Here is a 70,000-nt window from a genome sequence, read left to right on the forward strand (position 1 = left end):
TGATGATAGGTTACAATAGTATCTTTTTTTTTATCTACTTACAGAAAATGTGAATATTTTTACTGCTCGATATTGTAAAGCCATAATTTGAAGGTATATTATAATAGAATACGCATTGGAAATTTTGATTAACAGATGAGCCAGGCCCAGCCTCACTGAGCTACTCTCCGACTAGGATTGTCAAAGGGCAGGCGCTGGTTCTCAGCTGTTCTGTTGAGGACTATGGAAGACCAGCAGCTACCAGGTTGGTACTATTCAATATACATAAGCACTCGTAGAGAAACAGTCAATTCTTGCCTGAGAAAGAAGGACTGAAGATAAATTATTGACAGCATTTTACTTTACAACTGAAAATTGTATCCATATTTGTGAAGACGAGACAATATTATTATTTGATTAAATAAAATCTTAATACTTAAAAAAAAAACAAAAAAAATATTATTATATGTTAAATGATCGGCGGGGGCTCTGTGGGAGTCACGGCCGCAAACATAGAATAGGTCTGTGTTTTTGAGGGTTGCTAAAATGATCAAAGTCAAAAAACACTTATGATTTACATGGCACTCAAATTTTAATTGCAATATCATTCAATCATGTGTTCATTAATTAATTAATTCATTTTTTTCATTCATTTTAAGTTCATTAAACTTCTTTTTTTTTAGATCAAAATAAAACAAATAAACTAAATATTTAAGGCCTTAGATTGGAAAAACATACGGCACCAGGAACCCTTCGAGCGATGGCTCGATATTATGAAGGCATAATACTTTCAAATAGAAAGAGAATTAGTCTCATAAAAATCGTTCTTGTTTCACTGATGTAAAAGGTGTCAATATTCAAAGTGATCATGTTCAGCTGCGCGACTGCCCTTCCAATCAGCACGGTCAGAGGTAGGACTGTTCTGGAAGGCGGGAGGTAAAGCAGTCTGTGCTGACGCTGTCGAAGGTATTAGAAACGTAAACATTTCTACTCTCAAAAATGGCCGAGTTCTCAATATAACCTCTTGTCAGCCTGAAAAAATGGGTCAGAATGGACCCAGCCCATTCAAGTTCCAAACTGTCGGTCCGTAATATACTTATATAATACTGATGGCAGTCAACTTTTCTTATGCTGTAAATAAATATCTGTTCCCTTCGCAGGTACCGCTGGTTCCGAGGCTCTCGCCTCGTAGCGGACGTGGTGACAGCGCAGTGGACCATCGAGCCCGTGTCTCTCGAGACCGCGGCCAACTTCTCCTGCATGGCCATCAACGAGGCGGGCGCCGGTCGAGCGGCCACGGCCCTCATACAAGTTCTCGGTGAGATTACTTCACCTACTGTCGTACCTGATTCGATTCGAGACCAAATCTGTTCTTAAAGCAGCTTTCACAAGAGAACCGGACAATATTGTCCCTTCACAATATTGGACCTATTGTCCTCATTTAAAAGAAATTTGTGAGACAGGACAATGGACCGAGACATTGTCCTAGAGATAGACAGGCAGACATCTAGACGGGACAGTAGGTTACCCCCACCACCGTGCGCAGCCGCATTGCCCCCGGGTGAATGCACCCCGGAAAGGGAAATTATCAATTGCTTCGCGCATTCGTGTATGAAGTCTTTCCTTTAAAATTCCAAATCATCTTGGTGTATAAAAAAAATATATTTTTAGCAAACTAGCTCATGACGTATGTCTGTCACTGCTCGGTCAAAGCCGTTCACAGAGCTGGAACAAAATAAGTACGTACTTAATAAAATAACATAGGAGTAAACAAAACACCGAAATTTGCTTCAGAGTATACTCGGTAGTCTAAAATACAAAGATAACAAAGGACCTATTCAAGTAATGCTCATAAAGTAAACTGGTCTATTCTGATTTCAGCTCCACCAGCATTCATCAACAACTTCCCACCCTACACTGGAGCCGTGTACAATTCCCCTGTAAGTAGATTTAATTACATTCTGTCTCCGAGTGGATGAAGAATATGCAGGTACAGATCTGTGTCTGAAATAGAATCAGAGCCCTGAATAAGTATTTTCGGCTTAATGGTTACTCTTCGCGGATAAGCCCGCCTCGTAGTGAAGTACTAATGAAACATTGTCCGAGCAAATAACCATTGCACAAAAAAACATAATAAAAATTATTGTCACCTCGCGAGGAGAGAGAAGCTTGTTGCGATCGGCAGCGTAGAGGGAAGAACAAGACGAGGGAGGTCTTCCATACTCTGGCGCTGGTCAGACTAAATAAATCTGTAACAGGCAGTTCCTAAGGAACAAATCCAACTTACACAGAAAGATACACACTGATATTATAGGTACATTAGAATCTCTTAAATTTTATTAAAAAATAAAATATACCAAAGATGTGTTTTTATAGAGAATCAAAAATCAATTTAATTAAAAATCAACACCATGAGGAGAGGAGAGGGTATAAGTGGGAAGGAAAGAAGGACAAGAAAAGACATACTCAAATATTCAGATACGAAGTGACATTTCAACTGTGATTTAAATGTGAATAAAGAAGGGACAACTCTGACATTAGTGGGTTACTACTGTGAAAGAAAGCAGAGCGGTGAATGGGTATTAAAAGGGTTCTCTCGTTACTAGAATGAACAGATATCCCATGTTGTGACAGAAATTGGAAGAGTTCTTTCAAATACCCAGGATAAATGTTAAAAGTTAAATTTTGTTTAATATGTATTTAGGGCATGTTTCAAAATGATAATGTTTCCCTCAGCGCGGGACACGCCAGTTCGCTTCTACGATAATGATTGCATATTCCCGTTCCCTCGCAGAGCGTGAGCCTGTCGTGTCGCGTGGAGTGCTGGCCGCCGTGTTCCGTGCAGTGGCTGAAGGACGGGAGGCCCCTCCCGCCCACTTCCCCCTACCACCGTCTAGACTCCCCTGTGCCCCCCGACACGCGAACCAACGACTTCCAATCCGTGCACTCGCAGCTGGTAAGTGCCGACACAACACATCACAGCACATCACAACTGTTAAGACTATTAAGCAATAAGCATGGTTGATAATTATTTTAATTACACGAATACATGAGTACAGCATCCATAGATAGATGACTATTACCGGGGGTGGTATTCTGAACCGCTCTGGCGGCCGTAGAAAATACACGAGATAAATGACCGAAGAAGCAACACAGCATTTTCTGTTTAGCACAATAAATAGTTTCTTCAAGACCAACCTCATCACATACAGTTTGTTAAATAAACAATTAAATTAAATTGGATGACATATCCAGTGCAACAATCTGCATTACATTAACTTCATCTCCGCCTTCGAGACCACATTTCGAATTTGTCTATTTTTCTCAAGGTTCATGTTTCTGGAGCATACAAGAATATACAAAAAATTAGGGCTTTGACCATTTTTATTTTTGTGGACTTGGTGAAACTTCGTTGTTTCAACTTCTAAATCGTAGAATTTAGCAAACCATAGAATTTCTTCTCTCAATTTCAGCATCGCAGCCTCCTCTGTTTATTATCATTGACGTTCAATAATCATCATTTTAAAATTTATAACAGAAGACAATAGTTTGCGACGTAGGTCAAGATAAATCTATATTATTCCGTATTAAATTTGTCACAACCCCGTTTGTCTGTGAGCGGATAGTACAGGTTGGCCGGTCGGTCCGTTGCAGGTGTGGGAGTTATCCCAATGGCCGGGGGGAGTATTGGACAGAGTGAGGGACAACGCCAACTACACGTGCCGCTCCTCCGACAACTCGGCGGGACCCGGGGTGACGAGCTCTACTGTATTCGGAGTCGAGTGTAAATATTACCACCATTTTTAGTACTACAATGTTTTATTTATTGAAATACCAACAATAATGGGTATTTTATACGCAAAAGGAATATACCCTTGTACAGAAATATCATGCCATTTAGTATTCTAACCACATATATTATTTATTTTATTTTACTTATTTATTCATTTCAAATTAAATACATATTGCTAATGCTAATACATATTCATTAGCATATTATGGCTTAGAAAACAAAATGTCCCTTTAAAAACATTTAGTTTAAGTAACTGTTAACGGATGTATTTTTGTAATTGCAGATCCACCTGAGAATGTCACTGTGTCCAATAAAGTGGTTTCAGTTATAGAAAACAACATCCCGGAGAAAGTTGTGTGTTATGCCAAGTAAGTGACATTACTTTATTTTTTATTTTATTTTATTATTTTATCTATTTAATTAGAAGAAGTAGTTTATGACACATGTTTTGAGACATAAGTCTCAACTCCATGGGACTAAAAGCCCTGTGTCGAGTTGGGACGAACTATTTTCATTGTTACCTGCCCCGAGTCCAAGAGTATCACTACTGCTACTGCGTAACTGTACATAATATGGTGTTTATTGTGCTTTTGGAAACCACGCATTTGTCCCTGGTTCGACTCCTACCTGAAAACTATATATTCAGTATTTTCTAACGGTGATGAAGCTAAGAGAGTATACAAGTCTAGGCATGTGCGGGGAAAAAATGCTTTCACGTAATGTCTCCCTAATATTATAGCACAAAGCACAAATTGCTCACATGATGGTATTTCCAGCCCGTGTCAATGCAATGAGGAGTAAAGGATTGAGTATTGGGGTAGATCATAATTTTAAATGGGATTGTCAAATATTAAAACTTTGGGGTCGATAGTGAACTCTTGCAGTACTTTTTAAGGTTATCTTTTGTTTTTAAATGCATCCTACAACTGTCAAAATGATTTATTTTCTTTAATAGAGTCAATGATAAAGTACAAGGCATAGAAATATATAAAGCCTTAGGGACGTTAAACTAGAACCAATATTAAAATAATGCGGGGTCTACAGTACTCCAGAGTAAATAACATTGTACGAGCGGAGATTTTCAGACAGAGAAGGGATGAAAGCCTCCTTCAAAAGACATTCAAAACACTGACAATGACTTATCATCTCCTTTTCATGTTACAAATTATTGAGATACTATGGAATGAGTGCATCACAGGGGTTATAAGGGTTATAATGAGGTAGTTCTGTGGTTTAAAAAAGATATTAAGATATTTTGGCCCTCATTGGTTTTAAAGTACCAGTTAGAGTGACTAGGCTAGTTCAACTTTATCACTGCAACAATCATATCTCAATATATTCTAGCAATTCAGTACTGAATCGTCTACATGCGCTGGGTAATAAACATTCGGATTTAGGTGACATATTTTTATTGAAATTTCTAGCTTATAAACAATTACTTGTAAAACACTTTAGTGTGGAATCAATATTTTAATTATGTTCTTTCTTCTTCTTCTTCTTCGTTTTTTTCCTGGCCTTTTCACTTCTCAATTCGGGTGTTCTGGCCAGTGTCGAGTATTGATTATGTTCTTTCTAAGTAAGCATTGAAAAAGTTGTTACTGTATATACTCCACTGTAAATACTTATGTATGTATGTAATGTAAAAGGTACTTGTCCCGTTAATTCTTGAAAAAAATAAAAATAAAATAAAATAATAAAATAGTCGACTATCTCACTAAGCCAAATATTTTTATGGTGATTGCCATAATATTTTTAAGTTTAATTTTGAAAATCCCCACGGAAACTTTGAAATTCCACCAATGACCAGTGAGTTCTGGGCGGTGTGCAATCAAATCACACATTTGAACGGTGAAGCGTAACTGACAAGAAGCACTGAAAATATTAGGTTTAGCTGACGTTTAGACAAACCGTTACTTGACGTGATCGGATTAGTTAATAGTGACAAAAAACAGTTTGTTTTTGTTTCTGACATTTGAAAGTTGGACCCCATACAATTATAATTTGCACCCCAAGTGATTTGCTGATTTGCCAAATGTCAAAATACATGGCTACCTCGGAACCTGGAAATCTATTGCCGGTTGTGATTATGATTGCCCATGGTTGCCACGACAATGTCATATTTTATTGGCCATTGCAAACAGATGGTCAATAAACCTGTGACACCGCGAAGCAGTTCTTATTATTAATAATTGAATATAAATTAAATTGATTACTTGTATTTATTAAGGGGCAAACCTGAACCATCGTACTCCTGGAGAAAGGCAAGCAAGGACTCCGGTGAGGGGGCAGCCCTGGGAAAGGGCGCGGCGCTAGTACTGGACCGCCCGGTACAGAGAGCGGACAGTGGGGACCTGCAGTGCCGAGCCATCAACAAACACGGCTCTGCGCATACCACCACATACTTGAATGTCATGTGTGAGTGTATTATAATTTATCAATAAAAGAACCAATTATTATAAATGGACACTGTCTGTTAATAAATAAATAAACACAATGCGATTAATGGAATAAGCAGATAATTACTTATAGAATACCTTAGAAAAGGGAATATGGAAGTTTAGGCATTTACAGGGCTTATGACCTGTCCTTCATTTACAGAGCTACCCTGTTGTAATTTGTTAATCTTAATGACTCCAGAGGGGGTGAAATCCAGTCTTTTGTCCACAAACATTTGGACAAACTCAAGTATTGTTATATTTTTAAGTACGTTTTTCAAAATTGGACAGCTTTCAGCTAGTGCCTAGTATCTATGATGATGATTTCATTATTGACAAAAATAACACCAACTAAAGAAATATGTATATCTCTTTCTTACAATCTGAATGTAAGTCATAAGAATGATTGCATGCATATGTGTTGTAATATTGCTATCTCTTTTTTACTTCAAATTGTCAAGAGCAACGCACTATTTGCTATCTATTTATTTCCAAACGCCCAGAGGGCTCTTAAAATATTTAGTTTAGAGGTACCTACATAAAGTATTATAGCAACTGACATAAAATAAAATGCCAAATCTTAGATGTGGCCAATAACGGAGTAACGGAGTAACGGGTCTAATTATTATACATCAATGATGATAATAATAATATGTCATTTTTCACTTGATTTGTTTAATTATTTTTAAAAATAAATAATAATAACAATGGTTTACTGACAAAAATAACAATTTCTTTATCTACTGCATACACACTTAGGAAATGCAAAAAGTTTATAATAAGTATTGTTTACATTTTTGTAACTGTTTTCCTCTCCAATGGTATATAAAGTCAACAAATTAGTACTAAATATAAAAAAATGCAAAGTAATTTCCTAAAAGTGCCTAAAAGAAAACTCTAAAATTGATGTAGTTAAGTCCGTCAGAGATTTAGGAGTTGTTTTCAACTCTAACCTGACATACAACAAGCATATAGATAATATAATAAATAAATCACTGATATTACTTGGCTTCATTAACAGAATATCCTCGGATTTTACTCATGTCCGCACTATCAAACCTACTATGTATTGCTCAAGTTTTCGCCCTCTTCTAGAATATGTCTCCGTGGTCTGGTCTCCTTTTATGTGAATCATATAAATCACATTGAATAAGTCCAACATCGCTCCCTTAAAAAAGTAGCCTGGATGCTCGGACTAAAGAGAGGTAACTACTCATATACAGATAAAGAGTCAATGTTAAATATTTCTAGTCTACAAAAACAAAGGATTAATATTGACTCAATATATATGTTCGGCATACTAAATGGTATAATTAATGTGCCATTATTACTGGAACAGGTAAAGTTCTATATTCAGACTCGTAGGTTGAGAAACAGTGAAGTACTACTGTTCATTGATCAGCATAGAACAAACTATGGCCTTAATTCTCCAATGACCCGTCTTTTTCATATTTTTAACTCGAGACAAGATCCGGACCTTTTTGGTTTAACTTTACGACGATTCAAACGAGCACTAAATAAATAGTCGAGATCTTGCCTCGATGTCCCTTATGTTTGTTAATGCTTCTTTTATTATTTTTTAATGTTTTTAACTAATCTCACGGTGTAATATTTATTCCTATGAATTGTATACGTGGACAATGCCCGTAAAAAAAAGTTATTGACTGGAGTTTTTTTATGTCATAGATAAACCAGAATGCGGAATTACCCAGAGGGAAACTGACGGATATCAAGAACTTGTTTGTAGTGCAAACGCTAACCCCATAGAAGTAAGTGGACTCATCCTCTAAAGTTCAATAATTTACTAACGTACAGTTAGTAAATTATTATTATTAGTATTTAGTAAATTATGTCAAATATGTTTTATCGTATTGGATGATCTTGTGTAGGTTAGATTCGTTCCGACAATATGTTACAAAGTTTATCCTGAAGATGACTCCTCAATAGTAACCAGTTTCGGTTACATTGAGACATTTGACAGTAGTCAAAATGAATCCAACCTACACGAGTTCACCAACAAATGATGAAAGAGAAAATACTCGCCCTCCACTCAACAGCTACTCTTCAAAGATGCTCGGTGGGAGAAAACTAACTCACGAAATGACGGCAGGAGCTTATTTAGCACTATTTAGTATTTAGTCCACAAAAATAGAGCATACTTCAATCACCTATTATAATTAGGTTACGTTTATCTTTGCTAGAGATCAAATAAACTAATGTTTCTGCTTTTGTTATTCAAATTTAAAAGTCACCGTCACCTCGTACCCAGATCCTTCTGAGGCACTTGCTATCAATTTACTTTGACTCAATGATGCAGTTTTGTAAAGTTTTTAACGCTCTAAAAACTGGCAAAATACACTTTGTTTTATGAAATATATTTCTGTAATTTTAAAAATAAAATCAACGTTATGTCCTCTACCAGATATTTTAATCATTCGTTCCCTTTCCGCACCTAATGGTGCATAGGGCACTGCATCAGTTCACCAATCGTAGTGTACTGCCTCCGTGGTGTAGTGGTCAAGACGCTTGACTCACACACGGAAGGTTCCGGGTTCGATTCCCGGCGAGAACACAAAAATTAAAAATGTGATTTTTCTCAAGCCTGGGTGCTCTGTGATGTAATTCACCACTGTAATTAGGCCTCCTGGCCTGTTGTGGTGCAAAAAAAAAAAAAAATGTAAAATGTAAAATTATTTTTGTTACATGAAGGGAAGATGATCACCCTAACTCTTCAGGTGCCAGTCCAGAGACTATGGAATATTCTGGTGTAAAAAACACCTTTTTCAATAAGTATTTCAAATCAACCATCTCGGGAATCGAATCCGAGACCTATCACGCTTGATAGGCGCTGACCACTACACCACGAGGCCGACAAAACCCAAAAAATAATATTAAAAAAAATATAATTTTTTTTAAAGCTAATTTCCCTTTCAATCTTAATGAGAATGTATTAAAAGAAAGTGAAGCAGTCAGTTTTAAAAAATTAACAGGCAGACAAAAAACATTTCGGAAATATACTGTAAAACCAACATTAAAAAAATTAAATCTTTACAAAACTCGGCTCTTAAATTAATTAACAGATTATCTAGAATTAATAATGAAGAGGTACTAGAACTTTTTGAAAAGCAAGGGTACCTGTCTGTAAATGCTATTCTATGGCTCAATTTTTTACTAGATATCGATTTGATAGTAACTACCAGAAAAGGTTTATACATTCACACAATACAAGGCGAGCACAACGTGAAGGCTTGTCAGTACCGAGGCTTGTAAACAAGAATGGCCAAAGAACACTTCATTATCCAATTACTAAAATTTTCAATAAGATTCCCAAGCAGATCTTAAAAGAAAATGTTGACAAAACTTTTAAGAAAAAAATAATTGAATGGTTAATATATAACAAGGCTTTATATTGATTATTATTTTATGTTAACAGTCATCTATTAAATTTTTTATAAAAAAAAATTGTGTAAAAAATACGTATGCTTTTAGTTCTTATTTATAATATTACTTTTTAAAATTTTATAATTTCTCTGTTTTTCTTTGTAAAGGAAAAATAAGAAAACTGCTGACAAGATGGTTTTGCGGTTTAGTGGGTTTCATTGTTTTTCCTTTTATATTTTCTGTTTATGCTTACCTTCATAAAAAAAATAGAAAATTAAAAAAAAAAATCCATTATAATTAATAAAAATTAAGAAAAGGAAAAATTAAAAATATATTCTTAAATGAGCACCTAACATCTTTGTATGTTTAAATATCAACACAAAATGCAATTGAATAAGATAAAAAATATGTAAATTTGAACATAACTGAAATGCTTGAATTCTCAAAACACGGATTTCAGAGTTAAAGTTTTTTGCCAGTGTACCCACGATGTGTGCGTATGTTTGATGTTCTCCAGGTGACGTTTTCTTGGCGTTTGAAGAACGAAAATGATTCCCTGGGTCCCGCAGAAGTGGTCCACCAGCGAGGATTACAGTCGGTGCTGCGGCTGGATCCGGCCGCTCCCGGCTTCCGGACCTACCTGTGTCTGGCCACCAACCAGGTGGGCTCCGGAGTCCCCTGCGAAAGGGACGTAGCTGGTGAGTAAACACACTACTCTCGCGTCGGGAAGGGAGAAGTCAACAAAAGGAATATTTACATATTTGCTAACTATTCCGACAAACTAAAAATCAGTGAACTGTGTTGCAATAAATTTACTTTAATTAAATAATTATTTATTTAATCTTTACAATACACTTTATTAAAAAAAAAATTACACAAGATCCGCTGTAAAATAATGCTATTTTTTTTTTATTTTTCAACCAGCCAACCTGGACAAAATGAGTAAGTTTGATTGAATCATTTTTTTATAATGAAAATGGCGACACGGTGATCAGTCTAGAGGTCCGAGGTTTGCTTCCCACTCTAATGTCTTTATTTACATTTTCTAGGGTAGTTTACTATTAGAAATGGTTCCCATTTTATTTTTAGAAAAAAATCTTTTAAAAAATGGCGATACTGGATAGATACAATATCCTAAATAAGTTCACAATTGATGTTCCACTCCCCGTTTCTACATCAATCCGGGAATAAATATCCTCTCTGTAGATTGGTTTTAAACGAGAATAATTTACCAAAAACAGTTACCAATAATTCCACTACAGTCAACCAACTTAAGAACAGCTTGGATGGTTTTTTAAAGGGAGAACACTGCGGACAAAATGCCGGCTAGATATCAATTTTATTTTTTTATTTATAAATGACATTGTGCATACATTTATTAGGGACAGAGACACAATTCATAGTGACACGATCAGGAACGACCCATGCCTGTGAACTTGCTCCGATTCGCTAGAAAATCCGTGTTGATTTGGGGCACCCGGTTAAATTCATCAGCAGGGGCTTCTTGCTAATAATTCAATAGTAAAATAACGTTTTAATATGATGTAGAGATTAAATGTTCCTTTGTCCCAAGCTGGGAGTGTGCCTTGGTGGCGGCGCTGGGAACAAGAGCCCCTCCTCCTCGGAGGAGCCACTCTTCTTCTTCTCCTCGTCCTGCTGCTTCTGTGCGTGCCCCTGTTCTGCTACTGCGCCAAAAGGAAATCCAACAAGTGTAAGTCTTACCGCCATTTATGACTCGATTCTTTAAACAATTATGAATGTGAAGATGTATTTTACACAGTCATAACTTTTGGGATTGTTTTTTTGTAACAATGAGTTGATTATACATCATTTATGTAAGAATAAACATTATCATGTTTATGTTTGCGTCATTCGCGAGGCGAGCCTGGATGGCCTGTGTTGTCGTCAGTACAGACTTGAAAATGACAAGTTTACATAAAACATTATATATTCCTCAGTACTTTGTTTGAAACTCTCTTATATCTTAAATAATTCAACAGTGACAACAAAAGGGTGTATCTAGAACTTTATAAACTATACGGGAAAACAAATAATTCCTTCTGTCACATAAAAAGATGAGCCTCATATTTCAATACATATGTCTATTTTGAAAGAAGCTCTAGAGAGATATCGTATGAAAGAGAAGAAAGTGAAACTCTTAAAGAATTAAAATATGTGTGTACTTAAAGTGTGTTTTAATATGTAAAATGTTTGTTCGATCGCTGCTATAATTTATATGGAGCAGACAATAACCCGGTGGAGTTGGAAGAGAGAGAAAAGTAAGTTGCAAAAATATATTTGGTATCATTCAACGTGATTTCAAAACAATGTAGAACAACAAACGATGAATATTTCAAAATAATGATTTCTTACTATAAATTAATAAAACAGAGAACCGATGGCTTTGAATAGATGCAAGATACTTATATGACCATGAAATGGATTGCATAAACCAAAACTTTTGTAAATGTTAAGAATCGTTGGGATCATATTTCAATAATTGAAACGTTACATTTCTTGCATTTCTTATTTCTCTTTCTTATTGAAGCTATTTTAATCTTAAGTTATTATTATCCTCAGTTAGGTTCAATAATTAATCAGTTTACTACCCCTGATAGCGCTTCTCCTTTTAAAAGGTTCTTACCTGTAACTCGTATGAAACACATGTTTTGATATTATATTCATTGATGTACCTACTTAATATGTGACCAAAATTACAGACCTATTCCAACTTCTAGACCAACAAGTGACAAATAAAAGCTCTTAGTAGTTATTTATTTACATAGAGCTAGATGAAGGCTAATCTTATCAAAAATTAACGGTACTCTCCGTAGTACACACATATGAAATAGTTTGCACATTTTTATACTTCATATACTTCAAAGTAAAGTTTTCCTAGGCTGGTTCCCTTGACGCGCAAGATTGATCTTGTCTTTGTGCAAATCAAGATTGATGTTATTTTATTTATTTCGGGTACTTCTTACTAAAAATATTAAAGCCAAATATATTTACACGTATGATAATTAATATATGCTTTTTATATAAACTACAGCTATGGCAGGGGGAGGTATGGAGAGAACCGCTTCGTGGCACACACTAACAATGCCGTATACAAAATGTTAGTAAGTCTACAACTCTCCCTTCCTCCCGGACTAACACGACTAGCCTGACCGACACTAACACCAGCGTGTCTCTAACATGACCGACTAACACTAGCTCGACATGTCTCTAACTTGACTCTAACAAGACAAGCGTGACTAACACCACCCCGGGTGTCTCTAACTTGACTCTCGCAAGACTAACAAACGATACCTTCTTTAGGCTGGCGGTGGCGACTCGAGGTGCTCCCGTCTTATGAAATTCTGGCTTTTGTTTGACACTCTTTCTCAAACAAAAAATCTCTCTTAAGCTTATAAAGTGGGATAATTAATCCAATTCTGAGCTCATATTCAATATTATTTACAAGGTCGAGTATTGTTATTTGAAAAATTGTATATACTTAAAATTATAAAGTATGTTCTATAAAAGATAATCATGTTACCATGTAACTATTTGGATTAATAGACAGACTTTATTAACCAAAAGTCAGACTATTTTCAATCTGAGCAAATTTCAATAACTTTCTAATGTGACAAGTTAAAAATTCTCAAATTATATTTTATTTTGATTTACTCGTTGATAAATCCAAAAAGAATAAGCAGTGTAAGCGTATCATAATGTATTATCAAACCAGCTATAATATATTAATAAGTACACAATTATCAACCCAAAGTGCATCTTAAATATACGCATAAATGATTATCATAACTTTTTTCATATTTTTTTTAAATCACACAAACTAAAAATCTCTCAAGATTTAGATAAATAATCAGCACCCGCCTCAATTTTATTTTCAAATTAATCATTTTATATTGTTTTCTCCGATAGCATACTGTTTTAGTTTGTGTCTCAAATAAAACAATTTCTACAAAACCGCCATATACCTATAACAGATAGAAATTCGCATTAAAGGGTGCTGATGCTTGGTAATTGTCAATAACAATATCATTTGTTAAATTGGATCCATTATACCACTATCGTGAATTTTTTCATTCTCGAATGAATTTAAATCAAATCACATAACGGGAACATAGTGTACATAATCTAGTGCTTGTGATTATAAGAACCCCTAAGTAGTCCTAATAATGTGTTTGGCTGTGCAGATTTTTAACGGCACTAACTCCGGACGTTCTGCGGCTAACATCGCTTAATACAGGTACTGTGTACAATACTCACTTTACCACATGTTATCAATTTGCCAAACAACTATTATTTTGTTAGAGACTTCATTCATTCCTTATTGTTGCATAATATTTCATACATATCGATCGTCGCCCCGGTGCTCGTTCGTCCTACCGTCGAAATTGACCTTTAAAAGCGGTGGGCTTTAGAATCACATTGTGCACAATCTAAACAAAGAAGAGCGCCGGTTACAGCGGATTTTCTAAACAACGCCCGGCGTTGGTCATCACAGGCGCACCCTGTTTTAACGCCAACTGGAAGTCGAGCGTTGCCGTATATGGGAGCCGATTTAGCTATTATCCGAGCTCCGTAACATAATTTTATATCCATTTAGATAATTTTAGCGCGCATCCTTAGCCTATCTCCATTTCGAAAGAGATTTTTCTCGGTATGAATTACTACAAATCCAGACGTAAAGTATTTGATAGTAATTGAATTACGACGTTACGATAAATTGCTCCTATAAAATGACCTCAGTGGCAGATGGGACAAAAGAGCACCGGGGCGCCGCAATGTTTTACATACCACCTTCACTTCATACATATGCCTATATTATTTTACACACTTCATTAGAACATTTTTAGTGTCATTACTAACTTCAAAATTCATCGCTTATTCTTATTGTTTGCCTTAGGTATTTTGGTCTTATAAAATATCTCCCCGATTGTAAAAACTAAACAAAATATATTTCTATGTCAATGACGAGGGAGCATCTCGGGTTGTTACAACATGATATATTTTATTGTTTTACTGATTTTTAACCCATTTTTCATCAGAATTTTTTACAGAGTACATGAACTTCTTTCATTAAATTACTTAAAACACAAAATAGTTGACGTGTTTATCTAGTCTGCATTTTGAAAAGCAAAACCTTTGTGAAATAAACAAAACAAACCCAACTTTAATGATTTTTATGAAAATATAAATAGAATTACTTTATTAAGTTTTACTTTGTTCAATTTGACCGACGAGCGTTTTCGCCTAAGTAGGCATTATCTTCAGGACTTAATGTAATATTTATGTATGTATCTTCAAATATTTTGTCACGGATTTGTATGTAAACTTCTATGTCATAAAATGGAAGGTATTGTGCTAACTTGATCTGTTACAATTTGTATTTCCCGCTCTGTTGTATTCTCCATATTGCGTTCTTTTCCCACTATTTAAATAATAAATATTGCAAATTTTCGTACCATAAAATAAACGGTTTTACAAACTAATTGTTATTATATTTATGTTATCTGTCCCTGAGTAAAATACTTAGCCGGTGTTCTTACCTCCCAAACACCTTGTAAAAAAATAGTATAAAGGTTAAAAAGGGTTTTCTACAAATTACCAGTTCTGAAGATGCCTAACTTAGGCGAAAACGCTGTTTAGTCAAATTAAACTAAATTAAATTTTACCATGGAATTATATTGATATTTTTTTCAAAGTCATTGACTATGGAGTTTTATCAAGAAATATCTGCAAAAAACATACAAATAAACCAACCTTTGTTGTCGTTGATGTCAGTGGCAATTTCTGCATCAACAGTACAGTAAAGTTGCGGCTACAACGCTAATATTATAAATGCAGAATACTATGAACTATAACATTAAACTAATTTACCTCATAATGTAATGTGCGTATTCAGAAACGAAACTCAAGGTAAGGAGAGTACATTTTACTGTCCACACCTTTAAGTTATTCTTATTAAGCACATGAGATTAGAATATACTCTCCTCGAGTATTGTCTCTGAATACGGGAATAAGAGTCAGTCCGTAGGCCCATTGTAGTATCGGTGGATTCCGGATCACAAATTCAAAATTCTACCTTGACTCTACCACGGATTTGATTCTAATTCTCTTACACACTTGCGTTCAACTTACTAAAAAATCAAATGAAGGCAAGTTTTTTTATTTATATAAATGAATGAAGTGTTTGGAAGTGGAAGCCGAACCGCTTACTTCGTAAACAGCAAAACCTAGTTCTATACAATGAGAATGTGATGTGTTATTTCAGGCAACACGGTGTCTGCCAACGGTGGGAGTATTGGGGGGAGGGGCAGGGGGGTGGCGGGGGACGGGGAAACCGACACCTACCAGAACCTTTCCTTCCATGGCCTGCAGCACGCCACACACATCAAGGTATGGAAATACTCGGATAAGATTGTGTTTTTTTTTTGGATGTGACGTATTTTAATGTATTGGCAAGCTTGTTTCCATCTAACAGTTTTTACAAATTTATTTATCTATAGAATCACTTTGTAAAGCGCCCTTGAGGTATTATATTACAAAAATGGCGCTTTATAAGTTATCCGTAGTAACAATAATAACCGATGAAAATATTTATTGTGAATGCAGTGAGCTGGTAAAATTCCATTTTATGTATTGGAATACAAAATAAGATATGCAAAATAAAATTTCACTTGTACAAATTCCACGTTTATTTGCAAGCAACAACGAATATGAGTTCTCAATTGATACGTACACAATTGATTGTATACAATGTGACGTGTTTTGTCTTAAAAGGACATTATCAAACTCATCTTAATATTTACTAGGTAAGAATGGTTGATGGAGGTAGTTTAGTAGGAAAAGATTCCTTGATTTTTAATAGATTAATAATGTATTTTATAAATAAAAGACGGGTGATACTTTAATCGACAAATTTGGAAAATTCAGTGACTGGTTTCATCGCTTTCGCGACATCTTCGAGACTTGTATCTTTATTAAGAAGTTCAATGTATTTATACAAAACAGAGGTAAGGATAGATAATTCAAAATTTTAAGAAAGTATATTAAATAAAGTAATTTTTATCTTAAGGATCATTTTCAAAATTTTTTTTTTCAGGTTAACTAATGAGTTGATATAATGCTATTTTAACGAGTTTAAGTATTTTATTTTTTGTGCCGGTCACTGGATTTTCCTAATTCGTGGATTAAAGTATCACTCGTCTTTTATTTATATAATAAATTACAATGAACTTCCATCAAGAATTTTCATTTACAAACCTAAATGTTTTAGATTAATAATGTCCTTATAAGATGAAACGGGTCATATTATATTGGGAGTACAAATTATTTATATCCGTTTTTTGTGGTCAAATATGCATTTACTTCAGAACAGAATGAATGAACAGATTAATTAAAGTATTGTCCGTCGCTGCTTACTACTTTTTCCCACCTCTTGAGCAATTTTTGAATTTCATCTCGAAAAAATATCTCGTCTTTTGAGGCGACCCGAGTTAGGAGCCAGTGACCTGCCAAGTCGGAACAACCAGTGGTCAGAAGGAGCAATGTTTGGCAAATGCGGCGGGTGCGGTAAATATCCCACTCGAGTGTTTCCGAATATTTTTTTATGACTTTAGCGACACGAGCTCGAGCGTTATCATCCGGAAGAATAACTTTGTCATGTCTTCGCACGTATTCCGGCCGTTTTTCTGGTAGTGCGTGGCTCAAACTAATCAATTCCTCCGTGCGCGGGAAAAAGGGCTCAAGTCATAAAATGATCTATTATATGATATCTCATAAAATGAGCTATTTTTTTGCGCATTTTTGGTGTATTTGTTATAAGTTATTGATACTAATCAATCGTTCCATTACAGGTCAAAAAGTCTTTGGTCGTACTTTTTTCAAAAAATTTTTCGATTTTGTGACACAAACTTTCAAGAATAATTTCCCAAGTATGTAAAAAAAATTACTCAAAGCAGTTGAATCCTTATGATTTGGCAGCTGTTTTCTCGGTTTCTAGGCACACTCAAAACTTTGATTGGCTCTCTTGAAAAATCCTCTTTTATGACTTTTTACCCGCGCACAGAAGAATTGTAACCTATACTGGTCGTCCATAATGGAATCGCCAGGTTGAAGCAGCTCTTTTTTTTTTTTTAATAAAAAGAGAAATACTTGAGTTCTTATTATTTACTCAAATATTTCAATTTATAGACCATTCCCGAAAAATGGAAATCGAGTTGCGGTAGAGTGGGATTTGAATCTCTGACCTTCGGTCCGTGAGTCCACTTCGTCCGTGAGTTTCTTCTTGGGGTTGTCGTAGAATATCCCCTTATCCTCCCCAGTCATAAACCGATGTAAAAAACCCTTCCTTTGTTGCCTTTGAATCAGCTGCTCGCAAGTGAAAAATTGCCTTTCAACGTACTTCGAAACCATTCCGTACATGGTTTATCAGTTGGATATATAAGTATCTCAGAGTAATAATGCGACGTTAGTCTGGCGCATTATTACTCTGAGTAAATTATACTCTTGAATAATAAAATAAATGTAGAATTGAATCCAATGAAACTTTGGTTTGGATACTTACCTTGCCAATAAATAAAAACATGATGAGTGTTATATTATTTCTGTTATGATTGACAACTTTATATTGTTCATTTTTAAAAGAGATGTTGATTGGATATTAATTCATATGAGGTACTGTAAAATTCAATATTTATACTCTTAAACATCTGTATCTTAAAAGAAGGGGATAGGCAAATTTAAATCCAACTCAACAGTCTTACAAGAATCATTGATTTATTATTGTCAAAAAACTCATTATCATTAAGGGCTGGATGGTTCATACCGAAAGCATTGGCGTAGTGAGATGTTACTCAGTAGTGTATTATTAATTAAGTTTGATTCATTACCTATGCAAATTTGTATTCCTCAGTTGACTTGATATAGCATGAAAAATTACACACTATTATTTCTGATTTAAAAAGATTTCCAAAATTGTACATTATATTTGAAAAATCTATAAGTTACAATGAGACTTGATTTTATCAATATATTTTTACAAGTACAGGGGTATTATGCAAAATAGACGTATTTATAAATGTTTAACGCATTTACCATGATGCAGCACTTGAAAAAAACGCATTGATACGAACCGTTTGGATCTTAATTATGATATACCTGACTCGATAAAAAACTATGTACACAAGTGTCTTTGGCATGGGATATCCCATAAAGGGAGAAAAATTCCGATTGATTGAAATAAGCAAATAAGATTGATTTTAGTGATTGATCGATAAAGTAATTGAACGATAATTAGGTATTGACTAATCCTCCAACTGACCGTTAACTCCTCCCATTGTAGAATACTAACCTCCACCAGCAGCAGTTCTACCAGCACGCCGGCCTGCTGAAGCACAACACGTTGGGCAAGGGGGGGGGAGGGAGGAAGGCGGGCGGCAGGACGCGCGGCTGCCGGACGCTCGAACGCGCGCGGCCCGGCGAGCGCGAGGGCCTGCGCGAGAACTCGGGCGAGAACCTGCGCGAGAGCCTGCCCGGGGAGCGCGAGAATCTGCGCGAGAGCCTGCGCGAGAAGCTCTCCTGCGTGGGCGCCGACTGCCGCTACCCAGGGGAGGCGCCGCCCGCCTACTTCCCGGGCCACAAGAAGCTCGTGTACGCGGACCTGGCGCTGGCCAATCACAACATGAAGTTTAAGAACACAGTGCACTCTAACCGACAGCTGTACGGACACTTTGACGGCGAGGGCGTCAGTCCCGACGACGCCAAGTACAGTGAAATCGACGTATAATGCCGGCGCCGCTCGCCACGCTACCAAATTCCCACTTTGGTAAAAATAACAATTACTAATGATATTAATAAGTGAATTTGAATCTATGTACAGATCAGAGGTGTTTCAGAGGTCTGCTCACCACAATTTTCTAACAAGGCTAGCTAGCTTTTCAGCAAGGAGAATTTGCAGCTAATAGTCTCTAGAATGTATGATGTATGCCTGGAGAGACAATTGGTGATGAACTAATATATTATGTAAGTCAAAAGTTATGGTATTTGAAAGGGGAAGTGAGGTTACTGATTGCATGATAAATGTAAACAACAAATGTCTTGAAAAGTAGAAGAATTTACGATTGTTTTCAAGTGATGGAAGTGTAGAAAAATATGTTGGAAGAAGAGCGAATGCGGGCAACAAAATGAACGGCCAACTAACCACTGTAATTGCCAATGAATATAAAATTATATGTCAATCAAAGCGAGATTGGCAGTGCACAGCGAAGTTTTAGTCTCGACACTTGTGTGAGGAAGTGAAACATGGAACTGGCAATAGAAGGATAAAAGCGGAGTGAATGCGGTCAAAATGCGATCTCTTAGATGAATGTGTGGGAAATCAATGTATGACAGGGTTACGAATGATGAAATCAATGTACAATGAATGGATGATGAAATAATGTTAAAACATGTACACGTGGCAAGAATGAAGGATAACGTAGGGCGAGGACGACCGAGGAAGACGTGGCATGACCGGGTAAACCAAAATCTTAATTCAAAAGCAGACACAACCGAAGGGCATGTACGACAAGATGTATGAATGTGGAGGAAGCTGGACATTTATTTCAGAATAGATGTGTGTGGCGGTCAACCCTCTCTGCCTACCCATATGGGGTAGTAGTAGTACTTGTAGTAGTAAAAATGTATATTTGATGATGGATGTAGGTAAAATTTTAAATGAAAACATTACTTACAAATAAATTTTAAACGATTATTATTCAAGACAAACTACATTTATTAATTTGTTATTTTTTTCTCTACTCCTGAGACTATGATCGCAAAATAAAATGCAAAATAATTATTTCAAATTTCATCAGTTTTATATTTATGGAATGATTACTTTTTAATTTTATTTGACAGGGTGCAGTCCCCAAGGGAAGTGATACATACATATATTAAGGTAAGATTTCAACTCATCTTTTGTGATATTATTTTTATGTTTTTATTTCGTCCTTATGAAATGCGTTTCCTTAAACAACTCGCACTTTAAAATGTAACGTGCTTAATACGAGTAATATCAGTAGACGCTGTGGCACAGTCAGTTAGACAGCAAAGGTGAAAATGTCTTTGCGGGTTCGATTTCCGGCAGCTGTGTGAAAAATATCTGTGAAGTTTTTATTCTAAATTGGTTCGGGTGCTGTGGTGTAGTTTTTAATAATTTATTTCCATATCCTCTCTTTCCCATCAGCTGACGAGCCAATATAAGGCTTTGCTGGTTTTCCCAAAATATAAATAAAGTGAGGAAGTATCCACATAACTAGAAAAGAAAAAAGTTATATTATTTATATCAATAAATATATAAATCGAACCATGATTGCCAATAGAACAAGAATTTTTTTTTTTCTTAGTTATATTAAGGAATATGCTTTGAGAACCGAGTTTTGTTTAGACTATTTATTTTATTGATATCAATAAAATAAATAGTCGAAACGGAGTTTGATTCTCAAATTGTATTCCCTATTAATTGAGAAGAAGAAGTGTTCTCCTGTAAATCTAATCTAATTATTGTCAAAATCGGGAATAAGGCATCTGTGATAAATTATATATAAAAATAGACACGTTATAAGGGCAAAATCGGTGAATTGCATGTAGTGAGAAAATGCTTAAATTGCATCAAAGTATTTTTTTAAATAATACCATTTCTTTTAAGGTACATTTTTTCAATTTCAAAGTCGTACTTTTAATTTCGTACTTTGCATCGTAATGCAAACGAGGTTTTATTTATGAAAACTCTATTTTAAATCATTGTAATTTATCATAGGAATAAAATAATAATGATATTTTATGTAGTGAGGAAAATTATGTATCGAAATGTTCGGTATACTATATAATATTAATATATTACAACAGAGAGAAAGAACATTTTATAGAAGGGCTTATGACCTGTCATTGGGCGGTTTAAGTGGCCACTTTACACCCTGTGTGACATTCACCATTCTGCCTCTATTTGAACATCCACATTCCTTAAATTCTCCCATCTGCAAATATTTGTGAAGTTAAAGAGCTGAAACTTTATCGATGTGGGTGAGGTTACGGCTGAATTATTGATTTTGAAAATGAAAATGACGGAATTTTATTCAGAGGATACAGTACTACTAACCTCTCCTTTGATGCTCAAATTAGTAGGACGATAAGTTCGTGGTTCTACCAGCTGAGACAAATCAAATGCATATGCAAAAACGAGCCAGTTGATGCCGCCCGCCAATGAATAAATGGTTTCGCGGTGCCTAGAGTCGATTATTGTAATGGTCTGTCTACGAATGAATAAAACGACTCGCTTGCAGTCTGTTTTAAAGCAGCGAGATTTACTTTTGGAATCTGAAAGTTCAGTTGTATCACTATTACTCCACCGCTTCGGGAATTACACTGGCTACATTTTCCACGGATGGTGGAATACAAACTCTGTCGGCTCCGGTACTCGTATAAGTAACTGCGCAACTCTGGTCCGAAATATCTAAAAGAACTATGCATTCCACACGAACTAGCTGACAGATTTCTTACACTCGGATCAGCTACATCCACGGCCATAAGAAAAGTTATTATACCTGTTCGCAAATTCGGTGAACGCGCATTTGCGATAGCAGGCCCTATGGCGCGAAATGCTTTTTCAGCAGAGCTGCGAAACAGCGTGAGTGAAGTGTTTTTTCGAAAGAAACTTAAAACCCACCTGTTCTTCAAATCATTTCAATAAATCCGCAGCATGTGACAAAATAAATTGTTTGGCTTCAATTATAAATTGAAATTTAATTGACATTTGCATAGAATAACTTTGTAAAATTATCCATAATAACAATAACTCCCAGGGGGGTTGAATCCAGTTCTTGTCTACAAAAATTTGGACAACCTCAAAATATTGTCGAGTTATAACAACAATATTTTGTCTACAGAAGCTGGTCATTAAACATTATTATCGTGATCATACAAACATAGTAACTATTTATAGTGTGTTATATTATTTATGTTACCAATATTAAGAGTGAGCCTCTAATCGGAGCTTATGAAATGCATTTATTTAGGTATAATATGTATCTTATAGTTTTATAAATGTCTGTTGGCTTTCTGACGAAATAAAATATGAATAATTTAATTTTGTGTTTCCAGGGCACGCCGCCGAACAATCGTCCAAGGGTTGAGAACACAAAGTACTACATATTGTAATATAATAAAATGTTCTAGTCACGGTACTCTAAATGATATCGTAATGTAAACACTTAGTGCCAAAATGTGCTCCGTAAACTAGTCGTAATGTCTCTACACCATAAGGAATACAGATTGTACATAGACTATGATTTCCTAACCGTTAAGACTGCTCAGTACAGTGCTTACCTCGCTTACTTTGGTTTCTATTCCTATTTGGTACCTTACATACAAATAAGCCATCATTGTTTCGTTTGAAAAGGTCCATTTTTACAAAGAGATCATTTTTACCACTAAGCAAAAATATTAATCTAAAAAGAGTTTATAAAACTACTTGGCAATTTGTGTTTTCATATCCAAAACAGCATTTTTTTTTCACGAAATGAATTTTCAATACATTGACATGAATATAATTACTATGGAAAAGAGATGAAAAACACCTTTTAAAAGAGAATGTATTATGTACAATACTTAACAAGTAATTTAAAAAACAGCATTTAGTTCAGAAACTCACTATGTAAGTTTTTCAATCATACAATTAGTGCATTTTTAAAGATAACATTTCGTTTCAAACAGGATTTCTTATTTACAGGGAAACATTTATTAATGAAGGGAATTTATAAAGTTAGTTTTGTTACATTATTTCATTAAAGCTAATTTTTAAGGTTTTCATCTTTTCATATTCACAGCAGAAAGAATGGAACCAATAATCGAGGTTGAACTGTATTATAATAATTTGACCATAAATGATACTTTGTATGATATTGTAATGTACATAAATATACACATATTTAAATAAAATACTAAAATAACAAGCAGATACACATAAAAAAATATCAACTTACTGAAGTGCCGTGGAAACATGATCCATTTTTATCAAACGCTACTTTTTACAATTATTTCAGTTTTGCGCCGCCGGCGGTACATAGGGCACTGCAGAAGTCATATACGATAAGGGATTGGTTGAATTTATTATTATTCGCAATACTGCAGACGTCAAACCACCCCTACACTATTATTTATTAACCGAGAAAGAGGTTTGCATTCTTAAAATTGTTTCGGTTTGCAGTCGCATTGAAGGTCTTCGATCTTATTTAATATAATTTACAAAGTATAATCTGAAGCATTAATGTCTTTTTTCCTATTATTTGGATAAACGTTTGTAATCAAGGCTCCGTGAGTTAATTCATCGTCCTTTTCTCGAGTTGATTTCCTATTGTTTCGTTATTGTAAATAATGTGCGAGTACCGGTATCGTCAGAATGAGAAATAGAAACACACTACAGTTATGTGTGTGCGAAATGACGGAAATACTAAATAAAAACTATAAGTTAACACCAAATAATCCAAATGTTTAACTAGACTGCTAGATAAGTAGATTCAATGGAGAATATAAAAATATTTTCGAAGGGAAATAAACAAATGTACCTTAAATAAGAAAACTAGTATCTTGTAATTAAATTTTAACTATGGGGATGGACAAATTCATGATTTAAAAACCTTTGCAAAATTTGATTTTTGTAAATTTGGCCAAACGAATATTAAAAATATTATTATTTTGAAAAATATGAGGTAGTCCCGTAGAATCAGAAGACACCCAAAATGGTGGGTTTTACATATTTATGTTTCAATAGATTTGAAATATAAACCTTCGAGAGGACTAAATTGTTATTTTCTCAGACAGATGTTAATTGATTACGGTATAAATAAAGCCTCCTAGCGGAATTCAGCGAGTGAAAGGAAGATTAAGACGAGTCTGGATTACAATATAATAATATGTAAGGATAAAAGATATTACTTTGAAATATATTTTTTTACAGTAAATTAATGAGATGATTATAATTTATTCAAGCTTTCTGGAGAATAACAATTTTGAACTCTTCTCTGTTTTCCTTTCCTCCGCAGAATTTCCAGGGTCAGTATAAATTATGGATTGGAAATGTTGTAAATACCTTGAAATGCCACCTGAAGAGTAAGACTGTTCAGTTCAGCTTACCTTCGTGTAATATAATATAAATCAATGACGGTTATTCGATATAGAAATGTACATAATCTGATGATACGTAAAGTATGCAAAAGCTAGACAATGTATAAATCATTATTATTAAAAAGAAATGTAAAATATTATAAATATGTGCACATAATCCCCTCCACACTAAACTTGTAGCATCTGTTGTTACTCTCAATATTTGTAAATTTTTAATAAAACTGTTACTACAAAATATTTTTCAATTGGCATTTCTTATTTAATACCTAAATAAATTTATTGTTTCCTAAAAATATTCTTTTGATCGGTATGATTCTGTTGACAAAGCCACAAAGAGATAATACTGGTAGACTCGGAGCTGGGAAAAGCAAGGGGAAGCCGACCGACTAATCTACTCGGTTCTTAGTAATGTTTTCTTCAGTCGTTCCTTGTGCATAAAGAGCAATGAAATAATTGTCTTTTACCTAAATCTACAATTATTTTTCAGTACATATCATGTTTCCCTCTTAGAATGAACGTGTGTGGGTGTAAAAATATAAAAAAGTTAAAAAATGGAATTTTAAATGTGTACTTTTATTGAAAAGGGTATAGGAGAGAACTTAGTAAGATGTTTGACTATAAAGAAAATATAAATTTTTTAAAATAGTTTACACCTACTTTCGAAACCTTCCTTAAAAATATTTTTCTCGTAAGTTATGATTTTTTAATTGTATTATTAATGGATTTTATTTTATGTAAATCAATTCCAGCTGGCCGAGGTATAGAAGCGAACTCCCCTTAAAGTTGTGTGACTTAGAGTGTCCTAATGATACTGTTCTTCCGGAAAAATTTATTGGTGATCTTTGAGAATTTTCGAAAGACTGCAGGAAAATTTAGCTATTCTAGGTCTTGATATAAATACCAAAAAGATCCAAATGATTGCAAATCTAGCACCTGGTAAGGTGTTTTTGTAAAAACTCAAAATACTAAACTGCCGAGTTTTGAGAGTAAGTAAGGAGACTAAATGAGAATATAAAGTATTGAGTGGTGTGATGAAACGGATTCAGCAGCTTCGACAGTCCAAAAAGTAAAAGCCAAACAATATTGATGTTTTTGTTGTTGATATTCCACCAGTCTTGAAGATGCCTACTTAGGCGAAAGCGCTCGTTGGTCAAAATAATAAAAAGTAAAACTAAACCAAGAAGTTTCATTGATAAGTTTAGTTTTAGTTTTATCATAATCAAAAGCTAAATAGTTTTTAACTTAATACCCTAGAGTGAGTAAAAATATACATTCAAACCACGTTTGATTGAAAATCAACAACAAATAGTACTTTTGTTGACTTAATTTTGATGCTCCGTCGATGAACGTATTTCATATTCGTTATAAATTAAATATATGTACAATGTTATTATTAGAGCGCACATAAGAATATGTTTATGTGTACCCAACTTCAATATTCAAAATAAATCATTTACAGATCGTCGGCTTAGAGTGTAACTGCTATCTGCACCGGAATGAATTATACGGGAGGCAATAAAAATACTACGAAAAATTAAATATAACTGCAATTAAAAAAATTAAAATCCTGTTTATAGAATGTGTGATCTTGCTCTTAATAAGCTGATTAGCAATTTTAAATATTCGGTGATTTTTCTATTCATTATTTTTTAAATATTTTAGAAGGTTTTTCTAACTAAATAGTCAACATTGAAACAGGGAAACGATAATGGGGAGAAGGTCTTTAAGGTTTATATTGGTTTCAAAGGATTTGAAAGTATAAAAAATTGCTTACTAGTCTTTACTTTACCCGCCCTTTGGCGGGTTTTATGGAACCATAAAGGTGAAGATGTCCGTCAGAAAGAATTTCCATTTTTTTGAGGAGTAAATGATTTTTTTTGGATGTGAAGCATTATGATAAAAACTTATCTGTCAAATATTGTCTTCCTTTTCCGAGCAGGGCATCAGAACTTCCAGCATTTAGAACATTTACTTGTAAAGCGTTAATTAGAGAGGACTCGAGTCCTCTCTAATTAACTTAGCTATGAATAGCTTCGATGACTAGTCTCAGACTGTGGGATTGTATCCGGTAGTCGGAGATTATTTTTTGAACACGTTATAAAAGGAACGAGGCATAGTCGAGAATCTCTGTATGAACGGGTGACTCCCCTGCCATACTCGCGAGACTGCTCTTAACGTATTCAATCCGGCTTGACACTTGTTTACTATGTGATTTAAGTAAGGGTTCCATGTAAGATGAGTGCCCAAGATTACTCCCAAAAACTTAACCTGGGTCATAAAAGAGACTATCTCATCTCTGTGCTGAATTTTTATGGCTAAGATTTTTCGCTGTCTACAAAAGGTTAACAAAGGCGTTACTTTTACCAGTCGATAGATCTAAGCCACGTTACACTAACCAATGTTTAATGTTACTCACACCCATATTTAGAACATTTTCTAGTTTCGTTAGGTTCTTCCCATTTGCATACATGAAAAAATCATCTGCGTACTGAAGTAAACTTGCCTTAATAGGAACAATGTCACTGATGTCATGTGCATAGATATTGAAGAGAATCGGGCTCAGGACAGAACCCTGGGGCAGTCAAAGGAAACAACTTTCAAGTTTGAAGTCGACAGGGATAAAAGGAAGGGAGTTTCTGGAAGGCAGTGGAATCCTCAGAATCTAATAGTAGATCTCGGAATAATCCATGTCTCTGAGATAGCCACGAGAGAGATAGAAGATTTCCTTTTTTGTTCAGGATACTACGACTGTTCCACTGGAGAATCCTCACCTGAGGAGCCATGGCAGTAGTCAAGGGGACAGGTAACACGTTGAAGTTGGCGGGCGACGTTGAACGGTATTTGAGGGATGTTTTGGAGGAGTGAAAGTAAAATACTCAATATGGTAGAAATCAGTGAGTTATTCGATGTTGGGACTATGCTGGGGAACACTGTTTCTTTTGATGATGTTGACGGGGAGGGTTGAGCAATTGTTTTCAGCTTTTTTGTTTTAAAGGCGATTCCTGCAAAAAAAATTGTCGCTTTTCCAAACATTTTTGCTGTTTCTATATACAATATGCTTTTTTAAGCCATCGTAGATTGAATGTTATGTTGCCTTTTAAGCTCAGGACACAGCTTGCTGGTGACAGAGTGGTTACCGGAACAATTAAAGCATTTTATATCTTCCACTGCTACTGTGCAGGACTCCCCACTGTGTGAGGATCTACATTTATAGCAGCGCGCTAGGGATCTGCAGACAGTCTTTGTATACCCATACTTACAGCATTTATAACACCAGATAGTAGGGAACACATAGAGTTCTATAGAGAGAGACACATTCAATATGGATATATGGGAAGGCAGAGATTTTGGGTTGAAGGTAAAAACTATCGTGTGGGAGGGTTTCCATTCGACTATGTCACCATTACTAGATCTGTAGATCAATTTAAGGCCTTGATTACTTTTCCAAATTCATAAAATGTCTCGACATTCTCGACAATATCCTGTTCGAACCAGTGTGAAGAGATGCCTTTAGTAACACCCCGTTTGGGAAACTTGCCTAACTTGGAAAGTCGGGATGAATACATTGTAATTAGCCTTTATTGCTATCTCAGATGTTACAAATGCAACAGATCTGCAACTAAATCCATAGTGCCGCACGATGAATCAGACAGAAAAGTATCTGATGGATCTGGTGGTTTCTCCTTATATCCATGTTTTCCAATATGACAATAAAAAGAAATTAAAATAAAGTATATTTACAAATGTGGAAAAAAAAGTTTTGTTACCTGGCAAGAGGTTTTGGGACAATTGGAATAAAATAAAATAATTCTACTGTAGACACTTAATAGAAAGAAAAAAATAGTATATTAAAACACTCTTTTTATTAAATTCATATATTATGATCAATTAAAAATATAAGAAAAACAATTATAATTTTCTACGACACACAGAATTGACCGCCACCAATTTAGTCGATTATTAAACATATAAACACATATAAAGATCGGAAACTCCGAAAGAAGTGTATGGGAATTTATTATCCCTATGTTTATTTTTTATCTCTTTGCACACTTTCCATACTCTTTTAAAACGTACGAAAAACTTACCCAGAATTTCACATAAACTCAACAGCCTCAAATAAAAGACAGGAATAACAATATAGATACAGACAAAAGACAAGAAAAATATAAGTACCGTAAAACGCTGCAACTTTGCCGCAATTTTGACTTTTTTTGTAGATATCTCTGAACCTATTTATTATTATGGCTGTTAATGCGTTTTAGATGGAAGACGGACCTAATGCCTAGCCGTATAAGTTCCAAATCCTTTTAAATCTTGCAAGTTTTCCTAATTACATGCATTCAAAGTCGTAGGCAAAGTTGTGTGCAAAAGGCGCAACTTTGCCTCGAAGAATACCTCAGTAAATATAATGTTTCTCTTTATAGTATTTTTTTTCCATATGCAAGAGTCGCTGTGCTTGACCCCGGCAGTCAAATTATTGCCATTAAGGAAATAGATTTTTATTCACAGCTAATGGGGAAAGTTGTAGCAGGTACCACAAACTTCCCATACAAACATGTCGGTAAGTGTAGGGTTGTGCCAAAAAAAGATTTTTTTTTTCCACTTTTATTTCTATTTTTTCCTAAGTTAAACAAATAATCAGAAGTAAATCTAAATAAAGTTGGTAACAGTAGGTATTAATATCAGTCTATTATATCTATAATAATAGGTAGTCTTCTCTCTCAAACCTAAAGTTACTTTTTAGGCAGGTAATTAAAATTTCAGCAACACAAAGTAGGAACAATATTAAAAGCTATGACACTAAACAAACATACGTAAAAAATAAAACGAAAAACAAAAATAGCTAACTGTTTAACCAACATCGTTACTTTTTACTTTTAGAAACCACTAAGAATATATTTAAAAAAACTAGATATGCTTAAAACCAAACAAGCTAATAATAGTCTTATTTTGCTGAAAATACCGTTAAGTATAAAATTAGCATGTTATAACAAAATATCCTATTTGTGAATAGGAACATTATTATATTACTAACTTTAGGTACGGAAACTATAAAATCAAATATTTTGGTACATCTTTAGGTACCCAAAAGAAAAGAAATATTTTCAAAAAATCTCAAACAAAATACAAAATTATTAAAATAATTACTCAAAATACGATAAGGGAAATATTTCGACAGATTGACCAAGACGATTGTGAAAATATTCGTCTGATTTATTAGTTAGGTAAGTAATACCATTTTTACTTATTGGATGTTATACTTATTAAGATTTAAATGAAATATGAAATGTCCTCGTCGGGAAATTTGGGGATCAGGTAATACTGCAATAACATCTTTTAAATCTTGTACAGCACATACATCTTCAATACTAGGGTAGATGAAGACTGATCCCTTATCACGCTTAGAATTTTTGACTTTTCGTGTAAATTTCACTGTGGGAATTTTTTCATTTATTGATAAAACCTTCCCTACAAAGTGCTTAGTGCTCTTTTTCGCAGCGAATTTAGCTATTATCCAGCTGTTTTCTTGAAATTCATGACAATCTTTCACGTCAACATTAATGTCACTCAGTTCGAAAGGGGATATTATGCTTTGTTGTTCTTGTAAATATGACGCAATATAAGTATCAAAATTTTCGTAGTCGGAGTCGTCTGCAGCATGAAAAGAAGTTTCCGACACCGGGCTTGAGTCGCTGTTGTACACATGTTTCTTTTGTTTTCTTATTTTGGATGATTGGCCTTGAGAAGTTCTTTTTCGTTTAGTCATTTGTGTATTTATATCTCGTAAAACGTTTTTTTTGGGGGAAGCTTCTTTTAAAACTATATTAGACGTAATTATTATCTTCGGTTTTTTATTCTTGTTCGGGGAGTCATTTTTAGGTACATTAACTATTTTCAAATCCAGGCATTCTGGTGTGTCAACCCAAAACGGAGTATTCATTTCTGAATTCTTTGTTAAATTCCTCAGCCAATGTACGAATTTATTTGAAACTGTCGCCAAAGGCTGCATGTAAACGTCTATGGCACTTATGGAAAGCTTGCAAAGACTGTCAGGACTTTTAGTTTCAGGACACTTTATTTCCTTCTTCTTGACATATGTTATTTTCAACGGTCCTGGTAAACTTGAGTCTTTTTTCTCTTTTTGTGTATTTATTTTCGTAACCTTCTTTATTTTTTTAGTTTTAGCTAGCTCTTCTGCTTGTTCAGTTGAAATAGATTTACCAGGTATGACTGGAAGCTTGCTGTTTTTGCCTGTTTTTATTGGTTGTGATTGTCTATTTTGCTGTAAAAACTCCAAAAGGCTAGCATCAAATTGACGAAAATTTTCTTCTTGTAGTGTTGGCATTTTTAATGTCACTCTTAAGGGATTGAAAGGAAATATTCCGGATCCTTCAAATCCTTTACATATGTTGATCTCTTTTGTAATGTTTATTTTTGACATTAGCTCCTGCAGTAGCTGCGGGAAATGACATTTGTTGATTGTGCTTGTAGTGATGTGTGCAGCTTTATAATTTGTTAAAATTTCACGCCAATGTCGTTTCATTGGTCCAAAAAATGCCACGTCTAGTGGTTGAGTAAGGTGTGTAGCATTTTTTGGAAGAAAAGTAAATCTAATGTTTTGACTTTGACATATTTGAATTGTCTCGACACTTAGGTGAGATGCCAAGTTATCGCCGATAATAAGTTTTACGCCGTCACGAGAGTCTGCCCATGGCATAACTATAGTCTTGAACCAATCATCAAAACAAATCATATCGAACCATCCAGATTTGGTGCGATTATACCTAGCATCTTTTGGACCATTTTCACACCACTTGGACCACAAATGATCTGCTTTGTAAACCACATAAGGTGGTAGGCAAATTCCGTCAGCAGTTCCGCTGAACATGATTGATACTGAGCTTTTGCTTGCATTAATTACCCTTTCTGGGTGTTTTGTGCCTCTTTTGAAAATACATTTTTTAGATCCGGGGTCGTCACTTAAATTTGTCTCATCAAAATTGAGAATATTACTGGTGGGAACATCTTTAAGAGAAATTTTCAAATTTCTGTAGTATTCGTCCATTTCCTCTACTGTTTTTGCAGCACGGCTTCGTTTTATATTTTGTGTTGCCCTTAGTGAAAAATTGTGTCGTTTTAAGAAAAAACGGGCCCAGCGTTCACCAGGCATTTTTCCTTTAAAAAGAGCAGATTTTCCACTTTTTAAAAGGTAGTTGTAAACTACAATACGCAAATCTAAAAGAGAAAGAGGACAACCAAATTCTGCTGAAATATTCACCACGTCCGCTATGTGAGCTTCTTCCTCAGTTGAAAACTCTGTAGGTCGACCAAATGGTTTATTATGTACGCTTTTGACTTTGTTGCTAATTGTCCGACGTGGGATCCCAAACTGCTTTTCTGCTTCGTATGATGAAATAATTTTTCTTCGAACGAGATCTACAGCAACTTCCAGCATTTCCTTCGAGTAATCAGAATAACTACGAGCTCCTACTCTACGCCTTCTTCGCTGTTGATTGTTTGCCATTTTTCACATAACTGCAATAGAATTAAGATTTCCATAATTTTTAGTATTCAATTTGTCCTCGAAATATCGTTTTATCAATAGATTTGAGATATTTTGTAAACTTATTATAACGATCATCGATAGAGATAAACTTTGAATTAAGTTATGTTTCGAACACTTATATAAGTAGTGTGTCATATTTAAATCATAATTAAAAGTTTATTTGTATTACTAGAAATAAACGAAAAAAACTTTATCCGGGTAAATTATATAAAGTCAAATAAATTCAAATTTCGTTTAATAAAAAAATTAAATTAAATGAAAAAATCAAATTTAAGATAAAGCACGTTGACTACTAGTGATAACCCTAGAACCAGGCAAAAAGTACAAATCGTGTTTTCAAAACACTGCACAACATTGCCTAGCAAGTTTTTTTGATGAAATCGTGTACTTTTGATAAAAGTATCAAACAATACGAAAAATATACAGTATTTTCTTACCCCGGGACGGTTTTACTTTTCAAAAACACTTTTGGTTTTTCTTGAACTTTAAAAGTTTTAGGAGACCAAAATTTCACGACTCCTCCTGCCGACATTTATCGCTCAACTGAGAGCGCAACAATGGAGTTGGCGTTATGAAAAATAAAAAAGGTGTTGCCAGGACAATGAAAAATTACTACCAAATGGTAAAAAGTGAGAAAAAGCCAATCAAATGCGAAATATCGTAATCGTAACGAAACAGGAAAAGTTGTGGCCGGTAGGAAAAGTTGCAGCGTTTTACGGTACAAGAATAACATCAAAATATCAATTGTAATAATAAACACATATCCAAACCAACAAAAATTTCAACATAAATTGAAATAGGCAGTAACAGAAAAACCCACCAAAACCTGATAGTGCCTATTTAACAGAAAATAGAAACTTACAGTAAAATTAGAAGGAAGATAGAACTAAATAACTAGAAAAATTACACAAAATCTTGTTTCCTGAACATTTCCTTCAATGTGACTTCCGCAAGTACAGATATACAAAATACATTTGACGTTTGTACACGTCAATATTTTCAGATTCTCTTACAGCCATTTTATTCCAGTGCCCAGCCTTAAGTCTAGGTGGTGTTCGTATAAACATGAATATTAAAATATAAATGATAAATCTATGACATTGACTAATCAAATGACATTGACAGATTGACATTTCGGATGCGAATAAAATTCAATTACAAGTTCCTACCACATTTAAATAGTTCTCGAAATTTACATTAAAACACATTATGTATACACGTCAGTGAGTTATTATTTACAGATTACAAAATGTCTTACTTCGCATCTAAAATTGAGTGAAAAATTATAGAACTGATGGATTTTACTCTCGTACGTGTGAGTAAAACCGAACCGGGCCCCGACGATGTCGATCGCAATATCCACCGCAAGGAAGAGGAGCCGCATTCCGGCAGAAGCGAGGAGCGATGTGCCGTCGCGGTTAAATCTGAACTAGAGATCGATAATGCGAAACATTGGAATGAACCATTTCAATGTCTCAACCGGAGCAAAGAGCGGCGTGTTATCGCCGTCAAAATAGAACCTTCGACCGACGATTTAGACGGGAATGTTCTCGAAATTTTGGAAGAGATGAGATGTCCCCAGCTTAAAGGGGAACCGGATGTCAAGGTCGAACCGGAGACGGGAGGTGTAGAGAGCGCTATTCTTCATTTGAAGGATGAGGCAATATCCCCCGATAGAAGTCAACAGCCAGAAATGCGAATTACTACTATTAAAACTGAACCGTGGACTTGCGAAGTGGAAGAACATATTTCCCATACTGCGGAGAGAGAGGAGCCGGGTGTAGCCATTGGTAAAACTGAATTACGGAACTCCGTGTGCAGCGATATTGCGAAGGAACGCGCGGCGGCGTCCCCTCGTGACGCAGCGGATCACTCGAGTGAGTTAGTTTTACAAATTACCTTGAATACACCTGTCACATTTAAACGAATTTTGAGTATGTAGAATGTCGGTAGACAAGGCAGAATTTTACTCTTTTACTTGACTTGCATAAATGAGCCGAACTCCGCAGAAGTAAACAGATGAAAGAGTTGAAGAAGTGGGGATGTTTAATTATTGGTAGAATGGTGAATGTTACGTGGTGCATCTCCATCTTAGAACAGGCTGAGCCATGTTAGATGGAGACTATTATGAACAGAGAATACTCCGTTTTCATTTTACATTAATTAGTTTTATATAGATTCCCTGTTATTAAGCATGTATACAATTTTTTTTGCAACAAATTTATAAAATAAATAAATAAACTAGCCGATGACTAGATTTCCATATTACCTCTATGTTGCAATAAATTCCAATGGAAACATTAAAATGATTTATTTTTCTAAAATCATCTTCTAAGTTAGGTACTTGTGAACTGATTCTCATAAGTCTTTTTTTTTTCAGAGTTGATCAACAGGAGAACAAAAAGATACTTAAAAAATATTGAAAAATTCAGTTCATCTGTGAATACGAAAATTTACAATTGTCCGATGTGTGAGTATGCGACTTTACGGAAAGGAGACTTGAACAAACATTTGCTAATTCACGCTGAAGAGAAACCCTTTTCGTGCTCGGAATGCGAATACAAGTGTGTACGGAAATCGAGCTTAATAAAACACGTATTAGCTCACGGTAGATCATTTTCGTGTTCTTTCTGTAAATATACTTGTTCACAAAAAAATCATATGAAAACTCATATATTTACTCATACTGGCAATAAACCATTTTCATGCACTGAATGTAAATATACCTGCTCACGAAAATATCACCTGAGAATACACATGATAACTCACACTTTCAATAAACCGTTTTCATGTTCTTTATGTAAATACACATGCGCGCAACAAGCTGAATTGAGGAGACATTCCTTCATTCATTCTAATCAGAAACCGTTCTCGTGTACGCAGTGTAAATACACCTGTAGCCGAAAATCTCTTTTAAATACACACATACTAACTCATACTGGTGAAAAACCATTCTCGTGTTCAGCGTGCGAGTATACATGCTCACACGAAGCCCACCTGAAGAAACACACGCTAATTCACACGGGCGAGAAACCTTTCTCATGTTCAGAGTGTGAATATACGAGTTCACGAAAGGACCAATTGAAGATTCACATAGGGATTCACACTGGTAACAAACCATTCTCTTGTGCAGATTGTAAATTTAAGTGTTCGCGGAAAGATAATTTAAGAAAGCACCAATTGAGACATCAAAAGTTATCTTGCTCAAAGTGTATGTACCATTGTTTTCGAAAAGGGGACTTAAACAAACATTTACTTACTCATTCCGAGGGAAAATCTTAACCTTATTTCATCTCAACATACTGAACATCGTACAGTAAACTTGGCAAGATCGGCAACAGAAAGCGCCATCAGAATGCTACAAAAGGAGAACAGGAGAGAGATTGTAAAAGTAAAATCTTTTTTAATATTTTATTGTATTATTATTTTACCTTTGACTTTTTCCTCTCGATTGCAGATCGGTGCAGAACCACCTTGCTAATCAATATTTCATGTCGACCTTCCCAGGATTGAACCCGGGGCCTCGAGCGCGGTACGCTACATGCGGACTTATCACCACTAGATTTCCGTATTCGGGATTTTTACCCGAGAGTGGCCATCGACGCGAAAGCTCTCGTCTGGGTTTCCGGTTATATTTCACACACGGAACTGTGCACCTACGAACCGAGCCGTGGTCTTGCGGCTAGTGTCGCGGACTCGCGGGTCAGAGATCCGAGGTTCGAGCTCCACTCTTACGAAACTCGATTTCCATTTTCTAATAGCGAGTCATTTACAACTCGTTGAAAATAGAGCCAAAAATTTTAATATTTTGGTAAATCATGAGATTGCAAATATTTATTTTTTAGTAAAAAAAGGAATTGTTTATGTTTTTAAAAAAGTTTATCATTTTGCCTCCGTGAAAACGTAAAAACCTGCTGCCAGCATCTAAAGGTTTTATCTATTTATTTATCTTCTGTAAACGTGTTACATAAATTATTAATATTTCTGATAAATAAAAATGTCCTAAACATGGACTGAGAACATCATCTGTTAAGTTTAATTCATTGTTTTGCATAATTATTTTACTGTCGTAATATATTATTCCAGGTATTTTAATTTGTAATCCACGTTGGCTGACAAGGGTGGCGAGAATTAGTTTGTGTATTTATGTTTTATTTACTTTTTATACCATTCGCCCAACTCGCCTTCTAGAATTAAGTTTATATTATCGTAACATTCTTAAAATGTAAATGGATTTCAATTTATGGATGAGCAATAAGTGAATCCGAGAGCGAATTTATTTCTGTGTCCGAGCGGATAAAGAATACAGTTCTTCGAGTGTGAAATAGAATTGGAACCCTGGACTTGCATTTTCGACTCGATGGCTACTGTCGGGTAAAAATCCTGAAAAGGGAAATCCAACAGAGATAAGTCCGCCTCGTTGGGAAGTGGTCGGGGCGTTCGCGTACCATTCTCGGGTGTCTGGGTTTGATTCCTGGCAGGGTGTATAAGCAGTGTAGAAACACTGCATTATTTTCTTGTTCCTTGACTGGCACCCGAAGCGTAATACTAATCACCTTACTTAGATATATAAATACATATTTTTAATAATTAAAAATAATACATTATGTCTTCAGCATTGAAATAAAACAGGATTGAATAATATTTTATTGTTTTTTATTTTTTGTTCCCGGACTGGCACCCGGCACTGGCAACTGGCACCTTCCATCTAACAATAATGATTCAATCGAAGTACCGACGCAGCGCTCTGTCCACGGCCAGCTGCAGATTGGGAAGATGATTTTAATTTTTTTGTTTATTCTGGATAAATTTTATAACGCCGATTTTGTAAAAATCACCCGAGGGCATGGAATTTCATCGAGAAATGTCATTTATTTATAGAGTTCCATTGATATCGGACAATAGCGAATATATGTTTATATAATAAATAAATTCAAATACTCGGTGCTCTTCGAACGAACATCTTGAGACTGCTGAAAAAATACAATACAAATACAAAATCATTTATACAAAACAAAAATTTGGTATTCATTTATGATTTTAATTTATAACTTATGTAACCTAATTAAACAAACTGTTTACTTTGTTTATAATAGCTGATTTCAAGATTATAAATAAAATAGTAAATTCACATTTAGTGTTTTGAATAAATAGTTGGGAAAGTACCCCAATTAAGTAAACTAAGTATGTAGTTTTAATTTGAATTTAAGATTTTGTATTCAAATATGTACCCACTCGAGTTCGGCTATCTATACTGAAACCTATCCATACTTTTACATCACCCATTATAAAATGGTAAGGGAAAAGTATTTTAGACACTCCTACCAACTCCAAAGTTTCTATCAAGCAAGCAATTCAGGATAAAGTAAAAAATCAGTAAATGAGAATGGATATAGAGCCATAAAGTTATTGTGGTCAGTGAAAATACGAGGAATGGGAAAGTAAATAAACAAAGATAGTTAGCATTATGGCGCGTAACCGTATCTCTATAAGAGTGTTGTCTCGACCCCTAACCCCAGATATGATTATCCCCCCTTACAAGTGTACAAGTACACATGCACTGGTGTCGTGTAAAGTGTATCTACTGTTCCGCAACAGGCAACGGTCCCCTAAAGCTGCACACGACAACGTACGGTTGTCCGGTGATCGAAGGTAACGAGCCCGCAAATCCTTTTAAAGTCAGTTTTTTATTTATTTATATCAAAATACATTACACATATTCCCCATGATTTATAATAACTCATTTTGGGCCTTAAGATAGTTACATTTATTATAAGAATTCACGACAGAACACATAATTATTATAACAAGCAAAATAAAGATCAAAATACAAATACACTAATGTGTTAATTATTAACACTTTCTACATACTGCCTTAGGTAAAATGATGTAATTTTTTCTGGAAAAATTCAATAAAATCAGTTACAAGTCCTCACGGCGGTATCCATATTTGTAGCTGCAATCGGTATACCTATGCAGTTTCTTTTACACCATTAGGTAAGGCAATTGAGACGTGAAAATTGAATTCAAAATTATCCGAATAAAATAAGCACTACCAGAGTGATGTTCGTCATGTAATATTATCATATGTGAAATTTAATTTAAAATCAAATTAAGTTGTAACTATTGAATACTGGACAGACAAAAGAAACATGGGTATACTTACGTAGGAAAAAATCCTACCAGAAATTGAACAAATACTCATTTCTGGATCAAATATCAACTCTTAGTTTTGCGTGAAATGTAAAACATTCAGTTAATTATAACGCAAGATAAGTTACGATTTCTCAGATATTCTCATGATTTTAGATTCTGATTTTGTACTCAAGTCTGATGATATTATCATGCGTGCATATCCGTGTCAGCTCCTCACTCGGAGAGTATGATAGCCACAAATAGCCGAGTGTCATCACACAGTTCAGACGTGAACGGTAGCAGTAGGAGATCTCGGGAGACATGCAGATATCTGCAGAGTATGCGAATAATAGCAGTTGTTAGCCGTTAGAATGGTAATGTGTAGCAGTTATCTTGGGCTCGATTCCTGACTGTTTTTACTTACATTTAAATAATTTACTAACAAACCATCACACCGATTGCCTGTAAGGGTAGACAGAGAGGATAAAATACCATATAACTCTGCCTTTGGATACAGACCTCGCTACCCCTTTATTTGTACATCTTTTCATGCACGCACACTGATTATTTATAGTATTGATATGTCCATCTTCAAATATTTCGAGCTTGTCTCAGCCTTACCAGAAGCCAGAAATTTTTCTGTCATTTTTCCCTAAACCATACATCCTCTTCCGTTCATAAATCTTCTTTGTACATCCCACACTCTACCTTTAGTCACCTTTCTTACTCTTTCAATCATCTACCATGCATTTTGCCAACAGCGCTTAATTGACAGATATCTCTATAATTTCCACATTCCACCCCAGAGTCTTTTCCCTCGTATAGAGGCATAACAACAGCCTTCCTCCAGTCTGGAGGAGTATATTTTTCTTTTAAACATTAATAAGCTTATGCTACACAGATTTAATTTATCACCCGCCTTTATAAACTCTGTGGCAATGTTATCAGAACCTAGAGCTGTAACATTCTTCATATACTAAGCAGCATTTTTATTTACTTATCTCTCTCACATCGTCATCTGCATTAATATTTACTTGAGATGGTGGTGTACCTTACTGACAGTTTTTAAACGATGTTGAATTCAGCTCGATTTCCCGATAACAGTACCATACCACACAACATTTAAGGCTTTTGTCAAATATTTTTAATGTATCGATAGACTTTGAAAGTTCTACAAGAATCACCTTCGGGGCGATCCGAGCTCACGCGGATTCCTGTCCACGCAATGTCGGATCTCATAATAAAGACAGAAGGGGAGATGACGAGGGTCCGTTTAGAAGAAAATGAACAAGATCCCTCCCTCAGGTTGGAGTTCTTTTTTTGTAGATAATGTAACTAAATAATTTGGTTTTATTTTACTAAAAAGTAACCGTGGTTCAGGTTTTAGACATAATCTTGGGAGATCACAACATGAGAATTTACATTTTTTCTTTCCCGCGGTAGTGTCGTTGGTACCAGATTGGGAAATCTGAGGTTCGAATCCTGCTATATTTTAACTTATTTTTAAATACTAACCTTTATAAATGATCTGAAAATTTTAATGTTTGCTCAAAAATTTCATTAAACAAAACTACATTAATTAATCAAATATTTTGACAGGCATTTTTTATTTGCCTATTCCTTGTAGGTATTTAGTTGGAACAATTAAAATGTTGTTTTATTGTGTTGTATGTACCTAAGTATATGTTTTGTTTTAATATTTTGATAAATAAAAAAAACTGGATTTAATCACATTTAATCAAATGAAAACAAAAAAAAACATTCCTATTGGAATATTATTATAAGCTAACAGAAATCAAACAACACTTTGAATGTTTAGAATATAAGTATGAATATAAAATAATATTGCATCAGAAATTATTATATATTATGAGGTTATGATTAATTGTAGAACTAAATAAATATCAATGTTAAAACACACCTCTGATTTTTGTTTTGAGATAAACAAAAAAAAGTTTTTGTGGATTTTTATATTCAGATTGTTATATTTGATGCTGAAACATTTCATTACAAATTTATATTATTGTACATACTAGAGTTTATATGTATATATGTTTATATGTATACCTAAATATTATGTCTATAATGTCCCTATTGTTGAGAAAGGTTATAATGTCTTACAGCTCTTTTTAAAATGTATTTATATTTCCCAGAACTGTGAGTACATCTCCCAACCATACCGACTCTCCTAGTGCTACGGACTTCACTAAACAAGGTATGTAAAGATTGTAGTCTCCTATGGGACTTTGTTTAGTGATGCAGACTCACGGATCAGATGTCCGAGGTTCAAACCTCGCTCTACCACAACAACTCATCCCACTGGAAGTTTGTGAATTGTAAAATCGACCAATCAGATGAAAGTTGCATTGTGTTTTATAGTATCTATTGGATATTGAGAAAATAATCAAACTTATTTTATTATAATTTTCGTTATCTTCTGGAACTCTAAGAAAGTTAATTATTCAAGATCTATGACGCGCACAAGTGCCAAATTATTTCACCTGAAGTCGAGCGCCAGGCGTCAACCAAAAAAAGCAACTTTGCATTTTCTGTTTTAACAATATTGTGACAGTATTACAGGATGCTTATTTTTATTATAAAAATGTTTAAATTTTTTTGCCTTTTACAAAAGGTATATTTTATACGATAGACACAATTAAAGAAACGCGACTATAAAAGAGCCATATATAGCGTGGTCGCATCATTTGACTAGTTCAGTTCAGTCAAATTCAGTTCTCACTGTCATTCTCGCACTGTCGTAACAAATTTTCTATAATATTATTCCAAATGTTATAAATACGCATTAAGAATCAACACTTGTCATCTACAACTGGTGTAGGAACTCTTATCGTACAACCGCACCATTAAAATTCTATTTGACAAAAAGTAAGATTGTCTCAAAAAGTTGTTGAAAAATGATAAACTTTGATTTAAGCTTTAAAAAAAACCCACCAACTAGAATCTTCTAATAATGGAAACACTATTTTTATTGTTTTCGTTATAGGCAGGTAGCCTTTGCTGGAATGCCTATATCTCGTGTACTGCGTTTTGTCTGTGTTTTTTTTTCCTTCGATCAAATATCCAAATGGTTTTTAAACTAGTTGACCGAAAGGAATAAGCAACTAGGCTCGGCAATTTATTCCAGTCTGAAACCACCCTGCTGGAAAATAAGTTTTGGGGTTGAAGTGGAATTGGGGATGATGGAGCTTCCAGTTATGACCTCGTAAATTGGTGCTGGGATTTATTTGATACATCTTCTGGGGAGGACAATCATCGTAATCATTTAGTTTCTTATAAGTTTCTATCAAGTCCCCTCTCTTCTGTCGAATCTGCAGTAGTAAGGTATCCTTTTGATTTAGGGATTTTCATAGCACATCTTTGGATTTTTTCCAGTAACTCTATACTCCAATAGATAGGTCTTGTATATTTTAGGGAATAGATATTCCAGAGATCTGGAGTGATAGTTCGGAATTGAGAATTGTAGTATACTTTGTTAAATACTTTATATAAATAAATTAAATATTAAAAATTTAAATGGCTTTCTTGGCGACAGTAATTCAAAATAGTATTTTCTTACTAAGGATACAGCAATTATTTAATTCGCTTCTGAATTTCATGAAATCAAATGATAAAGAAATTATTCTATTTGATCTAAAGATTAATAATATTCGATGCATTCCGAGCATATTCAACTTTTTCTACAAATGGTGTGAAATAAAATCTATTCAAACGAATTTATATATGTACTTACTCAAATTATTAATAATATTATTAAAGTAGATTAAAATAAAATTACTTTGTTTTTTACGCACCATTTTATCTTTTTGATTTAACTTAATAACCAATTCGTTTTAGCAAAACACTGCCTTCTTCAGGGTTAATTACAAATTAACATAATATACGGACACGGATTTTAGTCCTAGACTAGGATACAGTTCTGTGTGAAATAAAACCAGAATCTGTTAAGAGTATTTTTGACTCGACGGTTACTTTCTGGTAAAAACTTCGAGAAAAGATATCGAGTGAAGATAAGTCAGCCTCGCTGCCATATTTACTCGGGATCCGGGGTTCGACTCCTGGATGTGGTTTTACAATGTAATATTATGTTATTGTTCGTGGACTGGCACCTGAAGCCTAATAATGATACCCTTCATGTAACAGTCGATCATTATATATAACATTGTATTTGATGCAAGAATGCAGCGCCTCATCCATACCATCGGGTGCAGATTAGGAAATAATCATGTGTTTATGTGACTGACAACAAGTTAAAAAATCCACGTAATATTCCAGGAAAGGTGACCTCACCTCCCGAGCCTAGCGCCGATTTCCGCATCGAGGGGAGCGGAGTCCGTCTCTCCAACTGCCACATTGAGAACTTCCACGGGGTGGTGGCGGTGGGGGGGAGCCCCACGAGGGGGAGTAGGGGGAGAGTTCGCCTTTCACAGGCCCTCGCCTGCTGCAAGTCCCCGATGCTGAATGGCTGCATCATCACCTCCATCATCCTCTTCATTGTCTACGGATTAAGCTTTTTTTTAAATTATCAGTAAACTTATGTACCTTCTGTATTTTTTAGGAAAAAAAATCTGACTAGGTTCAGTAAAAATGTTTCAATTCTCTTATTATTAGGTAGGTACACCGAAAATACACAAGTGGCCAGAATTTACATGTGAACATTTCACACAAATGTTATTACCATAGAACTGACAGTTTTCATTTTATTACTACATAAATTACTGAGGGACCTTAGGTCAAAATGAATATTATTTCTGCATGTAGGTACGGTCCTGTTTATATGACTCGTAGGTAGTGCTCACTGTTCGTGTTGTCAGGCGAACTGAAGTTCATAAATTATCCAGACAGACATCTTCAAATTCCATGCTTAGAAATAATGGGAAAAGTACATCTAGTTATCAAAATCTAATATTAATGATTTGTGCATGATTTATTGTATTATTTTCTACCGCCTTCGTGATTTGTACATTGACCATAATACGTCTGCTTTTTAAGTAGGACATTTGGAATGCTCAATTAATGTTTCTGGGTTATTATGAATTGTCTCGTGTCATTCGCACTCTTTTTCGACACTTCGGGTAGAATTGCCGCGTCCATCACACTGGTTGATGTCAATGCGATGATGGAATCGTCCATCGGTAATGTGATCCGAAACATTGGAAAATAGTGCAAACGACATACACAGAATGATAATTCAGAAAAACTCATTGCGCATCTGAACGACCAGTAAAAAAATAAAAAGAGATATTTGGAATATTTTTCAATCGACCCAATTAATATTATGATTTAATTTTAGAAATTTTTCAGCATTTTTTTTTGGTTGACATTTAAAAAAATCAAATAAAGAAAATTATATTAAAACTGCACAAAATTTAGGTTTTACGGCATTTCTTATGAAATGGGCAATGGACATACAGTGTGTATTTATTCTTCTAATAAAGTAGAATTTACTGTTATTGTTGTATATTCAATAAACCTGTTTAACAATAGCTACCCTTATAATGTTTTTCCCATTTTACATAACATTTTTCTTTCCTTTAATTTTTTTCCGCTTCACCTCCCTTTTTGTATTCTTATTCTTTATTGTCATTTCATTCTTAAAATGTTTATTCGTCTTCTTTATCCTCATCATTATTGTATTTTATTTTTATTCATTTTCTTAAACTTCATCTTTTACACTTCCTTTTTTCAAGATCTTTCTCAATTTCTTCCACGTAATCTCCATCACTTTTTTTTTCTTCTTCATCGTGTCTTGTTTCTCAGCTTAGTTTTCATCAATTTCTCACTAATCACAAACATAATAATATACCTATACCTACTTTCATGGCAAAATTTACTGATAAAAAATGAAGCTTTTAGAATTTTGAGAATAAATAATTCTAGCAGATAACAATGCTAGGTAACATTCGTCAGCTCTTCAGAGAGTATTATGAACGCAATTAACTAAACACGTATAATGTAAATGCGCGCTATAACGCGTTAAAATTGCGTTCATAGCACCGGCCCAGGACAACATTGTCGGGATTCCATTGGTTGGCTCTTCGAGTCATAAATATTGTTGTAAAATGACGTAATTTTGCCAAAAGGCGCGATAAAATACCGTAATTTACGATAATTTACGATAATTTTCAGTAAAAAACAAATAGGACGTAATAACTTTTATTTTTCTAATTGAAGATATAACAAATACGAGTATCTTTGTTTTAGGGCACGTTACAAAACAGTAAAAACCAGGTTTAGATCCACCAAGTGGTTGTCGAGATTTATTATAAGTATGGGACGTTCAAGGTTATTAGGTACCTATGTACTTTCTTCACTTTTTTTGATAAAAAAGGTTATAATGTTTTGAAACTTAACAAGATCAGTGGACAAAGTTAGTGAAACCTTAAGTTTGTGACCTTAAACGACCATCGCTCATGCCGTCATTTTGAAAAAATCAGTTTTTTGCGTACAATTGTTTGAATAATCTAAACTATCATCAATATTTACATTTTAATAACTATGAAGAAGCTGCAGTACATCACAAAATTGATACCGTACAATCTAGAAGAATTATCAATGATACCATCTTCCTTTACAAAATATGCAATAATAACTTAGATTGCCCCCTCAGCTGCTTGAGAAAATTAAAATTCATGTCCTCAACGTAGAGGAGAGCGGGAAAATTGGAGCCTACTAAGGGAAAATGTTGATAAAAACCAACCACATTTGTTTACTTTGTTGTCATTTTTTACTAGTAACTTAAACCTTGTTTATTTGACTATCTTTTCATCACAGTTTAAATCAACTACAGCTATGCGTTAAGATACAATAAAGATTTAATAAAAAAAAGTAAATCGCTCTCATACATGCAGGAAATGAGAGCCTAAATAAGCTTAAATTACGCTCGTTAAATAACGCTCATATAGTTTGCTATAGCCATAAATTTTACTTCTCCCAAAAAACGCTTAAAATAAATATGTTTAAATTAAAAGCAAATCTTAGTTGTTAATACAAATAACCATTTGTAACACAAATTAAAAAATCAACTATTTATTTATTTGTTTGATAAGTAGTAACGGATATGATGTCCAATAACAAAAGTATAAAAAAACACACAAAAAAGATTCATGGAAAAAAATACATAAACATATTGAAAAAAATAAAAATTTAAACATTTTAATATTCAAACTATTTAAACAAAACAAAGAAATAAAGATCGAAAATTGCCTTTAGGAATTATTATTATTAAAAGAAAAATATTATATTATTAAAGGAATTTTAAAAAGAAAACAAAAATAGACCCTTTAAGGACCCAAACAAAAAGCACAATTTGCTTTTTTACGTTTTTGCGCCATTCATCCCAACTCTATAAAATATTGTTTTTTTTGCAAATTTACTAATTGGCTCAATTTTACTGTATACTTGCATAAACAATGTAAGCCCGCCGTATACGTGCATCAAATAATTATCGCTGACAATTTCTTGTATATATTAATAATTTAACGTGGGTAATTTTAATATATAATAATAAGAAATGTTAAATTAATAATGAAATACATATGATACGCATATAATCCGAATCGAAACATAATTATATAGTCCCTAAAATTTAACTTGATTAAAACGACAGCTGCCAAACAAATGTCAATCGTGATGGGAAATTACTAATAACTGATCGTGTACCGATCAAATTGATTTTATCAGTTTTTTCATCCAAACATGAAACTCTGTTTCCGAAAATTGATATAAAAACGCAAGAAAAAGCCTATTATACAGGGTGTTCATAAAACCCTGCCACACCCAAAACCACGATGATCAGTATGAGCAAGAAGACATATTGGCACATTAAAATATTTTTCTAGAACGAATAATGAAAAAATATATATATTAAAAAAAGCAAATGGTTGCTTACTTCAGCAGGGGCGAAACGAGGAGGGGGATGGGGGGAGTCTGATACTGCGATGCGCTCCCCTCACTTATCCCCTGCAGAAGTAAGCAACCATTTGTTTTTTTTAATATTTTATTTTAAAAATAATCTTTGTTCTAAATATTTGTTAAAATATGCGAATATGTCATTTTCCATTTTTTCTTTTTGCACCACAACAGGCCAGGAAGCCCAATTACAGTGGTGAATTGCATCACAGAATACCCAGGCTTGAGAAAAATCCCATTTTTAATTTTTGTGTTCTCACCGGGAATCGAACCCGGAACCTTCCGTGTGTGAGTCAAGCGTCTTGACCACTACACCACGGAGGCCGCCTTCTTCTTGCCCATACTGATCATCGTGGCTTCGGTTGTGATAGGGTGAACACCCTGTAGTGTGTTTAAGACAATAATTCACCAAAAAATAAGACTTTTTTTTTTTGATGAACAACATCAAATGAATTATTTTTTTATTCGATCAATCAATGTAAATTTACATTGATAAATTTGTCCCATCTCTAACGTTTTTGTAAATTGATGAGAGCTCATAAGAACGTCGTTAATAATTAGGTTTATTTGAGTTTTTTTTGTTTGAAAGCTGATTTTATTCATACATATCAAGCATTGATCAAGCAAGATACAAATGATTTTTTGTGTCAACATAAATCACTTCTTAGACATCACTACAAATTTATGTCGTCACTATTGCTGACAACTGTTATTCCAATCAAGCTATATTTTAAGGACCATAAAAGTGTAAATGAAATGACATTTGTTAATTTAAAAGTCTCTATTTGCATTTAACAAAAGTTTTAAACTAAAAAATATTAATGTTATTCCATAAAATGATGTTCCTATAAAATACTACCACATTAAATAATAATTTTAAAAATGAAAATACGTTTTGGAAAATTATAGTCCTTAAAATATAGCTTGATTAGAATGACAGTTGTCAGCAAAAGCGAGGAAATAACTTTGTAGTAACGTCTAAGGAGTGATTTATATTGACACACGAAAAATCATTCGTATCTGGCTTGTTAATTTTTTTTTAATACAACGCTTAATAATATTCTAATATTGAATTTAAGTAGGTACCTAGGTACTTGTTTATGGTTGAATTCCAAAACATAAAATAAATATTTTTTCAAAGATGGCATTATTTTTGCAAACGTCAAACTCCGGTCTTCTCACCAACACAGGGTTGTACTTATGTAGGAATACGATTTTTAAAAATGAATTGAATTTAATATTATTTGAGTATTACCAAAAATCCAGTAAAAAGAAATAAATATGTAGACATTACAAGGAATTTAAGGAAATAATCTAATTAAGATCCACAAAAAACAAATGCTGTTTGTAAACATTCAAAAACAAACTTTTTTTACACACAAAAGAACAACATCTTTCCATTTTTTATAAAGGCATTCTCCTCGAATGCAACCCTGGTAGATCGATGAATAAAACATTTATGCTCCTTACTTCTTTTCTACATATTAGATTGAAGATTTTAATATCTACGAACACGCATAGCGCAAAGATCTATATTGCAAAATAATAATAATAACAAAAAAATGTTTTGAACATAGGGAACAAGGTTTTTTTCTAATCAGTGTGAACTCGGATATGAAACTAGAAATAAAAATGTAGTAAGTCTGCCATTTAGCAAGAAAACGAAGACACAGAACTCGTTGGTGCACCGAGGTGGACAGTTTAAGGAAATACCATTAGAAATAAGAGAACAAAAAATCATTTTATTTGAATGTAAGTTAATAAAACATGTGTGTAGCAGATAAGTTTTCTCTTAAAAAGTAACTGCATTCGAGTTGGTCTTGAAGAAGTTTTATTTAGGTGTACGAATATTGTTTAGAAATGTTAATAATTAGTAAATGTTTTAAAAATAATTAGATAGAGGTTAGTATATTAGCACATTCATGTTTTATGTTTGTACTATTTAAGGACAAAACAAAAAAAAAAAAACAAAAAAATATCAAAACCCATAACTTTATCAGACAAGAAAAGCACGAATATAAAAATTTAAAGTTTTGAAGTGACAGAGGCAATGTAGCATAATGTATTTCTCTATATTAAATCAGAGCTACAGACAGTATTACACATATGAAATATTACAGTTTTGAAAAAATGGCTTAAAAGTATCGAATATTTCAATATATATATAAACATTTATATTAATTTTAATTTTATTTATGAAAAATATAATACATATCTTAGATATTATACTCCTAGGAGTTTAAAAAAACTCATTTGGGACCGTAAATAAAAAGGAAACATTTTTGTGACAATACATAATATCATACATAGTGAATACATCCGAAATAGTAAGAAAACAAAAATAATCATAAAGCATAGTACTTTACACCATCTATATAAATAACATTAATAACTATCACTATCAAAAAGATTTCAGTTATATTTTTAATTGCGACACTTTTGGATTTGCTATTCGATTTTTCGTGTTTTAATATTTATTTTAAATTCGGAATGGTCAAAACTTTCCAGATACCTTTTTCCAAACTTCGTTAAGCAAAACTTAGGTACATGAAAATTCCCTGATTTACGCGTTATTATGATTATTTTCGAAATATTATTTTATTAGATTATTTTATTGAAATACACCATTTCTTTCTCAACAGTCCCATTGGTAAAACATGTGTGAAGGAATGTTTATTTTATTTTAAAAAAAAAGTAATAATAACAAAAAAAAAAATAGGAAAAATACCTAATTAAAAAACACTTTTTTCTAAAGAAAAATGACCAAAAAATAGTTTTCACAATAATAATAATATTTCGAGTACAATACATAAGTTTTTATGTATTTTTCTTTGTTAGTGTATACAATAATGCTTTATAAGAATAGGCATATTTATTTTATATATTTTTAATTAATATTTTTTCTTTCATTCTTTCAGAAAAGATAAATTTTTTTTTTCATTCAGAAAAATTCTAATGTTTACACTTTTCTTGATTATTCCGGATTTTCTTAGATTTTCCGGGGTTTTCCGGAATTGTAAAAGACTTTTGAATTTTTCGGGATTGTAATAAACTTCGAAATTTTCCGGATTTTTCTCGATTATTTCGGGATCGGACTAGAATGTAAAATTTTCCAAATTTTCCTAGATTTTCCGGGGTTTTCCAGGATAGTACTAGACTTGGAAGTTTTCCAGATTATCCTCGATTTTTCGGGTTTTTACGGGATTGTAAAATAACATCGGAATTTTCCAGGATTGTATGTATAAGTATGTATAAGACTTAAGAGTTAGGAGGGTTAAGGTCAGGTCAGCAAGGGTATACAAAGGTCAGGCCAGGTCAGCAAAGGTCAGCAAGGGTCAGGTCATGAGGGCAAAGGTCAGCAAGGGTCAGGTCAGAAGGCAAAGGTCAGAGGTCTAATGTCAAAAGGTAAATGTCAGGTCAGCAAATGTGGGGGGTCAGCAAAGGTCAGAGGTCAAATGTCGAAGGTAAAATGTCAAAGTTCAAATATCAGGCAAGCAAAGGTGGGGGGTAAGCAAACGTCAGAGGTCAAAGGTCAGAGGTCATATTTCAAAGGTCAGCAAAGGTAGGGGTTCAGAGGTCAAATGTCGAAAGTAAGGTTGTGGTCAGCAAATGTGGGGGGGGGGGTCAGCAAAGGTCAGAGGTCAAATGTAAAATGTCAGATCAGCAAAGGTCAGAAGTCAAATGTCCAAGGTCAAAGTTCAAATGTCAGTTGAGCAAACGTCAGAGGTCAAATGTCAAAGGTAAAATGTCAGGTGAGCGTTTGCTTACGTTTGTCAGAGGTCAGAGGTCAAATGTCAACAAAGGTAAAGGTTCCGCAAAGGTCATAGGTCAAATGTAACATAGGTCAGAGGTAAAATGTCAGATGAGCAAACGTCAGAGGTCAAAGGTCAAAGGTCAAATGTCAATAAAGGTGGGGGTTCAGCAAAGGTCATAGGTCAAATGTAAAATGGCAGGTCAGCAAAGGTCAGAGGTCAAATGTCAAAGTTCAAATGTAAGGTCAGCAAAGGTGGGGGGTAAGCAAACATCAGAGGTTGACCTCTGAATGACATTTGAATGTCAAAGGTAAAATAGCAGGTGAGCAAACGTCAGAGGTCAAAGGTCAGAGGTCAACAAAGGTGGGGGTTCAGCAAAGATAGAGGTCAAATGTAAAATGCCAGGTCAGCAAAGGTCAGAGGCCAAATGTCAAAGGTCAAAGTTCAAATGTCAGTTGAGCAAACGTCAGAGGTGAAATGTCAGGTCAGCGAACGTCAAAGATCAAATTTAAAATGGCAGGTCAGCAAAGGTCAGAGGTCAAATGTCAAAGTTAAAAAAAATAAAATATATATATATATATTAGTGAGCGTTCGTGAAAAAGGGTCGTTTTCAGTTTTTCTTTGAAAATTATTTTATAGTTAGGTAAGGTTAGGTTAGGTTAGGTTGGGTGGGGTTGGGTTAGGTTGGGTTAGGTAAGGTTAGGTTAGGTTAGGTTAGGTTAGGTTTGGTTAGGTTAGGTTAGGTTAGGTTAGGTTAGGTTAGGTTAGGTTAGGTTAGGTTAGGTTAGGTTAGGCTGTCGGCGAACAACTCGCCAGATTGATGCCGAACATCGGGGGACCAAAGTCCACCCGAAGAAAGCTTCTCAGTGAGGTGGTTCACTCTACCCTATTGTATGGCGCGCCTATATGGGCGGACGCAATGAGGGTGGAGAGGACCAGGCTCATGATGGCCAGAGTGCAGCGTCGGATGGCACTGAGGGTATCTATGGGTTACCGCACGGTGTCTGAAGACGCGGCACTCATCGTGGCGGGAATAGTCCCCGTGGACCTACTGGCCGCCGAGAGGCAGGCCACGTATGCGGGCATGGAGAAGGAAACCGCACGGGCTACGACGATGACTCGCTGGCAGGAACGGTGGGATTCAGCGGCGAAAGGAAGGTGGACGCGGAGGCTGATATGCGACCCGGGTGTTTGGATGGAAAGGGAGCACGGATGCCTCAGCTTCCACTTGACTCAGCTACTGACGGGGCATGGATGTTTTGGAGCCTTTCTGAAAAGAATAGGCAAGGAAGAAACAGCCATGTGCCACCACTGCAACTCTAGTGAGGACACGGCGGAGCACACAGCATTTGAGTGCACCTCCTGGGACCAACTCAGGAGGGAGCTAAAAGAATCTCTTGGAGGGACCCGTGTCTCCCCGGAAGAGATGGTTCCCTCCATGCTCCAAAACGCGTCCTCTTGGTCTAGCTGGGAGAAGTTCGCGAGATCGGTAATGCTCGCGAAAGAGGAGGCCGAGCGGGAAAGAAGGCGCCTCCGCCCTCGCCCGTTTGAAGTGGGCGCAGGTGGACCTACACTGCCCGGTGACACAGGTGAGATGCCTTAAGCTGTGTATGGTTAGGCTAGGACAGTGATTGGATAGTTAGGTGCTGTACCAGTTAGGAGCACCTGTCACTGACCGGGCTGGGCGGGCCATAGCGCCCGCGACAAATGAGGCGAGGTAAAACCTCGCAGACCGGCAACCCAGCGAAGAATATTCACTCGTGAGATCCGCTGGGTGTATATGCTACTGCGAGAGGGAGGAGTTTTTTAGCCAGTAAAAATCTGGCACTACCTGACAGTACGGGCTGTCAGGTGTCTATGAAGATTTTCTCCTCCTTCGCAAAAAAAAAAAAAAAAAAAAAGGTTAGGTTAGGTTAGGTTAGGTTAGGTTAGGTTAGGTTAGGTTAGGTTAGGTTAGGTTTTTTTTTTTTTTTTTTAATAATTTTATTATCCTTTCATTAATTTCACCTTGCTTATATATGCAAGGTTTTTTCACAAACTACTTAAATGGTTTCTTAAATCTAAAAAAATAATACAAATTTTAAACATGTTTTGAGAATAAATAAAATTGTGAGTGCAGTTTTAACTGCTTTTTGCCTAATAACTTGACGTCTTAAAGTTCAAAAATGTACACACTACAGAAAATAGGTGTAAAAAAGTTAGCATCCAATGGCTCCTTATTTCTCTACAGGGTTTAATCATATTTAAATGTTCACATAAGAAAAGCATCAGAATTAGTTTCTTAAATCTAAACAAAGTACACTATTATAAAACTTGTAAAATAACTACATAAATGAGTTTTCTTAAGTTATACCACCAACTTGAAAAAGTGCAGTTACGTAAAAATTTAGATAGAATCGATACATTTACATTAAGAAGTAAACTTTCATAATTTAGAAAGAGGGAAAAGAAAAACCGTAAAGATCCTCAACAAGAATAGGAACATAGTTAGTTTCTTAAATATAAACAGAATTTTATAATATATAAATGTTCACATAACAATTAGTTTCCCAAATACAAAACATTAATCTTAAAAAACTAATCTTAAATTTAAGCAAGGTTATATAAATTACATAAATATGCACATGAAAATAGCTGCAAAAATAAGTTTTCCTAAGTCCTCAGTCCTAAAAACATGCTAACATGTTCTAAAAACGCCTTATAGTACATAGTTCACAAAAAGTTACAACAATTTATTGTTACTAGATTACTTTAGTAAAGTTCAGTGAAAATTCAAGTAAAAGTTCAATTCAATTCAAGTATGTTCCAAAAAAAACGTTTTATAGTACATAGTTCACAAAAGGTTACAACAATAAAGTAAACTTCAGTGAAAATTCAAGTAAAAAAAAAAAACATAGAAAATACATATGGCTAAACTACATAAGAAAAGATTAAATATAAAAAAAAAAAAAAAAAAAAAAAAAAAAACATCAGAGAAAAAAAAAAAAAAAAGAAAAAAAAAAAAGAAATGAAAAACAACCGACCAATTCCTGGACGGTTCCAAAAGGGTTTTAGTACATTGATATAACAATAAAGTAGTAACATATTATCTTTCTTAAATCTAAACAGGGTTATGAAGTACTTTAACATTAAATAAAAAGAAAAACAACAAAGTTAGTTTCGTAAATCTAAATATAAACCATTTCTGGAAAACGTGAAACGAATTGTTTCAATAAAGTAGTATAGAAACGAGATTCACACTTACAGAAAATACAGATAGTAAGAAAATGAGAAAGAGTCGCATAAACAGTAAATAAAGAAAACAAAATAACAAACTAAGGCTATATAGTCAGAGTTATCCGATAATAGCGTTACATTTGTTGGCACACATATTGATAATCAATGGATTTGCATTAAGATTAAGAGAACAACAACAACAAGAAAAGAACAAGAAACAGAGTTTAACTGACTTATACCTACGAGCTACGTGCTACGGTTCCCCACCAGGTTTTTATATATATTGTTACAAAATAGTATTAAAGATAAAGAAATAGTAAAATGATATCAAATGAAATGAATTTTTGTGCAAATGAAAGCACCTTACAATAATAAAAATAACTTTTTATTTACAGATTTTCACTTTTAGGACAAAATTTTGCAACAAAAGAAGAAGAAGCAGAGTTCAGCTGCTTTACACCTACATATAAGGTTCTCCACAAAGATTATACATACATGTTATAAAAAAGTATTGAAGATAGTGAAGACGACATATTATATGAAATAAAATGAGTTTCTGTGCAAAATAAAAGCACCTTACAATAAGAAAGATAACATTATATTTACAGGTTTACATTTAGGAGTTATATTTGCACTTCACGATTAGCAAAAGACATGGACTTATAATTATATTTACATATGAACAGTGAAAATATGTTGACATTTAGTTTAAAATGGTTTAATAAAAACGGTTATGTTTGCATTGAGAAAAGAGTTCCAGAGAAAATAAAAGTTAGAATAAAAAGAAAAATGATAGTGTTTGATTTGCCACCAACAAAGTGATAAATATAAGAAATAATAAATAAATTTGTTCACCCTCTGATGTCTCGTGTATTTAGGACACAGTAAGAAGAGCATAAAGCCCATTTATAAACAAACAAATTAGCATACTATTTACAATTCTAGATATAATGAGATAACGACAGATAGATAACGGTTTTGTAAAAAAAAAAATGAGTAAAATGTAAGTAACTTAAATAAGTGTAAATTAAATTGTTTAATACATATTCTACAAAAATAAAAAATAAAATAAAAACAAGAAATGAGATATAGATTTATAGTAAGCCTAGAGGCTTAAGGCTTAGAAATCTGGAAGTTCATCCTCCTCCATTGTACTTTTTGAGCTGCACAACAGTTTCTTCAAGAAAATCTAAATAAATCCCGGTAGCAACTCCGCTTCTGAGGACCTCCCGTGGATTCATAACGTCAATATTTTGAGCATCGCACTCCTGCTTCAGAATCCATCTGTTCCGCTCAAACATTGGGCAGGATTTCAATACGTGTTCCACAGATTGAACAGTAGAGCTGTCACATGGGCAGCATGCATCAGAACGAAGTCCAAAACGATTGAGATATTGTCTAAAAGCTCCATGTCCAGTGAGCATTTGGGTAAGAAAATATCTTCTTCCATGCTTGTTGAGGATGCAAACAGCATCATGCACACTCTCAAAGAACATCTGTGTGACTTTCCCATTTGCACATTCTTTATACCTTTTGTTCCACACAGACATGGAGTTTTGGTGGTACAGGTATTTTACATAGCTTAGTGGAATCATTGAGAAAGTAGGTACCGACTTTTTAATGGTTGCTCGTTTTGCCAGCTCATCTGCTCTTTCATTACCTTTTAAACCTACGTGCGCCCTCACCCACATCAAGTGTATTGTAGAGTTTGTACAGCGCAAGAGCTCGTGGATTTCGTTGATGATTGAATTTGTTGAGTAATTAGCCTGCAGAGCCGCTAACCCAGATTTACTATCACTATAGATGTTGATAATGTTCCGATGTGTGTAGTCATTACTCCATTTGACAGCTTCCTTTATGGCCACTAGCTCCGCTTGAAAAACACTACATTCGTCAGCCAATTTCAATGTTTTTGCTCGAATTTCACTATCGTTTACATAGGCAACGAAAGCAGCTCCAACTTTTCCATCAATTTTACTCCCATCTGTGTAGATATTTAAGGCTGAGCCATCATCTTCTAGAGTTTCACCTGGGAAAGAAATGTTAGGTGGTAACCTCTCTGCAGGGTGTCTTAGAAGCTTAAAAGAGACTCTCCTTTGTACTAGTCGGTCACTAGGTAGTCCTTTGATGGCACCAGTAGTCTTTGTATGGTAAATATCATGGAATTCTTGAATTTTTATATCTACTGGCACAATTCCAGATATAGCTAGAGCAGAGTTGGTTGATATTGTTCTATAACCCTTGCAGAGCATTATAGCAAAATACCTTTGTGTGGCAATGAGCTTTTTTTTGTTAAAGATGCTAAGGTTGTTGCCCCAGGCTCCTGCTCCATATGTGATGACTGGAAGAATGAGTGTTTCATAAATAAGCCTGCGAATTGTGTCAGAGAGACCCCAAGTTGGTTTTGCAGCTCGAATAATCCGTTTATGCAGATTTAAAGCCTTACTGCATATTTGATCAACATGTTCATTCCAGTTGAGTTTGTCATCTAGATAAATTCCCAGAACTCTCAGGTATTTGACTGCTTTAACTTCAATATTATTCATGAGTATCTTTGGATAGACTGTTTTGCCGGGTTTGAAGAATAAAACATTCGTTTTTTCGGGGGCAAATTGAAGTTTAGCTTTCATGCCCCATTTATGTACAGTATCAAGAGTCAATTCACACTTTCTTACTAGGTTTATTATGTCAAATTCTGCAAAAATAACGATTATGTCATCCGCATAAGCCTGAACAAATAAAGAAGGATCCATCAACAGCTCCAGAAGATCGTTAATAATGATGTTCCACATAATAGGCCCCAAAATTGACCCCTGTACACATCCTTTAGTATTTGGTCGGGTATCGCTTACTCCCGCGATTTCAATTTTAATACACCTTTCAGTAAGGTAACTGTGTAAGAGATTATATTGATCTGCTGGGATATCCATCTTCTTTAATTGGAACAAGAGAATGGGCCACCATGCGTTATCGAAGGCGCCTTTAATATCAAGAGAGACAACGGCTATCTTCTTTTTTCCCATTTCTCTAACCGTATTTAGATGATGGACAATATTATAAACAGAATCTTCAGTTGACCGTTGTGGCAAAAAACCAAATTGCTTGTCGGATAGTTGATTTCTGTGTAACAGATCCGAGATAAGTCTATTGCAAACAATTTTTTCAAGAGTTTTCCCAAACACAGGTAAAAGTCCAATTGGCCTATATGATCTAATGTGGTTATAGTCATTTTTTCCTGCCTTAGGAATTATGACGGTGTATGAAGTTTTCCAAATTCTTGGAAAGTATCCCAAGGCTTGACACCTTTTGACTAAATGCAGGAAAACATCCGGATGTGCTTCAACTGCATGTAGGCAAATGTCACTTGTAGGTTGATCGTGACCAGGAGCTTTTTTATGGTTTTGATGGCAAAGAGCCGTCATAATTTCATGGTCTTGAAAAACAGGCTCCGTTCTAGAGCCAGCATATGGAAGAGAGGAAACCTTTCTCAAGAAGTCCTGCTGATTTGTATCAGAAGTTGGATCATCTTCAGGATAAAAAGTTTGGAACAGCATGTTTAGAGTTTCTTTGGGACTTTTGCATATTTGAGTGCCATCCGTTAAGTGAATAGGAAGACTAGTACTTATTTTGCTATTCACGATTTTGTTCACTTTTCCCCATATTCCATCTTTGGTGGGCGAAGAACAAAAGTCTTTCCAGCTACTTGTTTTGGCTAAGTCAATAGCTAGATAAAGTTCATTTTTTAAAATTTGATGATTACTCAGTAAAAAAAATTTTCTGCTGCCAGAAGCATTCGAAATTTTGCGCTTTGACTTGGTGATTTTTTTAGATAAATCTCCAATTTCTCTTGTCCACCAAGGAGGTTTTTTTGTTTTGGAGGATTGTTTTATAGTCGAAAAAATCCTATCACAAGTTTTGGCAATAATCTTTGAGTACATGGATGTAGCATTTTCCAGTTCATTTTGAGAAGAAACAGAAATTTTTTCAGGGGTAAGAAAATCAACTTTGGCTAGTTCTGAAGACAAGGTTTTTCTAAATCTCGGCCAGAGTTTAGGATAAATGTGATATTTCCTGGTGGTAGATTTACTTTGTGTCTTGAGTTGGGTGTTTACGGAAAAAGAAATTGCGTTGTGGTCCGATAATGTTGAAATCACGTGATCCACTTTCCAATTTTCAATTTTATCAACAATCTTAGAGGCACAGATTGTAATGTCCAGAATGCTTTCGATAACTTTTCCTCCACGCACAACTTGAAAAGTAGGAGTCTTGCCACAATTTAATACTGCAAGGGCGTTGGATGCAATAAAATCTGCCAGAAAATCACCTCTACGGTCTGTTCTAGGACATCCCCAAAGTATGTGCTTACAATTAAAATCGCCTCCCATTATAAAATCACTTTTGGTATTATTTAGAAAATTCTGCAATACATCAAGGACAGAGTTGACATTAGAACTTGGCTCTATGTAAACCGAAATAATGTTCAGGTGTTTGTCAAACTCACAGGAAATAGTCACAATGGCAATGTTTCTGTCAGCCAGAATTTCGGAGTTTTGCCAACACAGAAGAGAAGGATTGGTAACAATTATAACCGCCTTATTGGGTTCGTGCTTGGAACTAACGGAACTTTCAATAACTCTGACCCCGGCGTACTGCTTGCACTTTCCATTGCTACCAACATACGGTTCTTGAGCGATTATAATGTCACCATTCTCTTGCTTGAAGTTTCTGATGATTTGGTCCGTGGCCGCCTGGCTTCATTGAAGGTTACATTGGATGATCTTCAGGAGAGCGCCCTTAACAAAGGTAATCAACCCTTTCTCTGGCCCTTAAGTCCATAAAGAAACGAAAAGGACACAGTTTGCTGGTTGCGAAATGGTCATTGTTTTCATTTTTTCTAACAATGCAGTTATGGCACTTAGGATGACCCTGCTCTTTGGTAGGACAATCCATAGTTGAATGATTTAAAGTGCAATACGCGCATTTTTCCTCACTGCTGCAGTACTTTTGGATATGCCCAAAAGATAAACATTTAAAGCATTGAACCAGAGGACTCTCATCCTCTACTACAACTCTCTGGTATCCAATGTTAACTTTATTTGCCCGTGTAAGAATTTAACAAGTAGAAGGGCTAACCTCGCATACAATATTAACAAGGAGAGCGTTTCTATTCCTTTTTTTTATATTTTAATAAAAGATCTCCACTGGGAATATTAAGGCATTTATTTTGAGTATCCATAGACTCATTGATGTCCTCTTGGGAAACGCCTTTAAAGAGACCCTTTAATACAATACGAGGTTTCTTCCTCCTTCCTTCCTCCACAAGCAGGTTAGTAGTGTTACTCTTTATTTCTTTAATCATTTTAGTCATGGTTAGGTTAGGTTAGGTTAGGTTAGGTTAGGTTAGGTTAGGTTAGGTTAGGTTAGGTTAGGTTAGGTTAGGTTAGGTTAGGTTAGGTTAGGTTAGGTTAGGTTAGGTTAGGTTAGGTTAGGTTAGGTTAGGTTAGGTTGGTTTTTCTTATGTTTTTTATCTTTTTTTTCTTATTTTTTATCTTTTTTATCTTTTTTCTTATGTTTCTTATGTTTTTTATCTTTTTTCTTATGTTTCTTATGTTTTTTATCTTTTTTTATCTTTTTTCTTATGTTTTTAATCTTTTTTCTTATGTTTTTTATCTTTTTTATCTTTTTTCTTATGTTTTTTATCTTTTTTATCTTTTTTTAATCATTTTTAACGTTTTTCTTATGTTTTTTATCTTTTTTTCTTATTTTTATCTTTTTTCCTATTTTTTTTATCATTTTTATCTTTTTTTTGTAAAAATCGGCCCACGCGTTTTCGAGATGTGAGTTTTTATGAACGAAAGTTAGGTTATGTCTTCGTAGCTCGGTCGCCTTGCGCGTTAGCGTGTCCGACGTCATGACCGATTCCGCGCGCACGATTAAATCTAGATGGAGAGAATTTTTTTCGTCAAAATCGGCCGGCGCGTTACGGAGATGCATTACCGCCATCTGGCGGCGAAAGCCGAAACTAAAAAAAAATAAATTAAATAAATATATTTGAATATGAAATAAAATAGAACAACACGAGAGAAAAAATAATAAAATAAAAGTTTCGCATTTCGGCCGCCAGATGTCGCTTAAATAAATTAAATAAAATTAAATAGAGTTTCGCCCTTTGGCCGCTAGATGTCACTTATTAAAATTAAATTAAAGTTTCGCGATTCGGCCGCTAGATGTCACTCGATAAATTAAAATTAAATGAAATAAAATATAGTTTCGCACTTTGGCCGCTAGATGTCACTTAATAAAATTTCCTATTTTTTTTATCATTTTTATCTTTTTTTATCTTTTTTTTTATTTTATAGTGTTATTTTTATCTATTTTCGTTGGGATTTCTTAGATTTAGCCGTTTTTGGCAATTTTTAAAATAAAAACTTCATGTTTCCCAAAAAAAGCCGGTAGTGCGTTTCCCGTACCTATCGTTGAAGCGGTTTCGTTGATTTTCCGATATTTTTGTCAACTTTTTTGCCTTGCGTTTTAGCGTGTTTCTTCACATGACATTTTTTGTGCGCACGGACGCGGCGAGTGCTAGGAATGTCGATTCGGCCCGATCGCACCGCGGGTTTTTGAGATAATTGAGATTTTGTCAAATAGTTAGGTTACGTCCTTGTATCTCGGTCGCCTCGCGCGCTAGCGTGTCTGACGTCGTGACCTTTTCCGTGCGCGCGGAAAAATCATGAGGAATGGCCTTTTTTTTGTAAAAATCGGCCCACGCGTTTTCGAGATGTGAGTTTTTATGAACGAAAGTTAGGTTATGTCTTCGTAGCTCGGTCGCCTTGCGCGTTAGCGTGTCCGACGTCATGACCGATTCCGCGCGCACGATTAAATCTAGATGGAGAGAATTTTTTTCGTCAAAATCGGCCGGCGCGTTACGGAGATGCATTACCGCCATCTGGCGGCGAAAGCCGAAACTAAAAAAAAATAAATTAAATAAATATATTTGAATATGAAATAAAATAGAACAACACGAGAGAAAAAATAATAAAATAAAAGTTTCGCATTTCGGCCGCCAGATGTCGCTTAAATAAATTAAATAAAATTAAATAGAGTTTCGCCCTTTGGCCGCTAGATGTCACTTATTAAAATTAAATTAAAGTTTCGCGATTTGGCCGCTAGATGTCACTCGATAAATTAAAATTAAATGAAATAAAATATAGTTTCGCACTTTGGCCGCTAGATGTCACTTATTAAAATGAAATTAAAGTTTCGCATTTCGGCAAAAGAAACACGAGGATTTCAAAGTTTCAAGGTTAGGTTAGGTTAGGTTAGGTTAGGTTAGGTTAGGTTAGGTTAGGTTAGGTTAGGTTAGGTTAGGTTAGGTTAGGTTAGGTTAGGTTAGGTTAGGTTAGGTTAGGTTAGGTTAGGTTAGGTTAGGTTAGGTTAGGTTAGGTTAGGTTAGGTTAGGTTAGGTTAGGTTAGGTTAGGTTAGGTTGGTTTTTCTTATGTTTTTTATGTTTTTTATCTTTTTTTATCTTTTTTCTTATGTTTTTTATCTTTTTTCTTATGTTTCTTATGTTTTTTTTTTATCTTTTTTTATCTTTTTTCTTATGTTTCTTATGGTTTTTTTTATCTTTTTTTATCTTTTTTCTTATGTTTTTTATCTTTTTTCTTATGTTTCTTATGTTTTTTATCTTTTTTCTTATGTTGGTTAGGTTAGGTTAGGTTAGGTTAGGTTAGGTTAGGTTAGGTTAGGTTAGGTTGGTTTTTCTTATGTTTTTTATCTTTTTTTTCTTATTTTTTATCTTTTTTATCTTTTTTCTTATGTTTCTTATGTTTTTTTTTTTTATCTTTTTTTATCTTTTTTCTTATGTTTTTTCTTATGTTTCTTATGTTTTTTTATCTTTTTTTATCTTTTTTCTTATGTTTTTTATCTTTTTTCTTATGTTGGTTAGGTTAGGTTAGGTTAGGTTAGGTTAGGTTAGGTTAGGTTGGTTTTTCTTATGTTTTTTATCTTTTTTCTTATGTTTCTTATGTTTTTTATCTTTTTTCTTATGTTTCTTATGTTTTTTTATCTTTTTTTATCTTTTTTCTTATGTTTTTTATCTTTTTTCTTATGTTGGTTAGGTTAGGTTAGGTTAGGTTAGGTTAGGTTAGGTTAGGTTGGTTTTTCTTATGTTTTTTATCTTTTTTTTCTTATTTTTTATCTTTTTTATCTTTTTTCTTATGTTTCTTATGTTTTTTTATCTTTTTTCTTATGTTTCTTATGTTTTTTATCTTTTTTTTATCTTTTTTCTTATGTTTTTTATCTTTTTTCTTATGTTTTTTATCTTTTTTCTTATGTTTCTTATGTTTTTTTTTTTTATCTTTTTTTATCTTTTTTCTTATGTTTTTTCTTATGTTTCTTATGTTTTTTTATCTTTTTTTATCTTTTTTCTTATGTTTTTTATCTTTTTTCTTATGTTTTTTATCTTTTTTCTTATGTTGGTTAGGTTAGGTTAGGTTAGGTTAGGTTAGGTTAGGTTAGGTTAGGTTGGTTTTTCTTATGTTTTTTATGTTTTTTATCTTTTTTTATCTTTTTTCTTATGTTTTTTATCTTTTTTCTTATGTTTCTTATGTTTTTTTTTAATCTTTTTTTATCTTTTTTCTTATGTTTCTTATGGTTTTTTTTATCTTTTTTTATCTTTTTTCTTATGTTGGTTAGGTTAGGTTAGGTTAGGTTAGGTTAGGTTAGGTTAGGTTAGGTTAGGTTGGTTTTTCTTATGTTTTTTATCTTTTTTTTCTTATTTTTTATCTTTTTTATCTTTTTTCTTATGTTTCTTATGTTTTTTTTTTTTATCTTTTTTTATCTTTTTTCTTATGTTTTTTCTTATGTTTCTTATGTTTTTTTATCTTTTTTTATCTTTTTTCTTATGTTTTTTATCTTTTTTCTTATGTTGGTTAGGTTAGGTTAGGTTAGGTTAGGTTAGGTTAGGTTAGGTTGGTTTTTCTTATGTTTTTTATCTTTTTTCTTATGTTTCTTATGTTTTTTATCTTTTTTCTTATGTTTCTTATGTTTTTTTATCTTTTTTTATCTTTTTTCTTATGTTTTTTATCTTTTTTCTTATGTTGGTTAGGTTAGGTTAGGTTAGGTTGGTTTTTCTTATGTTTTTTATCTTTTTTTTCTTATTTTTTATCTTTTTTATCTTTTTTCTTATGTTTCTTATGTTTTTTATCTTTTTTCTTATGTTTCTTATGTTTTTTATCTTTTTTTTATCTTTTTTCTTATGTTTTTTATCTTTTTTCTTATGTTTCTTATGTTTTTTATCTTTTTTATCTTTTTTTAATCATTTTTATTTTTATCTTTTTTCCTATTTTTTTTATCATTTTTATCTTTTTTTATCTTTTTTTTTATTTTATAGTGTTATTTTTATCTATTTTCGTTGGGATTTCTTAGATTTAGCCGTTTTTGGCAATTTTCAAAATAAAAACTTCATGTTTCCCAAAAAAACCCGGTAGTGCGTTTCCCGTACCTATCCCCCGTGTTGAAGCGGTTTCGTTGATTTTCCGATATTTTTGTCAACTTTTTTGCCTTGCGTTTTAGCGTGTTTCTTCACATGACATTTTTTGTGCGCACGGACGCGGCGAGTGCTAGGAATGTCGATTCGGCCCGATCGCACCGCGGGTTTTTGAGATAATTGAGATTTTGTCAAATAGTTAGGTTACGTCCTCGTATCTCGGTCGCCTCGCGCGCTAGCGTGTCTGACGTCATGACCTTTTCCGTGCGCGCGGAAAAATCATGAGGAATGGCCTTTTTTTTGTAAAAATCGGCCCACGCGTTTTCGAGATGTGAGTTTTTATGAACGAAAGTTAGGTTATGTCTTCGTAGCTCGGTCGCCTCGCGCGTTAGCGTGTCCGACGTCATGACCGATTCCGCGCGCACGATTAAATCTAGATGGGGGGAATTTTTTTCGTCAAAATCGGCCGGCGCGTTACGGAGATGCATTACCGCCATCTGGCGGCGAAAGCCGAAACTAAAAAAAAATAAATTAAATAAATATATTTGAATATGAAATAAAATAGAACAACACGAGAGAAAAAATAATAAAATAAAAGTTTCGCATTTCGGCCGCCAGATGTCGCTTAAATAAATTAAATAAAATTAAATTAAATAGAGTTTCGCCCTTTGGCCGCTAGATGTCACTTATTAAAATTAAATTAAAGTTTCGCGATTCGGCCGCTAGATGTCACTCGATAAATTAAAATTAAATGAAATAAAATATAGTTTCGCACTTTGGCCGCTAGATGTCACTTAATAAAATTAAATAAAATAATTAAATACGGTTTTTTCAGTTTTTCTCGGTCCCCTTGCGTTTTAGCGTGTCTTTTCACTGAGCCTTTATTGTGCGCGCGCACAATGCGATTATCGAAAATGACATTTCGACGAAATCGAATCGGCAGTTTTCGAGATATTCGAGTTTTTCTTTTTCCGAAAAAAGGCGTAGTTAGGTTATGTCGATTATTTCACTCCCCCTCGGGCCGATTTCGTCGAAAGTCGACTCGGGCGCGAGGCCCGAACGGGAGACGCGACGGCGGGAGCGACACGCCGAAAGCCGAAAAATCGACCGAGATACGGCGGTTTTCCCGACGCGGTTTTCCCATCTCGGCCGCCCGCCGTCCGATCGCGTCGAAACTATTTTTAGAGCACTCGCCGGGCCGACCGGAGACGCCGGCCGGAAAAGTTAGAAAATGGTACTTCGTTTATTTTTCGGGATTTTTTTTTGCCCCTCCCCGTTTACGGCCCCGACGGACGGACGATCCCGAGGCGGTCGAAAAGTGACGACCGCACCCGGGCGCCGGTCGTCTTCGTCTTCTTTTTTTATCTTTTCGATCGGTTCGCGTCGATCGGACGCCGGTCGACGTCGGGTCGAAAGACGCGCTCGGAGACGACGACGAGGACGGTCGAGGTCGTTTTCGGATCGGAGGTCGTCTCGACCCCTTTTGACGCATTATAGATTATTTCGCGAGAAAAATCGGCAAAACTGCCGTCGTTTCCGGGCGGTCTTTCGGCTTTCTTTCGGCGGTCTTTCCGCCGGTCCGGCGGCGGTCCGCGCGGAGGCCCGCGGGGTCCGAGCGGGCCGCGACCCCGGCGAGTGGGTCGTTTCGGGCGCGGAAGCGTTTTTTTTCAAAGTCGTCTACCCAAATACGTTGTTCTCGAATCTTCGCGACGGTCGCGTCACCCGCGCGCCCGGACGGGAGCTCGGGCTCGAGACGATAAAAATTTTCAAAACACTTAAAAAAAAAAAAAAAAAAAAAAGAAACACGAGGATTTCAAAGTGTATGGTAGAGGTTAGGTTAGGTTAGGTTAGGTTAGGTTAGGTTAGGTTAGGTTAGGTTAGGTTAGGTTAGGTTAGGTTAGGTTAGGTTAGGTTAGGTTAGGTTAGGTTAGGTTGGTTTTTCTTAGGTTTTTTATCTTTAGGTTAGGTTAGGTTAGGTTAGGTTAGGTTAGGTTGGTTTTTCTTATGTTTTTTATCTTTTTTTTCTTATTTTTTATCTTTTTTATCTTTTTTCTTATGTTTTTTATCTTTTTTCTTATGTTTCTTATGTTTTTTATCTTTTTTCTTATGTTGGTTAGGTTAGGTTAGGTTAGGTTAGGTTAGGTTAGGTTAGGTTAGGTTAGGTTGGTTTTTCTTAGGTTTTTTATCTTTAGGTTAGGTTAGGTTAGGTTAGGTTAGGTTAGGTTGGTTTTTCTTATGTTTTTTATCTTTAGGTTAGGTTAGGTTAGGTTAGGTTAGGTTAGGTTGGTTTTTCTTATGTTTTTTATCTTTTTTTTCTTATTTTTTATCTTTTTTATCTTTTTTCTTATGTTTTTTATCTTTTTTCTTATGTTTCTTATGTTTTTTATCTTTTTTCTTATGTTGGTTAGGTTAGGTTAGGTTAGGTTAGGTTAGGTTAGGTTAGGTTAGGTTAGGTTGGTTTTTCTTAGGTTTTTTATCTTTAGGTTAGGTTAGGTTAGGTTAGGTTAGGTTAGGTTGGTTTTTCTTATGTTTTTTATCTTTTTTTTCTTATTTTTTATCTTTTTTATCTTTTTTCTTATGTTTTTTATCTTTTTTCTTATGTTTCTTATGTTTTTTTTATCTTTTTTTATCTTTTTTCTTATGTTTCTTATGTTTTTTTTATCTTTTTTTATCTTTTTTCTTATGTTTTTTATCTTTTTTCTTATGTTTCTTATGTTTTTTATCTTTTTTCTTATGTTGGTTAGGTTAGGTTAGGTTAGGTTGGTTTTTCTTATGTTTTTTATCTTTTTTTTCTTATTTTTTATCTTTTTTATCTTTTTTCTTATGTTTTTTATCTTTTTTCTTATGTTTCTTATGTTTTTTATCTTTTTTTATCTTTTTTCTTATGTTTTTTTATCTTTTTTCTTATGTTGGTTAGGTTAGGTTAGGTTAGGTTAGGTTAGGTTAGGTTAGGTTGGTTTTTCTTATGTTTTTTATCTTTTTTTTCTTATTTTTTATCTTTTTTATCTTTTTTCTTATGTTTTTTATCTTTTTTCTTATGTTTCTTATGTTTTTTTTATCTTTTTTTATCTTTTTTCTTATGTTTCTTATGTTTTTTTATCTTTTTTTTATCTTTTTTCTTATGTTTTTTATCTTTTTTCTTATGTTTCTTATGTTTTTTTTTATCTTTTTTCTTATGTTTTTTATCTTTCATCTTTTTTTATCTTTTTTCTTATAGGTTAGGTTAGGTTAGGTTGGTTTTTCTTATGTTTTTTATGTTTTTTATCTTTTTTTATCTTTTTTCTTATGTTTTTTATCTTTTTTCTTATGTTTCTTATGTTTTTTTTTTTATCTTTTTTTATCTTTTTTCTTATGTTTCTTATGTTTTTTTTATCTTTTTTTATCTTTTTTCTTATGTTTTTTATCTTTTTTCTTATGTTTCTTATGTTTTTTATCTTTTTTCTTATGTTGGTTAGGTTAGGTTAGGTTAGGTTAGGTTAGGTTAGGTTAGGTTAGGTTAGGTTGGTTTTTCTTATGTTTTTTATCTTTTTTTTCTTATTTTTTATCTTTTTTATCTTTTTTCTTATGTTTTTTATCTTTTTTTTATCTTTTTTCTTATGTTTTTTATCTTTTTTCTTATGTTTTTTATCTTTTTTCTTATGTTTCTTATGTTTTTTTTTTTTTTATCTTTTTTTATCTTTTTTCTTATGTTTTTTCTTATGTTTCTTATGTTTTTTATCTTTTTTTATCTTTTTTCTTATGTTTTTTATCTTTTTTCTTATGTTTTTTATCTTTTTTCTTATGTTGGTTAGGTTAGGTTAGGTTAGGTTAGGTTAGGTTAGGTTAGGTTAGGTTAGGTTAGGTTAGGTTAGGTTAGGTTAGGTTAGGTTAGGTTAGGTTAGGTTAGGTTAGGTTAGGTTAGGTTAGGTTAGGTTAGGTTAGGTTAGGTTAGGTTAGGTTAGGTTAGGTTAGGTTAGGTTAGGTTAGGTTAGGTTAGGTTAGGTTAGGTTAGGTTAGGTTAGGTTAGGTTAGGTTAGGTTAGGTTAGGTTAGGTTAGGTTAGGTTAGGTTAGGTTAGGTTAGGTTAGGTTAGGTTAGGTTAGGTTAGGTTAGGTTAGGTTAGGTTAGGTTAGGTTAGGTTAGGTTAGGTTAGGTTAGGTTAGGTTAGGTTAGGTTAGGTTAGGTTAGGTTAGGTTAGGTTAGGTTAGGTTAGGTTAGGTTAGGTTAGGTTAGGTTAGGTTGGTTTTTCTTAGGTTTTTTATCTTTAGGTTAGGTTAGGTTAGGTTAGGTTAGGTTAGGTTGGTTTTTCTTATGTTTTTTATCTTTTTTTTCTTATTTTTTATCTTTTTTATCTTTTTTCTTATGTTTTTTATCTTTTTTCTTATGTTTCTTATGTTTTTTTTATCTTTTTTTATCTTTTTTCTTATGTTTCTTATGTTTTTTTTATCTTTTTTTATCTTTTTTCTTATGTTTTTTATCTTTTTTCTTATGTTTCTTATGTTTTTTATCTTTTTTCTTATGTTGGTTAGGTTAGGTTAGGTTAGGTTGGTTTTTCTTATGTTTTTTATCTTTTTTTTCTTATTTTTTATCTTTTTTATCTTTTTTCTTATGTTTTTTATCTTTTTTCTTATGTTTCTTATGTTTTTTATCTTTTTTTATCTTTTTTCTTATGTTTTTTTATCTTTTTTCTTATGTTGGTTAGGTTAGGTTAGGTTAGGTTAGGTTAGGTTAGGTTGGTTTTTCTTATGTTTTTTATCTTTTTTTTCTTATTTTTTATCTTTTTTATCTTTTTTCTTATGTTTTTTATCTTTTTTCTTATGTTTCTTATGTTTTTTTTATCTTTTTTTATCTTTTTTCTTATGTTTCTTATGTTTTTTTTATCTTTTTTTATCTTTTTTCTTATGTTTTTTATCTTTTTTCTTATGTTTCTTATGTTTTTTTTTATCTTTTTTCTTATGTTTTTTATCTTTCATCTTTTTTTATCTTTTTTCTTATAGGTTAGGTTAGGTTAGGTTGGTTTTTCTTATGTTTTTTATGTTGTTTTTTATCTTTTTTTATCTTTTTTCTTATGTTTTTTATCTTTTTTCTTATGTTTCTTATGTTTTTTTTTTTATCTTTTTTTATCTTTTTTCTTATGTTTCTTATGTTTTTTTTTATCTTTTTTTATCTTTTTTCTTATGTTTTTTATCTTTTTTCTTATGTTTCTTATGTTTTTTATCTTTTTTCTTATGTTGGTTAGGTTAGGTTAGGTTAGGTTAGGTTAGGTTAGGTTAGGTTAGGTTAGGTTGGTTTTTCTTATGTTTTTTATCTTTTTTTTCTTATTTTTTATCTTTTTTATCTTTTTTCTTATGTTTTTTATCTTTTTTTTATCTTTTTTCTTATGTTTTTTATCTTTTTTCTTATGTTTTTTATCTTTTTTCTTATGTTTCTTATGTTTTTTTTTTTTTTATCTTTTTTTATCTTTTTTCTTATGTTTTTTCTTATGTTTCTTATGTTTTTTATCTTTTTTTATCTTTTTTCTTATGTTTTTTATCTTTTTTCTTATGTTTTTTATCTTTTTTCTTATGTTGGCTAACCAACCTAAGTTAGGTTAGGTTAGGTTAGGTTAGGTTAGGTTAGGTTAGGTTAGGTTAGGTTAGGTTAGGTTAGGTTAGGTTAGGTTAGGTTAGGTTAGGTTAGGTTAGGTTAGGTTAGGTTAGGTTAGGTTAGGTTAGGTTAGGTTAGGTTAGGTTAGGTTAGGTTAGGTTAGGTTAGGTTAGGTTAGGTTAGGTTAGGTTAGGTTAGGTTAGGTTAGGTTAGGTTAGGTTAGGTTAGGTTAGGTTAGGTTAGGTTAGGTTAGGTTAGGTTAGGTTAGGTTAGGTTAGGTTAGGTTAGGTTAGGTTAGGTTAGGTTAGGTTAGGTTAGGTTAGGTTAGGTTAGGTTAGGTTAGGTTAGGTTAGGTTAGGTTAGGTTAGGTTAGGTTAGGTTAGGTTAGGTTAGGTTAGGTTAGGTTAGGTTAGGTTAGGTTAGGTTAGGTTAGGTTAGGTTAGGTTAGGTTAGGTTAGGTTAGGTTAGGTTAGGTTAGGTTAGGTTAGGTTAGGTTAGGTTAGGTTAGGTTAGGTTAGGTTAGGTTAGGTTAGGTTAGGTTAGGTTAGGTTAGGTTAGGTTAGGTTAGGTTAGGTTAGGTTAGGTTAGGTTAGGTTAGGTTAGGTTAGGTTAGGTTAGGTTAGGTTAGGTTAGGTTAGGTTAGGTTAGGTTAGGTTAGGTTAGGTTAGGTTAGGTTAGGTTAGGTTAGGTTAGGTTAGGTTAGGTTAGGTTAGGTTAGGTTAGGTTAGGTTAGGTTAGGTTAGGTTAGGTTAGGTTAGGTTAGGTTAGGTTAGGTTAGGTTAGGTTAGGTTAGGTTAGGTTAGGTTAGGTTAGGTTAGGTTAGGTTAGGTTAGGTTAGGTTAGGTTAGGTTAGGTTAGGTTAGGTTAGGTTAGGTTAGGTTAGGTTAGGTTAGGTTAGGTTAGGTTAGGTTAGGTTAGGTTAGGTTAGGTTAGGTTAGGTTAGGTTAGGTTAGGTTAGGTTAGGTTAGGTTAGGTTAGGTTAGGTTAGGTTAGGTTAGGTTAGGTTAGGTTAGGTTAGGTTAGGTTAGGTTAGGTTAGGTTAGGTTAGGTTAGGTTAGGTTAGGTTAGGTTAGGTTAGGTTAGGTTAGGTTAGGTTAGGTTAGGTTAGGTTAGGTTAGGTTAGGTTAGGTTAGGTTAGGTTAGGTTAGGTTAGGTTAGGTTAGGTTAGGTTAGGTTAGGTTAGGTTAGGTTAGGTTAGGTTAGGTTAGGTTAGGTTAGGTTAGGTTAGGTTAGGTTAGGTTAGGTTAGGTTAGGTTAGGTTAGGTTGGTTTTTCTTAGGTTTTTTATCTTTAGGTTAGGTTAGGTTAGGTTAGGTTAGGTTAGGTTGGTTTTTCTTATGTTTTTTATCTTTTTTTTCTTATTTTTTATCTTTTTTATCTTTTTTCTTATGTTTTTTATCTTTTTTCTTATGTTTCTTATGTTTTTTATCTTTTTTCTTATGTTGGTTAGGTTAGGTTAGGTTAGGTTAGGTTAGGTTAGGTTAGGTTAGGTTAGGTTGGTTTTTCTTAGGTTTTTTATCTTTAGGTTAGGTTAGGTTAGGTTAGGTTAGGTTAGGTTGGTTTTTCTTATGTTTTTTATCTTTAG

At 34.0% G+C, this 70,000-nt stretch overlaps 4 protein-coding genes across 6 annotated transcripts; 3 read left to right on the forward strand and 1 right to left on the reverse strand.

The window, feature by feature from the left end:
• Positions 1-135: 135 nt before the first annotated feature.
• On the forward strand, positions 136-24,077 carry LOC148271069 (neural cell adhesion molecule 2-like; the record flags this gene model as incomplete). Its single annotated transcript, XM_088241878.1, has 14 exons — positions 136-244; positions 1,140-1,297; positions 1,861-1,919; positions 2,774-2,935; positions 3,634-3,763; positions 4,056-4,140; positions 6,000-6,187; positions 7,894-7,976; positions 10,106-10,286; positions 11,162-11,299; positions 12,641-12,706; positions 15,872-15,996; positions 20,500-20,539; positions 22,741-24,077. Coding segments are annotated over 13 exons (1,523 nt in total), but the record flags the coding sequence as incomplete, so codon positions are not given.
• Positions 24,078-28,938: 4,861 nt separating this feature from the next.
• LOC148271070 (uncharacterized) lies at positions 28,939-33,048 on the reverse strand. The gene is made up of 2 exons (XM_088241874.1): positions 32,770-33,048; positions 28,939-32,301 (listed from the first exon to the last, which is right to left on the reverse strand). Exon 2 carries the CDS (start codon positions 32,288-32,290, stop codon positions 30,011-30,013), a length of 2,280 nt encoding a protein of 759 aa, XP_088098000.1. The 5' UTR covers positions 32,291-32,301; positions 32,770-33,048; the 3' UTR covers positions 28,939-30,010.
• Positions 33,049-33,056: 8 nt separating this feature from the next.
• LOC148271071 (uncharacterized) lies at positions 33,057-37,352 on the forward strand. 3 transcript variants are annotated; one of them, XR_015825209.1, is made up of 3 exons: positions 33,057-34,209; positions 34,713-35,723; positions 37,065-37,352. XR_015825209.1 is itself a non-coding variant. In XM_088241875.1 (2 exons), exons 1-2 carry the CDS (start codon positions 33,627-33,629, stop codon positions 35,612-35,614), a joined length of 1,485 nt encoding a protein of 494 aa, XP_088098001.1. In that variant the 5' UTR covers positions 33,057-33,626; the 3' UTR covers positions 35,615-35,743. The 3 variants fall into 3 exon arrangements, 1 of the variants encoding a protein (XP_088098001.1); XR_015825208.1 differs by having other exon boundaries at positions 37,076-37,352; XM_088241875.1 differs by lacking the exon at positions 37,065-37,352 and having other exon boundaries at positions 34,713-35,743.
• A 557-nt stretch (positions 37,353-37,909) lies between these two features.
• Positions 37,910-43,971, forward strand: LOC148271072 (uncharacterized). The gene is made up of 4 exons (XM_088241876.1): positions 37,910-37,984; positions 39,627-39,772; positions 40,621-40,682; positions 42,761-43,971. The coding sequence occupies exons 2-4, from the start codon at positions 39,693-39,695 to the stop codon at positions 43,015-43,017; spliced, it is 399 nt and encodes a 132-aa protein (XP_088098002.1). The 5' UTR covers positions 37,910-37,984; positions 39,627-39,692; the 3' UTR covers positions 43,018-43,971.
• The last annotated feature ends 26,029 nt before the right edge of the window (positions 43,972-70,000 follow it).

The sequence above is a fragment of the Micrasema longulum genome, unplaced genomic scaffold, assembly GCF_059751315.1.
Source record: "Micrasema longulum isolate JH-2025_06_02 unplaced genomic scaffold, ASM5975131v1 h1tg003132l, whole genome shotgun sequence".
NCBI classification, from domain to species: Eukaryota; Metazoa; Arthropoda; class Insecta; order Trichoptera; family Brachycentridae; genus Micrasema; species Micrasema longulum.

Excerpts from the sequence above, each read along its gene's own strand:
- LOC148271071 (XM_088241875.1), top strand. The coding sequence starts at position 33,627 with ATGGATTTTACTCTCGTACGTGTGAGTAAAACCGAACCGGGCCCCGAC. Across the intron at positions 34,210-34,712 it reads TGACGCAGCGGATCACTCGA|AGTTGATCAACAGGAGAACA; the intron begins GTGAGTTAGTTT and ends TTTTTTTTTCAG.
- LOC148271070 (XM_088241874.1), bottom strand. The coding sequence starts at position 32,290 with ATGGCAAACAATCAACAGCGAAGAAGGCGTAGAGTAGGAGCTCGTAGT.
- LOC148271072 (XM_088241876.1), top strand. The coding sequence starts at position 39,693 with ATGTCGGATCTCATAATAAAGACAGAAGGGGAGATGACGAGGGTCCGT. Across the intron at positions 39,773-40,620 it reads GAACAAGATCCCTCCCTCAG|AACTGTGAGTACATCTCCCA; the intron begins GTTGGAGTTCTT and ends TATATTTCCCAG. Across the intron at positions 40,683-42,760 it reads TACGGACTTCACTAAACAAG|GAAAGGTGACCTCACCTCCC; the intron begins GTATGTAAAGAT and ends GTAATATTCCAG.